Raw genomic sequence first — 72,089 nt, 5'->3', positions numbered from 1 at the left:
TTACACAACATTTCTTTATTTGGGTATTGTAACATCCCGGGCGCTGACGAGGGCGGGGAGTAATCTCCGGTGCGAAAGGGCATGGACAAGGAGCGGCTCCTGGCAGGCTTCCAACGACGGGGGTACATGAATGAATCGAATCAACACCCGAAAGAGAGGGATTCCAGAGACTGTGCTGGTATGGGACGGTACAGTTGGGAATAACTTATAAGAATTAATTGGTACTACCTATACTTACAAGATGCATCTACTTTTCGGTAGCTCGGAACGGAAGAACTCCATAGTTAAGCGTGCTTGACTTGGGGCAATTCTGGGATGGGTGACCTCCTGGGAAGTTTTCCCGGGAAGTGTGCGAGTGAGGAAAAAGCACGCTGAAAAGTCTCGTGTTAGTGTGTGGGGACAGTCGTTGATCCTTGCAAGTTGCCAAGCGTTACAAGTGGTATCAGAGCAGGGCCTCTCTTCCAGTACGGTGTGGTTCGAGGACGAACCAGGCGGAAGCTGGTGGGCATGTAACATCCCGGGCGCTGACGAGGGCGGGGAGTGGTCGCCGGTGCGAAAGGGCATGGACAAGGAGCGGCTCCTGGCAGGCTTCCAGCGACGGGGGTACATGAATGAATCGAATCAACACCCGAAAGAGAGGGATTCCAGAGACTGTGCTGATATGGGACAGTACAGTTTGAAATAGCTTATAAGAATTAATTGGTACTGCCTATACTAACAAGATGCATCTACTTTTCGGTAGCTCAGAAAGGAAGAACTCCATAGTTAAGCGTGCTTGACTTGGGACAATTCTGGGATGGTTGACCTCCTGGGAAGTTTTCCCGGGAAGTGTGCGAGTGAGGAAAAAGCACGCTGAAAAGTCTCGTGTTAGTGTGTGGTGACAGTCGTTAATCCTTGTAAAGAGATGAGAAGAGGCTGAGGAATAAATCCATTCTATGGTGAAAGTTCAATGGGAAGGAAGGACGCCTGAAGAGTCCACTTGGGAGCGGGAGGACGAGCTTCTCCGGCAATATCCTGAGTTTAAGGACAGGTATGTTCTTGATTTTGCGGACAAAAACGCAAAAAGGAGGGGTGACTATAATAGCCCTAGCCTAATTATTTAGTAAATTACACGTGTTTAAATAATTAAGTGGTATCAGAGCAGGGCCTCTCTTCCAGTACGGTGTGGTTCGAGGACGAACCAGGCGGAAGCTGGTGGGCATGTAACATCCCGGGCGCTGACGAGGGCGGGGAGTGATCGCCGGTGCGAAAGGGCATGGACAAGGAGCGGCTCCTGGCAGGCTTCCAGCGACGGGGGTACATGAATGAATCAAATCAACACCCGAAAGAGAGAGATTCCAGAGACTGTGCTGATATGGGACAGTACAGTTGGAAATAGCTTATAAGAATTAATTGGTACTGCCTATACTAACAAGATGCATCTACTTTTCGGTAGCTCAGAACGAAAGAACTCCATAGTTAAGCGTGCTTGACTTGGGGCAATTCTGGGATGGTTGACCTCCTGGGAAGTTTTCCCGGGAAGTGTGCGAGTGAGGAAAAAGCACGCTGAAAAGTCTCGTGTTAGTGTGTGGGGACAGTCGTTGATCCTTGTAAAGAGATGAGAAGAGGCTGAGGAATAAATCCATTCTATGGTGAAAGTTCAATGGGAAGGAAGGACGCCTGAAGAGTCCACTTGGGAGCGGGAGGACGAGCTTCTCCGGCAATATCCTGAGTTTAAGGACAGGTATGTTCTTGATTTTGCGGACAAAATCGCAAAAAAGAGGGGTGACTATAATAGCCCTAGCCTAATTATTTAGTAAATTACACGTTTTTAAATAATTAAGTGGTATCAGAGCAGGGCCTCTCTTCTAGTACGGTGTGGTTCGAGGACGAACCAGGCGGAAGCTGGTGGGCATGTAACATCTCGGGCGCTGACGAGGGCGGGGAGTGATCGCCGGTGCGAAAGGGCATGGATAAGGAGCGGCTCCTGGCATGCTTCCAGCGACGGGGGTACATGAATGAATCGAATCAACACCCGAAAGAGAGGGATTCCAGAGACTGTGCTGATATGGGACAATACAGTTGGAAATAGCTTATAAGAATTAATTGGTACTGCCTATACTAACAAGATGCATCTACTTTTCGGTAGCTCAAAACGGAAGAACTTCATAGTTAAGCGTGCTTGACTTGGGGCAATTCTGGGATGGTTGACCTCCTGGGAAGTTTTCCCGGGAAGTGTGCGAGTGAGGAAAAAGCACGCTGAAAAGTCTCGTGTTAGTGTGTAGGGACAGTCGTTGATCCTTGCAAGTTGCCAAACGTTACAGGTATAGACCAGTTTTGACGCTCCTTTTCTCCCCACTACTCAATACAATTGAAAATTTCCCGAAATTGATTATTTAATAGAAAAAGTGTGTATCATTTTAACGGATGTAAAGTTATGTCATTTTAAGTAAGAGAAAGAGATAGATAAAGGAGGAGAGAGAATGGACAAAAAATATAAAGGTGTGGATCCCACATCTTTATGAAAGTGAAAGTATATAAATTGTGTCATTCAAAAGGACAAACATTTTTCTCTTATTTAATATATCATAACTAAATATCTAAGGAGTCTCTAATACAAGTATGGAACACATAAGAGAATTAGGGGGCATTTGACAGATAAGGAAATTTTTTTTATCACGGAAATATATTTATTAGAATATGGTGGGAAAGGAAGTTAGTAGGAAATTTTTTTAAAAAAATATTATTTGATTGGTCAAAATTTTACCTAAAAAATTAGGTAAAATTTTATAAGTCTATTTTTAGTTGAAGGTAAAATAATGATGGAGAAATAAATTAAAATTAGAGTAAACACCTTTTTTAGTCCCTGACAATATCTACGAAGTCCTTTTCAGTCCCTGGCAATAAAAAAAGACCAAATTGGTCCCTGAAAGTACAAGAAAAGGGTCACTCTACATATTTGGGAGTTGACATAAGGACTAACATGATCTTTTTTTGTAATTTCAGGGATTAATTTGGTCATTTTTTATTGCCAGGGGCTAAAAAAGACTTCATAAATATTAACAGGGACTAAAAATGATGTTTACTCTTAAAATTATCAAATTAACCCCTGTACCTGCGACAAGGCTCGATTAAAAAACACGGAATAATCCAATGCAACAAGGCTTACGGATAGTGCAAAATGGGCCACGTGTAAATAACTGGTTGCGGGTGATGAGCGTGTGAACAATTTAGCATATATTTGGTTTAGATTTTAGTAAAATAATTTATTTAAATTAAAATAGTTCATTTATATTTGAGAATAATATTTCAAAAATTGTTTAGAAGAATTAATTACTGTTTAAATAGTAAAATATAATTAACTTTGAGATGTAATTACAAGTGTACTTTCTAAAATTTTATGGATTATACACCTAAAATCATTTCTTTTCAATACTACAATTCTTACGATTTTATTTTTGTTTCCAGAATTGATTTTACTGGCCATGATTTTTTTCAACCAAAAACTGAGATTCTTAGCTAGATCACGGTCAACAAGTCTATAACATTTTGATATTATTTTTTATATCATTTTTCGCATCATATTTATGTAGTGTAAAATCTATACATATGATGGATAAAATAAAATAAAAAGTTAATACTGGGGTATTGATTGTCATTGTGTGCTTGCCAAATTATTCTGTTAGGGTAAATAGTAAAGAGTAATATATGGAGTTTAATGTGAATTACATATGAGAAATTAAGAAATTTTTTTAAAATAATTATAATTAGACAATAATGTGTTTAACCTGAAATTTTGAAATGATTATAATTCGGTAAAAAATAATTGATCTTAAAAAGAAAATCTTCAAATTTTGGAGGCGGTTATCCACTCTAACCCTTTGGCTCCGCCCGTGATAATATATGATATGATATAGTATTGTATCATCCTAGACAAATCCACTTTTGATAATGCTTGTAAATTGTACTGTGTCGTATGAATTATATCATATATAATATGATACTAATAACTATAATCTACACCTTTGATACCCGGTCAAGGTTTTTTTTTGAAAATGTATGTGTCGGACACGTGTCCTACACAGACACGCTCTGACACGTTTCGACACGCGTCTGACATGCGGTCAACATTTTGGGACACGTGGTCAACTCTCTGACACGCTCCGACACGTTTTTCTGACACGCAGTCAACTTTTTCTGACACGTGGTCAACGTTCAGACACGCTCGGACACGTTTTTTGTTTTAACTAAAAATAAAAAATCATTTATAAATCAATTTTTTTCTGTTATGAAATTTGACATGAAAATTTAACAAGGTAAGGAATATTTTTTTATATTTATATTTTAAAATTTAAATATTTGATTGGTTATATGACTCATTATGGATTGTTATATGTATTAATATAAATTACATTATATATATTAAAAATATTATTTAATATCAAAATGTGTCCCTACGTATAAAAAAATGTCATATTTTAAAATTAACGTATGGACGTGTCCTGTGTCTCGTGTCAGTGTCCGTGTGTACATTAAGTGCAAAATGGCTATGTGCCACCCAAGGCTTTTTGACCCTTATGACCCTTAATTATTAATTAATTACCAATTTGACCTTCATTTGAAATAATTCAAAAATTTAACCCCCCTCAAAAATATAACACCAATCTGCCCATGTTTGACCGTTGACCACCAAGCCTACCCGGGTACACCCCTTCCTACCCGGGTAGGGAGGGGTGTACCCGGGTATAGTTTTTGAATCTGGAAATTTGTTTGAATTATTTACCCGGGTAGGGAGGAGTGTACCCGGGTAAACATCGACGGTAGGGTTTTTCAATACCCCAGCAGCCCTATTTCGAAAACCCACAAAGGGGTACCCGGTAGAGCTGCTGGAGGTGTGTCTTCTTGAGCGATTTCAGGCATAATCTTGCACCAATTCGTCTTGTTTCTGATCATCATTCGCGGACCTTGCAACCTCTCTGCCTTCTACCCAGACTTACGGCGCTCATGTCAGCCTCAAAATTTCCCTCCACGTCAGTGTCTGACGAATCAGCTTCTGGAATAGCACTTTCAAGTTCTCCCTCATCTTCGCTGTCCACATAGTCCTCGTCTTCATCCTCATCCAATGCTACCTGAGGAGGTGCAGAAGATCGTACAACTGTATCTTCTTGACCGGTACAGTGTGCAGTAGTGGTTGTATGCACCGGTAAAGATGAAGATTGACCAGCATCAACTTCAACATATATCTCAGTATATTTTAATACTTTCCATTCAACAAACGCATCTGTTACGAACTCCACATCTTCATCATCATTTATATCGTTACCAATGTAGTATATTGTATCCATATCCACTACAGTCTCTAACCTGACTATCATGCTGTGGATGGAATGGATGCCTTCTGACCCCATTTTTTGAAGAATTCTCTCCTTCAGTTCATTGCATGTAGTGCCCACTTTGATTTTTATCGTTTTTGTTTTTCCTTCAAATCGGACACCGTTCGGACCTTCAAAATGCCTCCCATTGTAGTAAATAACTATAGGAACCATGTTTGGACTTGAACTCATCTTTCACACAAAAATTAGATCTAGGTTTTGGGTTTGGAGGTTGGTTCGGATTTTTGAGCACAAAATGGGAGTGTGGAGATGTAATCTCAATGTCCCACCAAGATTAAACTTTCTGAAATGATGAGATGAAATATGTGTGATGTTTCGGATTAGAGAGGGTAAGGGAGAGAGATTTGGGGTTTCAAAAACCCTATACCTCGCAACAATGACAGAAACCCATAGATATTGGGGTTTCTGGATGCGATTTACCCGTGTACACTTCTCCCTACCCGGGTAAATAATTCAATCATTTTCCCAGATTCAAGAACTCTACCCGGGTACACACATTCCTACCCGGGTAGAAAAAAAATTTCAAAAAATACTCGGGTAGGTAAGGGTGTACCCGGGTAGGCTTCGTGGTCAACGGTCAAACAGTGACAGATTGATGTTATGTTTGTTGGGGAGGTTAAATTTTCGAAATAATTTTAAATGCAGGACAATTTGATAATTAATTATTAATTAAGGGTCAAAAGGCAGCCAACCCAATAATTCATTTAATTTCAACTGTCTGCAAGGTAGTGTACAATACAAACCGACAAATGCCCACTAGGCCCCACAAAATCCAAATGAAGAAAATTTCAAAGGTGATTGGGTGAATTTGAATTTCCCTTTTTCTTCCGCACTTTACACGCCTGCCATCATTCTTGGCTTGTGTCCGATTCAGTTTTTTTACGGGTCTGGGTCGGTCTATGCCCATGTCTTTTTTTTTTTTTTTTAAAAAAAAAAAACTGCATCCACTATCCAATTTACTGAATAATAAATGAATGATACTTGATTCTTTACAAATAATATTAAACTCATTTACACTGTTATGAAAAATATTACCAAGTACCAACGAGCTAAAAGTATTCGGATCACGAAAACATGGAGTTGGATAAACCCGACCCACATTATAAATGGGCGGGTATAGAAGGTGTAAGAGTGCAAGATGACATAAAACAGCGTTGAACAAAGAAAGAAAGCTCCAAGTTTGAAACCCAGAGCCATACATTGGTGACATAAGGCCTTAAATCCCATAATACTAATAGATGCGGAAAGACACCACAGCCTGAGAGAGAATTTAGAGGTATCTCTGTTGACGAACTCGGCAAGTGCACCGGTCGTACAAGTAATAAAGTGATAAGAAGGTTTGTCGATCCCACGAGGACTGATGACCAAGCAATAATTTATTTATTTAATTAAAGTTGGATCGATCATTAAAGGTTTTCTTGAGAATATTGTGATTAAAGTAAAAACAGAATTTATAAACTTATTTTTGGTTTTTAATATTTTAGAAATTTAATTCAGAATTAATTAAAGTTAAAAGAAATTGATTTAAGTTTTCAATAAAAAGGTGTAGTTAGGATTCAACTTCCCCAATGATTTCTTAACGTGTTTGTCTATTCTCACGATTACATTCAAAATTGAATTATTAACAATTCTTTCTACGATTGATTAAATCCCAATCCCTTGGTAATCTAATCCTTTACTCTAATCCAAAGCCTAATCCCTTAGTACCTTCTCATAGAATAAGCATTAATGCAAGAACTCAAGTTATAAAATTCACAAGTCTATTCCTAGATCATGCAAATTCCAGCAATCAACCAATCGGAATCACATACCAACATCTTTATTGTCATATGTGACTCGTATGTTTATCTATGAGTGATCGAGTCATAAATAAAACTAAGCATAAATATCAGATTGATTGCATAATTTAGAAACAAGAATGTAATTCATAAGAATAAACAAACATCAGCTAAGAACCCATTGGTTCTGTATCTTCCTAACTACTGAAAGTAAATTAGCTAGACATAATTATAAATGCAGAATAAAAATCTACTGTAAAAGAAACTGAGTTCATGGTAAACTTGTCTAAAAGTGATGATCAATGGTGCAGAGTTGACTCATTCCTTCTCCTCTGCAATGCTCCAGCATTCCTCTTCGCTCCTGCCTTCGTCTTTGTCTCTGACTTCGTCTTTCTCCGTGTTCCAGAATGAATTTTTACGGCTTCCTTCGCGTTGTATTTAAAGGAAAAACATTGGCTATAATTTCCTGAATCCGCTCGCTGAGGAGCTCGCTGAAGCGAGCAACTCAGCGAGCACTTGTTACTGGTCGCTCCCTTACTCGCTGGTGCGAGGACTTTTTCGAGATACTCGCTCATTCGCTCGCTTTAGCTAAGAACTTTGCGAGCTGCTCGCCCACTTGCTCGCTTTAGCGAGCAGTGGAGCGAGCGTTACTAATTTTATTTTATTTATTATTTAATCTCTGATTTTCCATTGCTCCGCGGATTCGTTGCCTTGTTTTGTTACTTTGTTATTCCAGTATTCCAGTCTCAACAACCTGAAACAACAACAAATATTTAGAATTTGTTTATTTGTTGACAATTCATTCTGTTTTACTATTTTATTGTTTTAACATTATATTTTTAACTATTTTAGTCATTATTTGAACTCTTTTTAGCCATAAAACATAGTGTCTTGACACTTATCAATCTCCTAAACAAAGGGACATTACAAAACAAAACGAAACCAAGAGAGACAAAGTGAGAAACAAAACAATTATTAGAATTTAGAACCAAGGTATGGAAGAGTGGAGACTACGGTGGGTCATATAGTGAGGAAAAGAAATTGCTCTTTAGTGGCCCCTTTTGTTTAGTTTTTGGTCCATTATGTTGATGCCTTCAAGCATATGTTCAATTAATGGGAAGCTCTTGTGAGTGGGTCAAAGCAGCGTTTCTTTCTTACTTGCTATTCATTTTTAGTGGGTTGAATTTTCGTGTAGCTTTGGGAAGATACGTAGATAAGTTTAACCAACTTCATAATTTAATATTGTTTGCTAATTCGGTGCCGGAATGAATGAAAGGTCCTGGCAAACACAACCTCTTGCCTCATACTTTTTCTGTGAGTCTGTGACTACTGCAACTTTTTTTTCTCCCTTTTCACTGTTTGGATTTAGACTCCACACTGTGAGTTCTTGTCGTATCTGATGATTCTTTTTATTTCTCGATTTAAGTTGATGTTAATGTCATTCTGAATATGATGCTTGTGTTGGTTCAATCACAGGGAAGCTTTGGTAGAACAGCTTTTTCAGTTGCTGCAACTGTGATTTCCAAGACGACTTTCATTGGATAAATAAAAGGCAGTTGCTTTGCAGGATTTCCCGCCTTTTCAATTTTTTATTTTATTTTCGTCGAAGGGAGTTTAATGGTTCTGTGAAGGAATAATATTTGAGAAATAGGAAATCAAGAATCAGCTTAAGAAGCAGGTTTCTAGAACCCAAGAGTTTAGTCATGTCTGTGACATTATTATGAGTTGTCTCTTCACCCAGCTTAGAAGTATCGAATTCAACTGGTTTGCTTGATTCTATCCGATATGTGAAGGTCTTAGATTCTTCCATGTTCATATGCCGAGATATGGGGTCAATTAGAGCAAAGAAGGATAAGAAAAAGAGATGGAGATGTTGCTCTTTGAGTACAGATATGAAGTATGCATGCGTTGGTCAGTCTGGCTTATCAACTTCCCTCTCCCTCTGCTATCAAATGTGCTCGCAAACCCAGCAGCAGGAGAAGTGGCTGTTTCATCAGAGCAGAAGGTCTATGATGTGGTGCTCAAGCAGGCATCTTTGGTTAAGAGGAAGCTGAGCTCTACTGGTGAACTTGATGTGAAACCAGATATTGTTCTGCCTGGGAATTTGAGCTTGTTGAATGAAGCTTATGATGGTTGTCGAGAAGTTTGTGCAGAATATGCTAAAACATTTTACCTTGGTTAGCTTTCTCTTATCCTTCCTTTAAGTGAGCATGTTAACTAAAGATTTTATTTGGGTTTCTGGCTTGGTTTGAGTCCAATTTGCATGAGATTTTGTCTTTCAGGAACTCTCCTAATGACCTCTGAAAGGCTAACACATCCTAACACATGTTCACACATAAACCACCAAGCCCACACGAACCACCATATAGCCCATCACAACCTAACCCACCTGAACCACAATCAATACCAGTTGAAGCTAATTCATCATCATCAGTGTCAGTTGAAGATAATTGCATAAGGGCAACTATAAGATCCTTTTTTGTATAGATAAACATAAAAATCTATTACATGCTAATCGTTAGAGGTGGCAAAACTGGGCTCGGCCCAGAGGACCGACTCCACCAACACATTTTTATAAGTAAATTAAAATTTAATCCTTCTTCTTTTATAATTAAATTTCTAAATCTGATTTTAATTTTTATAAATACAAATTTGTAAAATTCAAAATACTAATGACACAAATCTTTGCAAAAAAAATAATGATTTACATAAAATGATGATGGTTAAAGGTTGCAAACTGGGCTTGGCCCAGAGGGCCTGCTCGCCCCGCCTGCCAACACATTTTTATAATTAAATTCCTAATTCAGATTTTGATTTTTGTAAATATAAATTTATAAAATTCCAAATACTAACGAAACAAATCCTTGCAATTTTTTTTTTATTTTGTAAATCTAATTGTAATAAATAACAGTTTTTCTATGAGATAAAATATAAAAATTTAGACGCAACTATAAGAACTTTTTTGTGTAGATAAACATAAAAACTTATTACATGCTAATAGTTAGAGGTGGCAAACTGGGCTCGACCCGGAGGGCCGACCCACCAACATATTTTTATAAGTAAATTAAAATTTCATCCTTCTTCTTTTATAATTAAATTTCTAAATCTGATTTTAATTTTTGTAAATATAAATTTGTAAAATTCAAAATACTAATAAAACAAATCTTAGCAAAAAAATAATTGTTTATATAAAATGCTGATGGTTAAAGGTTGCAAACTGGGCTTGGCCCAGAGGGCCTGCCAACACATTTTTATAATTAAATTAAAATTTCACTGTTCTTCTTTTATAATTAAATTCACAATTCAGATTTCAATTTTTGTAAATACAAATTTATAAAATTCTAAATATTAACAACACAATTCCTTACAAAAAAATAACTATTTATTATTATTTTGTAAATCTAATTGTAATAAATGAGAGTTCATCTCTGAGATAAAATATAAAAATCTAGATGCAACTATAAGAGCCTTTTTTGTGTGGATAAACATAAAAATCTATTAAATGCTAATAGTTAGAGGTGGAAAAATTGGGATCGGCCCGGAGGGCCGGCCCCACCAACACATTTTTATAAGTAAATTAAAATTTTATCCCTCTTCTTTTATAATTAAATTCCTAAATCTGATTTTAATTTTTATAAATATAAATTTGTAAAATTCAAAATACTAATGCCACAAATTTTTGCAAAAAAGTAATTATTTACATAAAATGCTGATGGTTAAAGGTTGCAAATTGGGCTTAGCCCAGAGGGCCTTCCCGCCCTGCCTGCCAACACATTTTTATAATTAAATTAAAATTTCACTATTCTTCGTTTATAACTAAATTCCTAATTCATATTTCTATTTTTGTAAATACAAATTTATAAAATTTCAAATATTAACGACACAAATCCTTACAAAAAAATAACTATTTATTATTATTTTGTAAATCTAATTGTAATAAATGAAAGTTCATCTCTGAAATAAAATATAGAAACCTAGACGCAACTATAAAAGCCTTTTTTGTGTGGATAAACATAAAAATCTATTACATCATAATAGTTAGAGGTGGCAAACTGGGCTCGGCCCGGTGGGCCGGCCCCACCAACACATTTTTATAAGTAAATTAAAATTTCATCCTTCTTTTTTTATAATTAAATTCCTAAACCTGATTACCAAAAAAAAATTCCTAAATCTGATTTTAATTTTTGTAAATACAAATTTATAAAATTCAAAATACTAATGACACAAATCCTTGCAAAAAAATAATTATTTATACAAAATTTTGATAGTTAAAGGTTGCAAACTGGGCTTGGCCCAGAGGGCCTGCACGCCCCGTCTGCCAACACGTTTTAATAATTAAATTAAAATTTCACTATTCTTCTTTTATAATCAAATTCCTAATTCAGATTTCAATTTTTGTAAATACAAATTTATAAAATTTCAAATACTAATGACACAAATCCTTGCAAAAAAATAATTATTTATTATTATTTTGTAAATCTAATTATAATAAATGAAAGTTGATGCCTGAGATAAAATTATTTATTATTATTTTTGTAAGTATAAGGTTTGCAGTGCGATTAACCAACCACGGCGGACGACAAATATTTTGTTCTTATTCCCCCGGGCATCGCACGGGTAATTCACTAGTGACCTCTGAAAGGCTAACACATCCTAACACATGTTCACCTAGCCCAAACTCACATAAACCACCAAGCCCACACGAACCACCATATAGCCCATCACAACCTAACCCACCTGAACCATAATCAATACCAGTTGAAGCTAATTCATCATCATCAGTGTCAGTTGAAGATAATTGCATAAGGGCAACTAATCATAACAGAATGGTGAAAGCAGTTAGAAGAGTTAAACATAATAGTTGGTAGTTTGTTATTTCTTGTTGCTCTCTTAGAGTTAGATCACATATATGATTTGTTGGACCTAGCAGCTGATTTGTTGGACCCTGATGTAACACCCCGTATATATCCGGTAATGTTATCATACTATCGTATTAAGCTGCGCTTAATTAAAAATGTGGAATATCTTTTTCTTTTCAATTATGAAGTCATTATCATTACCAACTTGTTTATTAATCAATTAATAAAACATCGCCTGTATGCAACTGCAATAAAATAGCTAACTGAAATACCTCATTGATTAAAATAACACAATGTATGGCTCTAGTCACGGAACTACAACACGTAGACCAGACCAACTATCAGTTTATACAACTCAACTCAAAAAGTACTACAACATAGTGGCATGGACAACCCCCATGCTCACCGAAATAAGGCAACAAAGCCCAACATAGTCTCAACTCAATAGCAACATAATAATCATAATGCGGAAAACATAAACAACATCCAGTCCAGTCATGCTAGCAAATAAGTAGTAAAATCATCAACTAAGCTCTGGCCTCCTGCCGCCAGAGGCATCAGTCACCATACTACCTGAACCTGAAATAAGCATTCTCCAAACGTGGGGTGAGATCTCTAAACAAAAAATTTCAGTAAGAGAAGGGGTCCTCAAGGATCTTCCACCCCAAGCTCACTTACATGTGCAATATAAGTTTAAAAGCAGTTCATCAATATCATTTCTAAAACAGTGCAATGCAGCAGATAATCATGTCATGTGTGTCAATACTATTCTACTGACCAGAAAAATGCAGGATTTATATACGTCTAATACCCACACATAGTGCAAGACGCTACTTGCATCCACCCCGGATCACCGTCTTGTATGACGCCACATACTCAGGCTTACCGTCAAGATGGAACAACACATGCATATTAAAAGCCATTAACACATAAAGCTCAACAACATTTCATATATCAAAATCATGTAACACAACATGCATATAACCATACCCCCATGGGACATGGTGGAACCACAACATGGCTAAACCGAGGACACGAAAGCTTACCTTGCAAGCTAACACCCAAAGCCAAAAGTCCACAACTCAAAGTCCAAACACAGCAGATTCACAATCTGTTATGAACCAATAATACATCAACAATCATACTCTACAAGTATACAACATACAGATAACGCCTTTTCATTACGTTTTACTTCTTAAGGTTTCTCACCAAGCCATAAGTCCTTAATCACATGATTCTGACTTACATTAATTAATTACAGAAGTTCAACTTTCTCAAACTAGGGTCCACAAACCCATAGATCAGTTCTGGGTGAACAGTATGCTATTGTTCCTCGCAAACCCAGAATATCCGGATATTCCACGGGGACATATCCGGATATCCAATATCGGGATATCTCACAGGCAATATCCGGATATTCAATATCCGTATATCACTCTGGCAATATCCGGATATCAATATCCGAATATTCCACGGCAAATATCCGGATATTTCGCGACAGAATGCAGTTTCTGCTTTTCGTGAAGATATCCTTCCAAGGTTCCATTTTTAACACTTCCAGAAGCTTAAACATGCATCTTAAGGTTCATTGAGGTTCATATGGTCGTTGGTTACTTGTTTAATTCATTAAACATGCCAAGACTTCATCTTTAAGCAACAAAACTCAAAACCAAGGTTGGTACAACTTACCACAGCTTAAACTCAGCAAGATGGGTGCTCTTGGAGCTCACACAACAGCTCTAAGGTACTGACTTCAAGGGTGCACGAAAATACCACCCAAGCAAGGGTCTTTCTTCACAAAGAAGGCTCCTTGAAGCCTCACAAACCAAGAACAACACTCCACCACAACCAATTCAGCAAGTCAGCCCTCAACCCTTCCCAAACTGAACCTCACAACTCAGAAAAGGCACCCTAAACACTCTCCAATGCTCACACTCAAGTGTCTACTTGATCAAGAAGTGAAACAATGATCAAATGTGGTGACTTTGGTGAGAAGAAGGAGGAGAAATGAAGAAGCAAGGTGGCTGGTCACAAGGCTTCAGCAAGGTTCACGTAGGAGGCACAATGTATGACCTAGGATCATGTGCACTAAGCTTATATAGTCACTTAACCAATTAACACACAGTATTAACTTTAATTGTTACGCTTAGCATCTTAATCCCAAACTCAGGATTCTTAACCTACTCAATTTTACAAGAATTATCATATTTTCTTATATTTTTCGGAGCACTTTTCCGATACGCGTTTTTCATAGCCAATACCAGTTTCTGGCACCAGTTCTCATTATATTGACTTGAAACTCGTTTTACAAGTCTTACATATTATTCTAGTAATTATCATGTACTTATTATAATTTTCCGGCATACTTTTTCGGTACGCATTTATACCGACTAGCCGAATCGGTATCTGCACTTTTCTTCCGAAAAGCGACTTTCAGCATTCTTACTCACTAATTATAATTATTAGAGCCTCATAATAATTATTAGGGTCAATTATGGAATTATTTCTTAATTTCACATAATTAATTAATTAATTTCCTTAATTAGCGGTGCGGATTCTTACACCTGGTGTCACCAGCTCCTTTCCTTGAGAAGCCCTGAGTTGGTTGTGTTTGTTTTTGTTCTCTGGTTTTGTTCTTTTCCTGTTTCTGTTGTAGTTCTGGTTTTTTGTGTTCTCTGGGGCTTTGCCCCTTTGTTTTACCAAAAAAAAAAAAATACATATATGAGCAATGCTTTGGCTCTCTGTGAGAGCAGTACTTAGGATAAATACATATATGAGCAATTTTATGACCACTGACTATTTCATTTGATTGGACGAAATCATCTCTTTTTTAATATCTATTTCATATGTAAAGGAGATGCTTAATCTCATCTTTAAGAAATCTTAAACTCATTTTTAATAAATGTGATTCTTCGGTCAAACCATATATAGATGGACTTGAATAAAGTCAAATTTTTAAATTCATCCAAAAAAATTGAAGGCCCACTTATGCGGCTTATAGGAAAGTGATTTCAAACATATATATTGTTGCGATGCAGTTGGGTCATTAATTGATTTAAAAAAAAAAATCTTGGTTCATGAATTATTAAAAAATAAATAAATAATGTTAAGTGAAGTACAGCTCGGTTTACAATAGAATTTGGTTCCATTGTAAGTAATAGTGTCAAAGCAACTTCCAAATTAACTTACCAGACTCAAGTTTAATTTCACATCATCTTCTTTGTTACTCAACTAATAACCTCCCAAGCATTAAGCATATTTTATTATATAAATAGACCCCGGAAATCCCATTGAGTGCTCACTCTCATTTTTCTTAGTTTAAGCAACCAAATTCTCACTTTTCCCTCCCTTCATTCCCCTCTTTCTTGGTAACATTGACAATGCATCTGATATCTATATTTGCATTCTTTTAGCAAGAAAGAAAGGCACTAATGGACAACCTTCCGAAATGCCAAACAAACTATACTCCTCTAAACCCCTTAACTTTCTTGAAAAGAGATGCAGTATGCTATGCCAACCTTAACTTCCTCTCTCCGTGCCTTAAATATTTCTAGGAATGATGTTGTAAGCACCATATTAATTTCTTCCATTCAATTTTTTATACTTAAAAATATTTTTGAGTATAAATATCAAGGCCAGATGATAAATTCCAATAGTGATCACTTGTGTGTGAAATAAGTCAACACATATAATAACAAAAGTGTGGACTGTCCTAAATTTGAAATTTACTGTCATTTGAAAAATTTTAAAATAGTGGAATGTAACATTTTCTTGTATTACTAGAAGCTTTTGACATCCTCATGCAGGAATTATGTTTCTAATTAACGTGTGATTAATCTAGAGACAAGAAGCTTAAGTACTCATTAGATATAAAGCCTTCATAATATAATTAATATCCACACGGATAAAGCACTTGTAAGGTGTTCATAAATACTTATATATAAATCATGCATCATATGATACAATGTCTAACTATTCTGATACTGGTAATTTAATTAATAATTAGTTTTAATTTGCTTGCCAGGTATCAGTGCTGGCCCCTAATGTTCCAGCAATGTATGAGATGCATTTTGCTGTGCCGATGGCTAATGCAGTGCTCATGGACAAAGAATTTCAACAGTGTGAAACACATGAGGTTAAAAAAAAATATTCATCTTTTCCCTTAGTCATTGCTATTGATGACATAAACTCACCCACTGGCTTCAGAAATGGCTGGTTGAATATAAATTGTTATTTGAAATGTCTTGTAATGTCTCAGCCTGATATTTGAAATATACAACCCAACAATTAACATGCATTTACAGCTATTGATAATTGAATTTTAATTCTACCTGCTTAAGAATTATTAGTAAAACGCAACACGCTCATACGATAACGCAAAACGCTCTTCCAAAATGGATATTATTTGGTAAGGTAAGGGATATCATGTTATGTTTACATTTGCAACCTCATATTTATCCTTACTTATTTAGCAATTGGCAACAGTAAGAATAATTTATTATTTTTAATAGTAAAGATCGATAAATACTTTTGGGTTGCCACAAATCCTCCTCTTACACAGAAAAAACGAAGATTCTATTTGGTACATAGTAATAACATAACAATCTTTCCACATAACAACCTAGACTAAAATTTCCACATAGGTGACATATATATATATATATATATATATATATATATATATATATATATACAAGGAATTTGCCAGTACGGGACTAAAATTTCCTCATTGTACTTGTTTTGTTCAACAACAAAATTCCCCAGCTATTGACATGACATGTAATTACACCAAACTCCACCCCCTCCCCTAAAGAAATAATGGAATTCAAAAAGTTTAAAAAAACAAAACCTGATTACCAAAAGGAAAGCTTTTAATTTGAACTCCAATGACATGTCACTACCAAAAGAAAAAAAAAAAACAAAAAAAAACAAAAAAAAATAGGAACAAAAAAAAATGAAGCAGCACACGGACCGCACAAAGTATATAAATATATGCAATGAGTCCGAGGATATACAACACGTAAGCCAAAATTCTTCCGTGGATTTTGTGAAGCACCTATTTGGCCAGTCAACTCCATGATGGTGATGATGGTTTATAGACAAAGTCTTGGGAAGCAGTAGAACCATAATTCAAATCAAGGTTATGGAGCTGTTCCATCAACTGGGAACGCCTTTCCTTGAAAAAATCAAGACGCGTGTTTAACTCTACTAATGTTGAAGATGCTACAGATGGATGTCTTGCATATTCTGTCACCTGAAACCAATGCTACTAGGTTACTTCCTAATTATTTGGAAGCAGAGAAGTGTATGTATTAGTAACAAATAGCTAATGATAACATACACGAAATTCACAGTTTTGACAACATGAAAAAAAATAAAAAAAATTGACGTTAACAGAAATTCTGTCACTTGAACTTAATTGTTACCTCTGCTGCCCTTGAGGTGGAGGGCACTGAGGCAGAATCAACGGCGCAGAGCTCATCTACAGATATGCTGGTCGATGCCTCGGTACTTTTCGAATCACTAGGACTTGTTGAGTCTATAAATGGCTTCCGAGAAGGCTGCCTACTACCATTACCAGATGCCAATACTTGTCCTTTCATATTTCTCCAATCTGTGCCCAACAAACTCTCCTGTTGAAATGAAAAGGCAAATTTTAACCCTGCTTTTGGAGTATTATTGCTCAAAACCATAAATGAATTGTATAATCCATAAGCAATGGACTGATCTCATCATAAAAAAAAAAAAAAAAAGACCAACAGATTGATAAATTAGAAACGAGAGTGCTGCAGCCAGTCACATAATGGCTTTACAGTAAAACTATCAGATTTAAGATTAGCATCATCATTTTAATGAATGAAAATCACACAATGCTGATTGCCAAAGTCCCGATATAATGCTGTAGTAGGAATTATTCATCTTTTTTCATAATTCAGGAGCTCTTGATCGACAAAATAAAGTTTTGATTTTAATCAATTTAATTAAGCCAAACTCCAACTTCCTAGCTGTTGTTTGGGAAACGACCAAGAAAAGTTTCAGGAAAATCACTAACTAAATGATTGGGTGCATTTCTAATTCTAATAAAAGAAATGAATCTTGATTAATATAAATTCTTGATTATGCACCTGGGGTCAGAAACCATTCATTGCCAATTTTCTCAGTTATACATCAAAATCACCTCCATCCCAAAAAAATTTCTTAGTTATAAAGAGAATAAATTTTACAACAGAATACAATGGGCGGGGGAGGGATAAAACTAGAAATGCAACTCCGTTGTTGAGGTCAATTATGCAACTAACTTATCTGTATGAATTATTCCCAGGTGTGACAAACTAGTTACCCCATTAAACACATGAAAAGATTGTCCAATAGTATCAACTCATGTAATCACTTAAATACTAACAGGAAGGAGTCGAAAAGGTTATACAATAAAAAGGAAGGGAAAAACCAGAATTGAAAAACATAAAATAGGAGGCGCAACAATAAATTTGCTATGCAAAGTTGCTCATGCCTCTCATTTCTGAAATTTTTTAATGAAGTTTCGAGAAACAGTCTAAGATATACCTCCGTCCTTTGTTTCCTTTCATGATTAACAAAGGCAAGGTTTGAATCAAAATCTTGCTGAGGAAATCTCCTGCACAAGTCATATAAACCACCTTATATAGCTAACAAAGAATTTAAAAGTTTACGAGGTTTTCAATTATTAAAAGGCAGGTCCCATAAAATTTAAAGAATGCAGCAAGAGGCTAAAAATGACAATACAGTTAAAAACATGAAATGAGTACCAGTGGATACAAACAATTCTTTTATAAGGAACCAAGGAAAAAGAAAAAAAAAATTGAGATTACAACACAATATCTCTTTTTTCAGGAGAATTTCTCTGATGAAAAATACAATATTTTCAGTATCAATGCTGGTCGATGGTAGCCCTTTAAAATTGGTATTAAACCAGCAAACCCTTTGCTATTTAAATTGGATTTGGCGTTGAATTCATGAAGAACTGGCACCAATTTAAAGTTCTTCAAAAACTGAAATAACAGTATCCATCATGGAGACTAAATACATAGATTCTTTTTTTTATTATTTTATTTTAACATAAAGATGCAAAACCCTGGATTTAAACATTGTATGATACAGGTGATGTTCACCATAATAATCTAAGCAATGTTTAAAAATAACGTAGGTCTGCATACTCACTGCTGAGGAAGATTTTGGGCATGTTGGTAGCGATCACCCACATCAGTAAGTGAACCATAGTGAAGCTGTCGATGCTGATTAAGTTGATGGTGGAGCTCCGCAACCTTCTGCTTCAACCTGGCCACATCAGCTTCAGCAAGTGCAATCTCCTCCAGCTCAGCCTTTGTCTTTACATAAGCAGATTTTATAAGATTACAAGTACCGAAAAAGCAATCAAAAGGGAAAAAGAATAGCAAATTTCTCCAGAATATGAAAGAACCTTGGAATCCATGCCACGCGAACTGGACAACTGTCCTGAAGACATGCTCAAGCCAACTTCCAAAGCAGCTCTAAAATCCCTCTCAGCTTGCAACTGTTCTTGCAATCTTGAAACCTTTAGATTAAAAAATCTGTTAGATAGAGATATAATAACGAACAGCAAAGGGAAGGTTAAACCAGTAAATCAAATTAAAATTGTCACAATTCATATTGGGCAGGGATAGATATAATAACGAAGAGTACATTTTGTTCAAGTGCCAAGCGCTTCTCATGCAAAGCTTGCTTCCTTCTCTCTAGGCTTGCTTGTAAAATTGCATTGCCTCTAGCCTAAAATGAAAACGGGACCAACTCCATTATAGATCAAACTTCTTCATTACATGATTTGATACAAAATGAGTAAGCGAAAGAAATCTACCTCCTTTGAAATCTTTTGTTGCAAATCATTTTTCGCAATTTCTAGCCTCTGAATAGCAAGCCTACAATATTCAAAAGTATTTGAAGCTTATTCATTCTGAAGGTAAAAAAAGAAAGACATAAAGGGAGACGCACATGAAGCGAAAACATAAAGCAAAGAGCTACCAATAGATGGTTGCTAAAGCTGAAAAAAAAAAAGAAGCCAACCCAGAATCTTACAGCGCCTATCCAAAAAATCATGAAAAGACCTACACAAGAACAACTCCAAACTCTATCCAGAATCACATTACAACAGCTCATTCTACAAAGGAAAAAAATAAGTATATAGCTAAGTGTCTTACTCCTCGTCTCCAGAAGAATCAACTGATTCGACTGACGGTGTCTTCCTCTGCAGCTTAAATCAGAATAAATTATTAGATGCCAAATATTGACCTTAACTACACAAAACTACAAAAACTGTGCAGGAAATATCAGTTTTGCATCCCGTAAAGAAAGCTAATTGTGAGTGAGTATAAGTCAGCATATTTTAATTGCTGGCTCATTGTGAGTGAGTATATTGTTACATGCCATGAATTTTCAAGTAGAAAAACATTCTCCTATAATGGTTAATTGTCATCGTGAATCTAGTAACAGCTCATTCTAGATTCACAATGTGAGTATAAGTCTGCTACAAAGTTGTTAAGCAGTAAATGGTCAGAAAATAACAACTCACATTGCTCCTTCCCCAGAATGTTGACCGCATTGAACTGAAACTTGTGCTACTAGTTTTACCGGTTTGCTTTCCGGAACCTGATTCAATCCCAGGCACGGATAAATGGTTTCCAGGGTCCATAGAAGATAAAATCTCACCCATAGAACGATAAGATTCAGAGGTTGAAGGCAACAGATTTGGAGCATCCTTCCCATCAACTGAGTTATCTTTAACCTTTCTTTGCTTATTTTGATCCTCAGACACTGGGGTATCAGGATCAGTTTTCAGATTTGTATTTTTAGTCTTAGCATGATTACTACTGGAGGATCCAACATCCGAATCATCACCTCCAAAAGCCTGCAGGGGCACAAAAAGAATTAAGAGAAAAAAAAGGGAAAAAAGAACATTGTTAACTACAGAAAAGATTAATCTACAGAAATCTCTCTTCCTGGCTTGAACAAAAATATTTATGAACAAACACACATTTAATTTGAATGACTAATAATAAGCATGGTGGAGGGTTAGACCCGTTGTTATTCCTATGTTCTAGATGGTCCCTTTTTAGTCCTTTTCCTCTTCGTTTCCCCCTCTTCTTCTTTTTCCCTTCTTTTTTACTTATATATATATATATATATATATATATATATAATATATATATATATATTACTATTTTATTTTTTTATTTCTATTTTTATTTTTTTATCTTTTTTCAACCTTTTCGTATCTTTTATTTGGGTTCATCTACCACCGACCCTAATTAATTTGGGATAAAGGTGTTGTTGATGTTGACTAACAATAATAAAAAAAGAGTAAATTACTATAGCCTCACCTATGTTTAGGGTTTACTACACAGATCTCCCCTCTATCATGAAAACACATAAAAACTCCCTTGTATTTATAAAAATGCTATAACTAAATCTACCAGACCAAACAGATTTGTGTAATCAACCCTCAACTTATAGATGTCCTGTGATCAAATGTCATTCCCATCCTTCTTTATTCTGGCCGCATGTCGGGAAAAAGAGAAGAACACATTCATTTATGGTAGACCAGCCTTCAATTCAAACAGTGTGTGTGGTACCAAATGAAACTTCAATTCAGGATCAGCAAACGAAGCTGTTCTTCCCCTCTTCTCAGGGTAGAAGGCTGAACAAATGTCCGAATGAAATTTGACCACAAAAAATTCATGAACTAACTGTTAGGCTTGACAGCATTGTGGAGTTGCAACATTTTATATACACACTGGGACTCCTATGTAGATTTTCATAACAGAAGGGACATTTGCATACTAAGAGTAGAATTGAATACTTATTGTATATTTGTACTTCGATAAATTAAAATGCATCATACATAAATGACGGGATCAGAGGAAGGGAGGAATAGGAGGCAACATGAGATAACCTTGTAATCATAAAGATCGCTGCCAGCATAACCACTACTTTCACTCAATTTTCCACTGTGAACACGATCAGCATCATCATCAGTCTCTTGATCAACTTCATTCTCCGCATCATGGTAACCATTTTCTTTCACATCTATATTATCATCATCAGTTGAATCCTCAGTCCCGCTGTTTTCAACCCGAGAATCTGCTGAAATGGAACATCTCTGTATATTTTCTTCCTGAAACAGCATATAGAGAAATCAGGCTCCTGAACTGAACCAAGAAATGAAAAATAGTTTTTACAAGAGCTGAAGTTTAGCAAACACTCTGCCAACTGACCATGGCTAAATCATAAGTAACACAATTAATTCTAGTTGCACAGGAACAACATACAGTGCAAGAGGTCAAACCTTTTTATCTCAGTATACCATACACCTGAATTTTTTAGCAACAGTTTACTTAATAAACCAGTCCCACGGCAAAACTTTATGATAAGTATGTATCTTTGATACAAGCAAAAGAAGCCCATGAAGAGGACAAAAAGAAAAAGTGAGCCTGAGAGTAATTAGGATACCTCAGACAAAACGCCACATAAATGCATCAACAACCTTTAAGTTATGTTCCCTAATTATATGCAGACACAAACCAGAAAACAATTAATCAAATGAATACAGGTTGATGGAGAGTATCTTACATCAAATATATTCTCATACTCCTCCAACAGAGTTGTAATAATTGCTTGAGCATTATTAGCTGCATTAGCAGCAGCAAGAAGCTGAGCCGAACTATCACCACTAACATCAAATTCATCCTCCAGTTCACATTCTCCAGCTAGCAGAGGCCTTAAGAGTAAGGGTGCCATGCAAGCAGCAACAGCAGATGGAGTCATCCTATTCTCAAGAGAATGTGAAGCAATTGCATGCATCATCTTCAGAATTCTGAGGAGGTAGAGATTACAACAATTAATTTTATGGGGAAAAGTTTTGTTATTAGCTGGTCCCATTACTATATATTTATCATTTTAGATTACATGCAAGCAAATTTTCATGCTAAAGCAGGTCAAAAAACTGAAGTATTATTTAGTACATTTTAGCATAATAATAACAGCAACTCAGCAAGCCATTCCTAATCACCCATCTTAAATATTATCATCTCGGGTAGTTAAGTAAAATTTCACAGAAACTGAGGAGAGCTATAGATACAGCTTAGAGTAAACATATTAGTGGTCGAAATATTCTAAAAGCTTCTTTTTGAAGTATCTTTTAGAGGCTTTTATTTAAGGCCACATAAACCTCTACAAAATATTGAAACTCCCAAAACATCTAGATTCTTAACCCTTAACCATACCCAAATTTACAGAAAAATCACTATATTCATTCTCTTCAAGTCCAGGTTTTTTATCATTTTACCATTGTCTTAAAAAGTGGGGAAGAAAACAAATACATATAAACCATAACGCATTATGCAAATGCAGAAAAGAGTAGCGATATATATTATCAACCAGAGGAGGTGGCAGAGAGAAGAGAGAGAGGACCTCTGTAACAAACGTCGATTCGGCTCTGGAAAGGTCTCTAATGTAGCACAGCGCATTGCATTAATTCTAGCTTCCTTGCGATCAATTTCTTGTAAAACAAAAACAGTAACAGTAAAATGAACTTTTGAAGCATAGTTTCAAATCCAAAGAACTGGAACAGTGCAACAAAACTTGACAAATGAACAGAACAGTCACGGAGAATAACTGATAGACCAAGGCCTTTGAGGTTTTACCAAAAACTTCATAGCAAACTGTCAAAAACAGCTCCAAAGTAAAAAGGTCACATGTATGGATCAACAAATTTTTTACCTCTCCCTTTTTCTTCTTTTTTTCCCTCTCTTATTTATTATTTTCCTCTTATTTCTTAAATTTTTTTATTTATTCCTATTTTTGTTTTCTTTTTTTCTTTCATGTATTTTTTCTCTCTTATTTATCTTTATTTTCATTTTATTTTATTTTTCTTTCTAATTGTTTATTTCTATTTTTTTAATTTCTACTGTTATTTATATATTTTTATTTTTATCCTCTTTTTTCCCCTTAAACTTTTCCTACTATATATTTGGGTTCATCTGTCATCCTTCCCAACTAGTCTAAGATAAAATTCAAGAAATCGCACTAAAAAGCTAATCTCCTTTACACGTTCAACATTTAGCAGCAAACCTTCAACATTAACAGAATCTTTTCTCTTAAAATAATGAACAGTTTAATTATAATATTTCGAAGTTCAAACACATTCCATACAAAAAAAAAAAAAAATTGCACCAGTTGACGTCAAATTCATATTTTCAAAAAATTGAAAGAAATATTTTTGTATTATGAAATTATGAATTATCTGTACAAGAGTTCTCTATTTAAAGAGAATAAAGAAACCTAATAGGCTAAGCCCAAATACTGACTATTACAAAATTACAAAATAATAAAAATAATCCTAGTATTTACAATACTCCCCCTCAAGCTGAGGAATGGATATTTATCATTCCCAGCTTGCTAGTAAGCTCTTGAAACCTATCATTAGGAAGACCCTTAGTCAAGACATCAACCAATTGAGAACTAGACGGAATATATGGAGTAGTGATGAGTCCACTATCTAATTTCTCCTTGATGAAGTGGCGATCAATCTCAATATGTTTGGTGCGGTCATGTTGGACTGGATTGTGCGCTATACAGATAGCTGACTTGTTATCACAGAGTAACTTCATAGGCCCTTCACACCTCACATTTAGACCATTTAGAATGATTTTCAGCCATAATAACTCACAGATACCTTGAGCCATGGCTAGAAATTCTGCTTCTGCACTCGATCTAGCAACCACATTTTGCTTTTTACTTCTCCATGTTATGAGATTTCCAGAGAGAAACATACAATAGCCTGAGGTAGACCGTCGGTCAGTTACGGATCCAGCATAATCTGCGTCTGTATACACTTCTAAGGATAAGTTTCCTCCTCTCTGGAATAATAGTCCTCTGCCTGGTGTGCCTTTTAGATATTGGAGAATCCTATCCACAACCTGCAGATGTTTTTCCCTCGGATCATGCATGAATTGATAACACTACTGACTGCATAAGCTAGATCAGGTCTAGTGTGAGCAAGGTATATCAATCTCCCCACTATACGTTGGTATTGTCCTTTGTCAATTGGAGGACTCTCATTCTCACTCCCTAGTTTGTGATTTTGCTCAATTGAAGTACTGGAAGGTTTACACCCAAGTTTTCCTGTTTCCTTAAGGAGATCAAGAACATACTTCCGTCGACAAATAAAGATACCTTGATTTGAATGAGCAACTTCTATCCCAAGAAAATACCTTAGTTTTCCAAGGTCTTTAACTTCAAATTCAGCAGTCAATCTTTCTTGCAGAGCATGCTTCTCATCTATATCATCCCCTGTTATAATAATGTCATCAACATAAACAAGAAGGATAGTGAGCTTACCTTCTTGAGAATGTTTAAAGAAAAGTGTATGATCTCCTTGACTTTGTCTGTACCCCAATGAAAGCATAACTTTTGTAAATCTTCCAAACCAAGCACGCGGGGATTGCTTCAAGCCATACAATGCCTTCTTTAACCTGCAAACTTTGTTTTCTCCATTTGTGGAGTTAAATCCTGGTGGAATCTCCATGTAAACCTCTTCTTCTAATTCGCCATTGAGGAAGGCATTTTTTACATCAAATTGTCTCAAATCCCAATTAGAATGAGCAGCAAGGGACAATAGAACTCTTACAGTGTTCATTTTGGCCACTGGAGCAAATGTTTCTTCGTAATCAATGTCATAGGTCTGTGTGTATCCCTTGGCAACCAGTCGAGCTTTATACCTTTCAAGAGTCCCATCAGAATTATATTTCGGAGTATATACCCATCTGCATCCGACTGCCCTTTTTCCATTTGGCCTGTCAACGACTTCCCATGTATTATTCTTCTCTAATGCATTCATCTCATCATTCATGGCTTGAACCCAATTGTCATCCTTTAATGCTTCATGTACTGATTCTGAGATTGAAATGGAGTCAAGTGCTGTAATAAAGCTTCAATGCTGCATAGAGAGATTCTTAGAGGAGACAAAATGAGAAATAGGGTGTTGGGTACAAGACCTTTTCCCTTTTCTTACAGCAATGGGTAAGTCAACAGAATTAATATCATGCTCAGGAACAACAGAAGTAGTGTTTTCAGTACTTACCAGCGGTTCAGGCGACTGCAGTTGCTGGTGGGGCAGTGTGGGTTGTCTCTTCCTTTGGTAAAATAGTTCAGGTGTCCCAGCTTTGCGTACTTTCTGTCGATCAATTGGAGTCATATCACAAGAGGAATCATATGAACTTTCAGCCTCATCAACTAAGTCTTCCTTCTCATTGTCATATGGTGTAACCATTGGGTTAGGACTCAGAGGTAACGGAAGGGAAGACTCAGACTCAAAGAAATTAGAAGGAGCTTCAATATTGTTCTCCCCCTGAAGCTGAGGAGGTAGAAAGTATGACTCAGATTCATGAAAGCTAACATCCATAGACACAAAGAATTTACGACTCGGAGGATGATAACAATTGTATCATTTCTTGTTGGGAGCATAACCAAGGAAGACACATTTAAGGGCCCTAAGCTCTAATTTACTCCGATGTTGTTTACGGACATGAACAAAGACAATGCATCCAAAGACACGAGACTGGAGACTCTGCATAATTGGGACAGAAGGATAAAAAAAGGTCATTAGATCAACAGGACTTACATGGCCAAGGATTATGGAAGGTAGGCGGTTGATCAAATAGGCTGCAGTTAATACAGCTTCGCCCCAGTAAGAGTTGGGCACAGATGTCTGAAACAATAATGCTCTGGTGAGTTCAAGCAAATGTCTATTTTTCCGTTCAGCAACCCCATTTTGTTGAGGGGTATCTACGCATGTGAGTTCATGAACCATTCCTTTGTCTTTAATAAACTGAGAAAGATGTTGATTAACATATTCAGTACCATTATCTGATCTCAAGCGTTTGATACGTTTACCAAACTGAGTTTCAATCATATAATAAAACTGGATAAACAACTGTGTTACTGCTGTCTTATCTTTCATCAAGAAGATCCATGTACTCCGAGTATAATCATCAATAAAAGAAACAAACCACTTGGCACCAGAAACATTAGGTACCTTGGAAGATCCCCAAACATCAGTATGTATAATGGTAAAAGGTTCAACACTTTTTATTTCACTAGAATGAAAAGGTACACGATGATGTTTTGCAAATTGACAGACATCACAATTAAAAGACTCAACAAACTGCGACACAAAGACGGAAACATAGACTTAAGTAAACTAAAAGAAGGATGACCCAAGCGCTTGTGATGAAGCCAAAAGAGAGAATCTGATGTAGGCTGATGAGTCATCAAAGTCTGATCCCCAGTACCTTATGCAGCAAAATCTGGAACCAGATGATACAACCCACCTTGCTCCTTAGCAACTCCAATCGTCTTCCCCGTGGCGAGATCCTGAAAAACACAATGTGTAGGGAAAAAGGTTGTGCAATTCAAATCTATAGTAAGCTTATGAGTAGAAAGGAGATTGGTAGATAGGCGGGGAACATGGAGAGCATTTTTGAGACACAAGGAGGATTGGATTTTAATATTGCCAGAACCTGCAACTGATGTGTGTGATCCATCAGCTACGGTATAGTACGGAGACCAATAGTAGGATTATAAGAAAGAAAAAGATCATTGCAGCAAGTCATATGATCATTAGCACCAAAATCCACAATCCATGAAGTTTTGAAATCAGTACGAGAAGCGATAAAAGAATGAGGGCATGAGTTCTTACCAGTCATGGCCAAAGTACCAGTACCAGAAGTTTTATTGAGGGAGTCATATACGGACCTGAGCCGTTCCAATTCCTCACGACGAACAGTAGTAAACTCACCAGGCATTTGTGTCTCATTCACTGGAGGAATGTCTGAAGGAGTCAAGAAAGATTGACCACGTCTCAAATCTTCACGTGAAGGTGGCTTACCAAGCTTCTCTAAAACCTGTTGCCTCCCATGAAGACGGTAGCAAACATCTTTTGTGTGACCTGGTCTTTTACAATAATTGCACCAACGCCCCTCTTTGTTGGGCTTAAAGGAAGAAGACCCCTGAGGTGACTTAAAGAAAGGAGACCCCTGAGGTGACTTAGTTGAGATCATAGCAGACTCATCAGAACCAGTTGAAGTAGTGACTTTAGATGAGATCATGACAGATCCTTCAGACAACTTGGTGTCCATCATGACATTCCTACGACTTTCTTCACCCTTGACAGTATGAAAAAATTCAGAAAGAGAAGGTAATTTTTCCTTACCAAGGATTTGAACCCGAATAGGGTCATATTCTGAGGCCACAAAGAAAGTCAAAGATCCAATGTCGTTCAACAGAGGAGGCCAGAGTGGCTGCATCCTTGCTGCACTCCATTTGCAAACTATCATACTGATCTAGCTCAGTCTATAATCCATTCAGGTTTCCATAGTACTCTGTCACAGATAAAGAGCCCTGCTTGGTAGAAAAGATCTTGTTCCTTAGATCATAGCAAGTGGCAGCATCTTGCTTCATTGAATAGGTCTGATGAAGAATTTTCCAGATCTCAAAAGCAGTAGGTAAGAACATACAATATTAGTAGGTAAGAACATACAATATTGACTAACTTCAGGCGTCATAGAATTCCATAGCCATGTCATTATAAGAGAGTCTTCATCATCCCAATCAGCATACTTTGGATCTGTTTTAACAATAACAGGTCCTTCAAGATGAGCAATCTTACGACGCCCTTTGAGAATTGTACGAACTAGCTGAGACCACTGCAAATAATTTTTTCCATTGAGACGATAATTCTGATGGAGAGCAGGCAGATCGTTTGGACTAAGAGAAGCCATAGAGGATGTAACAGGTGGCTGAATTTTCGGATTATCTTCAACGTCAGACATAAAATTTGCTAAAAAACTGACTGATCAGAATGATAAAGGTTCAATGTTACTGGAATAGTAACAAGGAGGCCAGAACAGTAACAACTCTGGCCGGAACAGTACCAAGGTGGCCGGAACAGTACCGAACAGAGGAAGAACCACCGTGGGAAGCTGCAACGGGATCAAAAACCAAAGATAACCACAGATCCACACTCAGAAGGAAGAGGCGAGTTGGTCTGTGCTGGCTGCGCGTGAAGAAGAAGTCCCACGCGCCGCTGCAGCTCCAGGAACAGCGCGTCTCTTCCACGCGCGTGAGGGCGCGTCTGGGCAGATCTCCAGGTGGGTCCTGGACAGAAGAGATCGTCTCGTCGGGGCGGTCACAACCGTGGGTGGATCGCCGGAAAAATCGTCGGAAAACTCGCCAGAGACGGCGGTCAACAGCTGTCAACAATGGTATTTCAATTATAACAGTGATCGGAGCGTCGAAAAGTGATCCTCTCGGTCCAAAAGGTCCCCGAAAATATTTTCCGATGGCGGCTAATGGCGGCGAGAGGCGAAAAAATAAGGATTCCTCCTTTAAAGGTGTAGATGCGGAAGCAGAGCCCTCAGATCGAGAGCTCTGATACTAAATTGAAACAAATATTTTGTATTATGAAATTATGAATTATCTGTACAAGAGTTCTCTATTTAAAGAGAATAAAGAAACCTAATGGGCTAAGCCCAAATACTGACTATTACAAAATTACAAAATAATAAAAATAATACTAGTATTTACAATACAAAATGTAAAATTATTCACCTATAAATGAAATTATGCAAAAAAGCATAAAATATTCCTAGTAGGCTAGTACTAACCAGAATAGTTCTTAACATGAGTTATTCATCCTTAATAAACATTGAAAATATTTCTACTTTCATTCCACAATTTCCATTCTATAACCAAGACTAGATTGTCTCAACAGAAGTTTCTTTGCTCAACAACAGCATAATCATCATTAAAAAAAATAAAATAACAAAAAGAGCAAAAACAAACACAGCGATCAGCAGCATTTCACAAGAATAAAAAACATATACCATTCATTCATAGAAATATATGGTTATAAAGTAAATAAGCATAGAGCTAAACTTACTATAAGCCTCCAACAAAGCAGTACAGCATGAAGCTGGAACTGGAGATGAGGGAAGTTCCCTTAGAACATGCTGTAAATATACCCCATTGATTACCATTAGAAAAATGCATAATTCAACAGATCATTTTCAAAAATACAAGATCCATGTTATATTAGTTATACCAAAATGATAGCTGCTTCCAAATCAGAAATTTATTAACCCTTAAAATTGATGAAAGAGTGCATGACTGTTACGGTCTTGAGTTCTTAATTGTAAACTACTAAACACTAGTTAATAGTAACTAGTACTTCAAAGAAGGGGGCTTTATTATGGTTGGGGAATGACTTGTATGGTGGAAAGACCAGGACTGTCCTGGGTTCTCCCACAATTTTTGTCATATCCACGGTGCAAATAGAGTTGGTGGTATCAAGCCGGTCTCACAAGAGTTGGTTGGGTACTAGAAACCTTATCAAAATTAAACTCAATTAATGCCTTCTCTCTTGTTCAGCCCACAGTTTATTACAGAGTTTATACCCGGTACACATGCAGAGGGATTGAGCTATTCTGTACTACTAATGCCATTGTCATATTTTTGTTTTTATGGTTTTTGTTCTGTGCTCTTACACTATGTTCAAAGAGGATATCCTATTTCTTGGTAATCATTCTTTCTGTCTGGTAAAATTAACAGGGAAAAAAGTTTATCGAAAGCTTAAAATCACCTAGACACAACTGAGATCAATAATTTTCTGCTTTAAACAGTTGAATGATGCATAGCTTATATACCATCACCTTTCCTAGAGTTTCTAGGCATGTCAAATATTAATTTGAGGATTTCCTCTCCTTGATATAGTACGTTAACCATATACATTGTTTCATTTTTCATATATTCATATTCATTAAATCATCAATTATCAAAACTAGTATAAATACCTTGACACAGTCACCAACAACATGGGCATCCTCCTCAGGACCAAATTCAGTCTTGCCTAGAAATATCAGTTAAGAATAAAGCATTCATAAGTTTCATGCACAAATATATATACACACACACATAAATTAAACGGAGTGTTTAATCCTGGATATTATCTTTAATGGCTTACAATAGAAGAGTTGAGCTATGAAAACCATCATATTATTGGTTATATAGAGGCTGACTGATTCAAACAGTGGCTCCATGCTGTATAATGTGGAAATTGGAAGGCAAGAAAGAATAATTACTTCACAACAATGTGAAGTCCTTAAAAAAATTCAAATTATGCTATCTTTTACCCCTCTCTGAACACATCTTTGTCATTTTGGATAAGCTGGATTTATTGTTCATTGCTTGCTAATGCTTTGAAGCCCAATTAACTATATTGATGTTATTTGTACCTATAACTTACTCTCTTAAATGTACTTACAGTGCTAATATATTTAAGCTAATTGTCAGTACCTTGCTCATATTCTTGAACTCTCCGATCTACTTCCTCAACATCTGCAGATTGCCGAAGTATTCCTTCAACTTTAGTACCTGGAAATGAAATATAGTAAAATCAGCAGAAACCCTTTACTGAAGAAAGGGTAAAGCATGTTTCATGCTCTTAACATTTTTTTTCTTTACCATTGAACAGTCAAATGCATTCCCAACACGCCTTAGTAACAAGATATGAAAGGTACTCAAATTATTAAACCAAGTACTTTTCTTCTTCTAGCATTAAGCACCCAATGAGCATCAACAATTGAACACCAATTTTGTTATTAATTTAAGCAGTTTAATGGCCAAACTTGAAAACACAGGATACTTCCCAAAGGGCCAAAGTTGAAGAGGTAATTTCCATTTTAACCTCACCAAAGCAATAAAAAAAGTAATAATAATAATGCAACATGCTCTCTAGCTGAAAAAGCGATTGGAAAAAAATTAGGCATGGGGTTTACTTATCCAGATAGGCCTACTAGCCAATTAATTTTGAATTAACTGCTTACTGAGGAAGTAAAATTTAACAAGTAACTCCTAAAATTTGAAACATAGTACAATAAAAAGTGAAATGAAATATAGATGCATTACATATGTAATTGAATATCATAACTTACCATATTTCTCTAGAAACCGAAGGGCTTTTTCAAGGAAAGATGGACCTCCATCAATATCTTCCAGTGCTAGCAAAATTGGTCTTCCAACAACCAAAGACTTAACTGGACGCTTGTCCCTCCCTGGAAGCACAATACAGAATATAATGAAAAAGAAGAAGAAAAAAAAAATTTCTATCAAAAAAATTAAAATTAGGACACAAAATATCGGTACAAATAAACAGATAAAATGTTAATTATTTTAACATAAAAAAAGCTCAAAAGTCTGCGGCAACACAAAACCACCATAGCAAAAGCAACACCAATATTCACATATAACTAAATAAGTTAATAAATTTAAAACGAATGTATACGATTGAATAAATAATGAGTACAAACATTGATGGAAAGACCCTTCAATAGAATCACTAGCATCACTCCGAAAAATCCCATTGTGTCCCATAACAAGAGCAGCACTTGGTGCTTGTGCAAGGGCTTGTTCAAGAGCTGTCTTCCATTCAAACAAGTCTTCTGATGTCTCAGCCTGATATTTGAAAAAACAATCGAATTTATACAACACAACAATTAACATGGCGTTTACAAGTGGTGATAATTGAAATTTTATCCTATCGGCTTAAAAATTTATAGTAAATGTATCACCTTAAGGGTGAATGCTCGCCCATCACGTCCATCTGGAAATAATACTGTAAGCAGCTTTTTGTCTTCTCTAACAACAACGCTGAAAAATAAAGTTCCAAATTTAAAAACAGATCATCAAAATTTACAACTACAAAAAATCAATTTACCAAACATACCTCCCTGAATTGTTTAAGTCAATACCCCCCAATGTCAAGTTTACTTCACCACCTCTCTGTGGAAGAGCACTCTACATGACCAGTCAAAGTAAAGACAATCATAGGTAATGGCAACAAAAGTAACTCTCACATATTAAGAGTAAAAGAAAAAAACACCAAATAAGTGAAGATTGTCCAATCATCTAAAGGTCTGTATAGTATTACTCTTTAATAACAAATGTGAAGAAAATAAAATGCCATTTTTCAAAAAAAAAGGGCAAACCCTGGTACACAAGGCTTCCCGATTTGCAAGGATAGGGATAAGAGTCGATTGTACACAGCTCTACCCTTGTATTTTTGCTAAGAGGTTGTTTCTAATTCTCGAATCTGTGATTTTTTGGTCACAAGGAGCAACCTTACTGTTGCTCCAAGTCTCACCCTCAATTATATCTGTAAAATGATGTTCATGTATCAAGAAAACTTAATAAATCACTACATTATTTCTCGCCTTCATAATCATGATCTATACGGTATACCTATATCTGCTTGATCTAGAGTTGAATCATACAGAGCAGTAGAAGAAGAATTGAACCAAAAAAAAAAAGTAAAAGACTTGACAAGAATGGGAAAGATTTGAGTGATACTAACCGGGTCATTTTTGAAGAAAACTAATGATGTGCGGGTGAGTATAAACCACCTCTTCTTCCAAGACTTCCAGCCAATTCCTATAAAAAAAAAATGGATAAATTCTTATATCATTGATTTCAACAGAGAACAAAAGCGCTACCAAAATTAAAAAACCTCATTTTCTTGTCAAGAGAATAAGGAAAACAAACAAGAAACCGACACCAACCTTTAGAAGATATGAAAAGTGGGCCACTTTTGAAAACCTGCCATGTAGTAACAAATGTTAAAAACCAAAAGGTAACTTCTGATTAAAACTAGTTGCAATTCAAACAATTGTGATGGAAATGCATACCCCCCAAAAATTTCAAACTCTATCCTTTAGTAAATAGCACCATATTTAAGAAAAGAAGATATGAAGATTATCATTATTCAAGAACAGTATTGCTTCTTCAGACATATCAACTACCCTATATTATTCTACTAGTTTATCCTCATTTTGGCAATGCACTTCAGCAAATGGGTTTTATTTAACAGGCTACATTGTTTAATGCATTTTTTCTTTCTGCTTGTCTCGCTTGTCAATCATTTTGGCATATACTTTCATCTTCCAGACGGGTAACCCCCTTCTTAAATTTAACAATAGAGTAATCAAATAAAGATGAAAAGTAAGGTGCTAATTACAGCCTCCAACATGGCAACTACTATCAATTAAATTGCCCATATAAATCCCTTTCACTGCCATAAAATTATAAATGTGGAAATTTTTCTTAAACTTTAACATGCTCAGAAATTTCCAAACAAAAACTCAAAGGATACTCAAAAATTAATCATATTGAATAAATTATAACTAAACTAAGCTAGTTCATCGCTCTCTCTGTAATTAAAAATCCTAATTTTAACTAGAACAAGCTAAACTACACCCTGAACACAGTTCCTCTTCAAACTAAACACTTAACAGGGAAAATAAACCAGCAATGCCTAACTCAACTTCCTTCACTCCTTAGCAACATTGTCAAGGAAACAAAAATAGATGCGTATCAAACAAAATCGCCCCATTTCATGCAATAAATAACTCCTTTAAAAATCACAACCCCCCACCAAAAAAAACTCAATTTTTCATTAACTGTTATCTGCATTAGCTTAAAATCATATATTTTTTTTTATCTTTTATTTAAAAAGGAATCTTTGCAGCTGATTGATTCCCTCAAGAAGAAAACATACCGTATTGGAAGCCCCAGGTCGAGGTCGCTCGAAAGCCGCCAAAGAAGCAGACATTTCCACACACACAGTATCAATGAATAACCAGCATTGCCACTGAGTTCAAACAGCAAAAAACACAATCACAAAAAAATTGAAAATTTTCCAAACATTTCAAACCCCACAAAACCAATCCAAGTTCCCTCTTCAGTCAACACATCAGAGAAATCCACGAGTAACTTCCAAACACCACCTAGACGCAGAGATCTGACCAAAAAGCAATAAACTTTCAGAGATTAGGGTTCGATGGGTACATCAGATTCACCCGCCACTTCAAAATCCAAACTTGATTTCACCCTAGCAGAAAAACTCAACAAGGCAAGGTTCTTCCCTTCTGGGGTTCTATTTTCCGTCACTTTCTAGGTGATTTTCTCGCACTTTCTGATAGGATTAGGTGGGAGGAGGAAGCAACAGTGGTTGTGACGGGAATGTGAAAAATCTGAAGAGAAGGGTTCTTTGCTTTTCACCTACTCCTGGTGTCTCAGAGTGCTTGGGAATGTAGAGAGAGAACCGAGGGTAGAGAGAGAAAATGAAGGGCAGAGGATTGGGTCCGATGTAGTCAAGTTCAAGTCTTGTCAGGTAACTATCCAATGAAAATGTGCCACTTCAACAACATAACCAGAGTTAGAGACCATAAATTATGAATGTTACCTAAAAACATAAATAAATAAATAAATAAGAGGTAAGACATTTATACTATCAAATTTTTCAACTACCACTTCATTACCATTCTAATTATTATTGGATTAGAGGAAAAATTGAATGAAGAGAGAAAAAGAAAAATAACTTTTGAATCCAATGGTGATTAAAGTGATAGTGAAGTGGTAGTAGAAAAATTTGGTATATTAAATATCCTACTTCAATGAATAAAGGTTTCGAAACACAAACATGGATGGTTGAGTTTTGGTTTGTGATAGTAATTCAAATTCATTCACCTATTTAAATTGTGAGATAGGTTATTTTGCCTACTCCTATTTTGCCTATCTTTGTCTACCCCTTTCATTACCGTTCGATTACAATCTAATCCAACGGTTTATATTTGCGAAATAAAATAAACTATTTTCCCCCTTTCTTTCTTCTCGTTTTCTCAAACACCCTTTCTCTCTCGTGGTCTTTCTCTCTTCCTCTATGCTATAGCGAATTTTTTTTCCCCTGTATTATACATGCTTCGAAACCAATTAGCGTTCATATTGAATTGAATAGCAAGAATTCCACTATGGATTCTCCAACACTTGCCGGTCAAGTCCAACATATCAATATAGGGGGAATTAAAAAGAAATAAAGATATAAAATTTAGATCAACGAACCCAACTTGATATTACATGGTGGATTTCATTATCAGGGATATTTGATATTTGATGGTGTTCTGTAGCTACTTACGATTTGAATCTTTATTTTATTGCTTCAAGTTTTGTGTAATAACAGTTATAACTTAGCAATCAACTTGTCGACTTAGTCTTCTTGAAGGCAATAAAACTCAGCGACCCAATTCGTCTCCGATCCTTTAATTTTATGAGGCATACAGGGAAAACCAAAAAGGATATCAAAACTAAATGATTCATAGGTACATTTGCTCGTTCACCTGGGCGGCAGACATCAGCGTACAGGGAAATAAAATAGGTATAGCTTATATAGGAAGAGAAAAAGGGGAGAAGAGAAAAAGAGGAGAAGAGAGAAAGGGTGTGGGAGGAAGTGAGTAAAAAGAAAGGGAAAAATAGTTTATTTTATTTCGCAAATATGGACAGTTGGATTAGATTGTAATCGGACGGTAATGAAAAGGGTAGACAAAGGTAGGCAAAATGGGAGTAGGCAAAATAACCTATCCCTTAAATTGTTCATGTATGCAAAAAAAAAAAAAAAAAAAAAGTTTTAGAAAAATGGCCCATGTTATGTTTCGTGCCCAAAATTAATGGAAAAAAAAAATCAAATTCATTGATTAGGATTTAAAATTTTGGATTTCATGAATCAGTGGAATTATGGATTGAGGAAAAATGGGTTTGAGATAATAATGTAGGGAATATCTCCCCTTTATTCCGTGATTGCCTCTTCTGTTCTGCACATGATAAGCTAGGGCTCTATGATGAACACCTAGAATATTATATGCTATACACTTTTATCTTTTTCATTATTTTTCCTTTAAAGGGGAAAGGAGTAATTTATGATGAAATAAATTTGAATTTTGGTGATGCACTGTTCAACATCAGTTTTATATGATCAATTCATGCAATGAGAGGGGATGTCTTGAGTTGACTTTTAAAATAAATTACTTTGTTGTAAAATTGTTTTTTTTTTTAGAATATTCAAAACAGGTATTATTACAAAAATTAAGGGACTGCCAAAATATTGATTAGAATAACGATTTCGTATAAATCATGATTAAGACAGTTTTAAAGTTACCTGATATGGATAAATACTATGTAAATACAAGGTCCAACATAAAAACATTCACAATGAAGCAAAGTCTTAGTCCAAGAAGACTGCAAGCTCCACCATAATAAATACATGCTGCTATCTTATCTATCTTATCTCTTCCACCAAAGCTATCTCAGCAAGCACCTTAATATTTATGGCTACATGACAAACAAGCTCCATGACAACCAGCAAGCTCCTCAACCTTAAAGACACCATGACAGCAAGCTCCTCAACATTTAATCATGGCAGCTCAATTACTTAGCCTCCAAGGCAAAGCAAACCTGATAACTAAGTAACATCTTCCCAAGCTGCTCATCTTTCCACTATAAATACATCTTCTCCTACATAATTAAACATGTTTGAACCATAACTGACTTGAGCGTCGAAGTGTCTTGCAAGTACACCCTCATCGCGTTCCATCGAAGACCCATGGGATAAAGCGGCCCAACTGCAAGATGCTCTGACTCAAGACAAGTTCCAGGCCGGCCTGTGTAGAGGAAGATCACATGATCGACCCAGTTGTAAAGATCTGTTCCGATCACCTACCCAAAAAAAGACAGTTTTGAACCATCTCTTTGTTGGTCGGGATGAATTATAAAAGAGTAAATACTCTTTTTAGTCCCTAACAAAAAACACGGTCCCCACTTTAGTCCTTTACAAAAATAAATTAGTCAGTTAGTCCCTAACAAATTCAAAGTAGACCCATTTAGTTGAAATCGTGGTCCCTCACAAATTCAAAAATGACCCATATTAGTCCCTCAAAAAGACTAAAATGGGTCAACCTTGAATTTGTTATGGACTAACTGACTAATTTATTTTTGTAAAGGACTAAAGTGGGGACCGTGTTTTTTGTTAAGGATCAAAAAAGGTCTTTACTCATTACAAAAAGGGTAAATTGAGTTATCTAAATTTTATGAATTTAAATTAATATTAATTTTCTAATAAAAATTTAAACTGATAAAAAAATAACAAAGAGATAACAATAATAGTTGCGTGAGAAAAACTTTAAATGGAGAAAAAGATTTAGAATTACTTCTCACGCTTCTAATCAATAAGTGAATAGGTATAGAATAGTAGTGAACTCAATAAATGTATTCGTATCTTGGTTGTGAAATAATTTTAAATGCGCCTTGGGCAATGCGCTATTTTTTTTTATGCTTATCCATATTTTGAAAAAAGACTCAAAGGAATATTTTTATACATTTTTTTCTCTAAATCAAATCTTAAATAAAAATCTCTAAATTTTTGCACTAAATTTATTTTTTTAGCATGTTTTATAATAAAACTTTCCAAAAAAAAATTATTCAAAATAGAATCAAAATTTTTAAATTACTTTTCTAAAAATAAACTTTCTAAAATTAAATAAAATAGAATCAAATCTTTCAAAAAGGAATTTAATCTGAAATTAATTTTTTCTTTCTCAAATCAAAAAATAAATCTTAAAAATTTAATTAGATTAAAAATAAATTTTTTATATTTTCCTTAGTTGCAGAATATTAAGATAATATAACTCAACACATTATTAGAATTCACCTCATCCAATTGTTACATGGAATCTAAGATTTTATTTTGCAACTTCCATCTTTATGATCTTCATGATTTTATCTAAGATTTTATATTGCATTCATTTTTTCATAATTCATCAAAAATTAATTTCTGTAATAAATTTTCAAAAACTAAATAAATTGTTATTTAATTTTAAATCACTTATTTGTTATCATCAGAACTAATAAAGGTGAGACCTAACACTCTTCTTAGAAACAATTGTTAACTAAATCAAGTTTTTTATGGTGATGTCAATAAGACAATAATATAAAGGGCTTATCGTTTCTCAAATTGAATCGAATGTGATTTTATATCATATTTTTTGACCGTACAAAGAGTTGGATTAATGGTGGTAAAGAAAGAGAGAGAAAAGAAGAATCATAATCATTCAGAGTTGAATCAATTAATATAAGGAAATAAATAAACAAATTATTTTCGACTACTAAATCATAACAGTACAAAGATGGATTAATGGTGGTAAAGAAAGAGAAAAAAAAAGAAATCATAATCATTCAAAGTTGAATTAATTAATATAAGGAAATAAATAAACAAATTATCTTCGGCTACTAAATTATAACTGTACAAAGATAGATTAATGGTGGTAAAAAAAGAGAGAAAAGAGAAATCATAATCATTCAAAGTTTAATCAATTAATATAAGGAAATAAATAAATAAAACGATGTAATTTTTGGATAGACAAAGATAAATTTATCTCAAGCTGCTTGAGAAATATTTTTCAATAATATAAAAGGCATTTCACTCATAATTATTGATTCAAATGATAAGTAGGTTTAAAAATTTTAAATTTGAGTTCAAGCCTTAAGATTAAAAAAATAAATAAAAGAGCTGTTTATATATATATATATATATATATATATATATATATATATATATATATATCTCGGATGGTGCTCGAATTGAATTATTAGACACTAGATGAAAAAAATCATTAAGTAAATAGATTAATTGGTAAGGGATTATTCTAACTTAACCCATGATCCTGAGTTCTTAAAAACACACTTATGTCAAAACTTGGTAGAGAGAACTTTGTTGTCCGTATAATTTTACTCAACTCAAATCGAATGTTTAAAGAACCGATTGATAATATAAAAAAATTTGAAAAAGAAACACCACATACATCATAATTATAGCTTTATGTTAGAGGCATCTACCCTTCTTTATTTTGTATTTTTGTGGTCTCTCCATTATGAAACAAGTTATCCAATTTATTGAAGCTTAGCTTACAATGCAATAAATCCATTGAGATATAGGTATAGAGCAACACCGAGCACATGTTATTATATTAAAAGCTAAGTCATATTTTGATAAAAGCATATCATTGGTGCGCCTGCTTTAGCACTTGAAAATGGCTCGTGCGGTGGAAGAGAAAAACCGTGGAGGGGGTGACCGGTTTTGAAGGTAACCGGTGGATTGCTTCTCTGGACAATTTGTCTGCTTCGGTGAGAACAAGGAAACGATGAATGAGGTTACAGTTGCGAGCCTTTTGTCTTTTGGGTATCTTTCGGTGGTCCAAATTCATTGCCAATCAAAGCAAAGAAGATGAAAATTAAATATAAGTTGATGGAATTAATATTTTTTGCGATATAGGAAATTTTATCTTCTATATAATGAGAAAAGTTATATTTACAATCTATTTTTGTTTACAACTTTTTACAATCACATCTTAACCAATGATTTCGGTCAATCAATGGTTGTCATTTATTGCGATTAATAATTAATTAATAAATTTGATTTGCAAAAATCTTAACCGTTGATTGACGGAAATCAACAGTTAAGATATGATTGTAAAAGGTTGTAAACGAAAATAGGTTATAAGTATAACCTTCTCCCTATATAATTATATAAAAGTGTGTGAAGTTTATATTTTTTTTTCCTTCTATTCACATGGTCCCAAATGGGCCCCATACACTTTTATATATACGTAAAAAATAAATTATCTCTTATAATATAAAAAATATTAATCTCTAAGTTTATTTGTATGTTAAAGTAAACACAAATAGAATAGTATAATACAAGTCAGTAGGATTAGCCTAGTGGTAAGAGATGTGAGTAGTTATGTAATAGATTGTGTGTTTAATTCATCAATATATATATATATATATGGGTTTTATTATTCTCCTTCAACATAAGATAGATATCTTATGTTGTAGAGATAAAATGGGTGGGTCCCATCATTACAAGAAAAAAGGAAAAAAAAGAAAAAGGTGAGGTGCGGAAATCAAAGTGAGAGAGTAGGAGAAAAGTAATCTTATGTAAAAGGAGAGTAATATTTTCTTATATATATATGTGTGTATAATACAAATGGTTGAATTATAACATAAGTTTTTTGAATTGTTAAATGATCAATAATTATGGTTGAATTATAACAAATGGTTGAATTTCCAATCAGGTATGGATCCTCTTATATGAAAAAGAATATGATATGGCCATACGGAGAATTATATCCATACAAAGGTGGATCAATGGTAATAAAAGAAGAGAGAGAGAGAGAAAATATTGAAATAGGTAATTAACAAATCATAATTGTTGATTTATCTTTGTATGATTATGATTTTCACATAATCATATCATTTTTTTAACACGAGAGGATCCATTTCCAAACGGATGTGGATCATCTTACGTAAAAAAGAACATGATATTGTCATATGAAAAATCATAATCATACAAAGGTGGATCAATGGTAATAAAGAAAGAGAGAGAGAAAATAATGAAATAGGTAATTGACAAACCACAATTGTTGATTCACTTTTATATGATTATGATCCACCTATATAATCATATCATTTTTTTTCATATGAGAGGATCCATTTCCAAACGGATGTGAATCCTCTTATGTGAAAAAGAATATGATATGGCCATACGGGAAATCATAACCATACAAAGGTGGATCAATGGTAATAAAGAAAGAGAGAGAAAAAATATTGAAATAGATAATTAACAAATCATAATTGTTGATTCACCTTTGTATAATTATAATCTTCCTACATAATCATATTATAATTTTTTCACGGATCCATTTCCAAACTAAACCTTTTTGGTTATTCATGAATAAAACAACATAATTTATTATAATATCATGTGTGTTGCATAAGGAAAGAACCGACCAAGAGGTTAGAGCCGACAAAACGAGCTCAGCTCGGCGGGCCAACCCGCCTCACCATCTAAACGGGGCGGAGCGAGCTCATTTTTTGGCGGGTTGATAGCGGGCATAGGCGGGCCGAGGCGGGTCGGTGTAAAATAGGCTCGGGCTGGTGGGCCAACCCGCCTAACCCGTCAAACGGGGCGGAGCGGGCCGAGTTTTTCAGCCCACTTTCAAAAGCGGGACGGGGGGGCTGATTCATTTTTTGGCGGGTTGATGGCGGGGCGGGGCGGCGCGTCCACTTTGCCACCTCTAGTAGGAGTGCGCATGGAGCGGTTCATAACCGATTTTGACAAAAATCGAACCGAACCAGTTTTCTTTTTTAAAAATCGGTTTTTAATTTTCCAAATCGGTTTGGAACCGATTGCAAAATCGATTTATGGTTCATAACCGGTTTTGATTGAAAACTGATTTTAAACTGATTTTAATTCAAAATCAGTTTTTAATCAAAACCGGTTATGAACTATAAACCGGTTATCAAGTTCAAAACCAATTTAATTACAAATTTAAAATCCAAAATTTTGAATAATGTACCAATAAATAATTTTTACAAGAGTTATACTTAATATCGAAACTCTCTTTTTTCTTTGTTAACGACAACTCATAAGAGCCAAATCCCAAAATTAAGTATAGAAAAGTTATCTAATTGCACAAATTCATAAGAGCCAAATCACAAAGTATCCAAGATGAATTCCTTCATCAAAAGGTTTTGTTTAAGCATAACTAATTATATCAATTTGCAAAATAAATTGATAAATATCTCACAGAGAGAAAACCCTTCTTGATATTCCTTGTTTCCAAATTCAAATGTTGTAAATTAAAAGGAATTTAGATATTAAAAAGGAATATTTACCAATAAATAATCTTGTAAATTTGTAAATATTAAGTATACCTAACAATCAAACATGCGAAAAGGACCCGAGAAATAGAAAAAAAAGGAAAGAAATTGGAAAAGGGAACCCTACCAATCAGTACATAAAGAAACGTTGAAGCAAAGTAGACCAGTTTGGTTATGGATAATTAATTATTTATAAGATTTGGTAAATAACCAGTTTATAAAATAAAATACAGTTTTGTATGAAACCGATTTTTAAAAAAACCGACTTTTTAAATGTGGAGCAGTTTGATTATGAAATTGTTTGGTTCTTTTGGACATTTTGAACACTCATAATTAGAGGAATATCACGTCTTGAAATGTATAAATTATTCCAAATTATAAGAAAATAAAAACAATTACTAATTTGTTCATTTAATAATCAAGAGAATCTTAAAACAAATTGATTAGAAATATATAAAATCACCTTTACTTAAAAGATTGTTGACAAATATTATATCGAAATTCATAAGAATTTTTAGGATGCGTTTGATTTTTTTTTTTATTCATATGTTTTTAATGATAATTATAAAAATATTACATTATTTTGCTTTTTTTATTTTAAAATTTAAAAATAAAATGATGAAAGCAACAATTTTTTTTTAAATGTATGATTATGTTTTGTCACTGATAAGGTCTTGTAGAAAAATGTATTATTACCCATAATTTAGCATAAAAACTTTATTAAAAAAGGAAATAAATGTAAAACAGCACATGCTTTAACTACAAAACAAGCATGAAAAGATATTTCTTCATATAATTGATATTTCTAAATCCCCTAACTATTCTTTTTTTAATGATCTCATTAATTACTATATAAAAAAAATATTGAATGTTTTTATATTTTTATGATATTAAATTTATTTGCTTTTATATTTAGGGCATGTTTGGTGCACAATATAGGATAAGGCTTGATAATATAAGATCTGATAGTATAATGCTTGACTAAATTTTAATACTATTCAGCGTTTGATATGATATTGTATAAAATAATGTATTGTATAAGATAATATCATTTAGCGTTTGGTAGTGCACTGTATAATATTAGTTACAATAAAAATAATTTTTTTTAACAAAAATAATAAAGCATTTATATAATTATTCAAAATATGTCATATGAAATTAAATTTTATAAAAATTTATTGATCAATGTGTCCGAAAAATATATTAATTTTATAAAAATAAAAATCTTCACTATTTTAAAAATTAATATATTAAAAAATTAATTTTTATTTTAATATATTATTATTAAAATAATATATTAATTCTTGAGAATTGCACTGGTCAACAATGTTAATATATCAAGCTCTTATCAGGCCTAATTCTATCCTCTTAGGTCTGATTAATTTATGTATTATTTTGATGTATTAAGTTGTTCTGTTGTATAAGCTTATACTATACGATAGTCACATCAAATAACTAAAAATATTATAACGTATAGTATAAACTTATACTATTAGACCTTATACATCACACTAAACAGGTCCTTATTGTTGTCTGGGAGGATTATTATGAAAATAATTTAAGAAGGCACATTCATCATATTTATCCAATGTTATTAAAAAGCTTAAGTTGTATGAAATTTTTTTAATAAAAACAAAAAAAAAAGTTGTATGGAAAAATTTAGCATTTATCACTAAACACATTGATCAATTGGTATGGTGTTCCAGTTTAATCAATGATCTCAAGTTCAAGTCTTATGTATGTAACTATGGGAGGAATTGATCAACCGGTGGAAAAATTTAAAAAAATAAAACTTTGTATTCTTATAAGGCCATGGTCAATAAATAAATTGATTAGCAATCATGTTTTGTATATATGGTTTAATCATGTTGTCTTACAAGCTCAGATTGTATCCAAAAAAATTTGATTCCTCAGACGGCCATATTGTCCAATTCATCTATCTATTAAAAGAATTTTTTTGAAGTAACCTTTCTCATAAGAAGAGGGTGATTATATTTGATGCATGAAGAATAAGTACAGAAGCTGTTTTTCACTAACCCAACAATACCTCACTCATAGATACACATTCAATGTGAACAGATTTTTTATGGAGCATTACTAAGTACTTGGATGGAGTGCAAGCTCTTATCTGAAGAGGAAGCGTTGTTTTTCTCCATAAGCATGCTATGATTATTTGAGAAGTAATCTGGCCAAGTCACTCTTCTTGTTGTGTGGTCTTTTTCCTGAAGATAACAAAATCAGTAAGGAAGATTTATTCAGGTATGCATTGGGACTTGGTTTATGTGGGGATGTTAAATCATTGGAGATAGCAAGGAGCTCTGTGAATATAAACTAGTTAATAGATTCTTGTCTTTTAATGCATTGTGAGGAACGACAAGACCATGTGAAGATGCATAATGTGGTTCGTGATGTGGCTATTTTGGTGGTGTCTCGTGATCTAGAGGCAAAGGCAAAAGAAAGTTTTGCAGATTCTTCATGGTCTGAGAAAATGCATAAGCTTCTTGATCAATTGGGTGCTCCTAAACTTGAGATACTGTTAGTACAAACTGAAGATGACTTTGAATTGTCAAATGTATCTTTTGAAGAACTATACTATCATTGGTGTAATTCTGAAAGGTCTTCTACAAAGAGCAGAGGAAGTAGGGTTGGAGACCCTTTATGGAGGATGCAAAAGTATCATCCCTGAAATGTTTCAAGCCATAAGAAACATGGATGAGTTAATTGTCCTGTGTCTTCCTCATTGTTCAGAGATTGAATGCTTCATCAATACAGCTTCTGGTGAAGCTTATTAATTTCAAGTAGAAGAAGCCATGGTCCCCAGGTTGGTCAAGTTAGAGCTAATTGACATGACTAATTTAAAAGAATTGTGTCGTGGTCCAACCTTACTTTGCTTTTACGAGTTGTTAAAACTACTTCTCGTATAGGATTGCCATGTGCTGCAAAGCATATTTCCTAGGACATGCAACTTGCACAATCTTAAAACCTTAAAAATTTATGGTTGTCCAATGCTTATATTACCTCTTCTCCAATGTAAGAGGCGGCTTTCCCTCCGATGTGGTAGATCTTTTTTTTTGGGCGGCTACACCCACCTATAAGGTGGAGAGCATTAAATTATAGGGACACATGAAATCATCAACTGAAAAATTAGCTCAAAAAATGAAGGTGCCCAAAACCTCATAAATCTTACACTAGTTGCCTACTTGCCTACACAATCAATGTGAGACTCTAACAAAATACGTGAAGTTAAAGCAAATAATAAAAGTTATGAAGGGCAAGGAGCATCCTTGTGACAAGCTTGAGTTTACACTTCCAGTCTCTTGTGCAGCTTAGAAGTGTACAAATACATGAGTCTTCTAATGAAATCCAAATTGAGCTTTCCCTATGCGGAATTATTGGAAATTGGAACTCATAAACCTTCTCAATCTCCAATGCCTTTTTCCCTGAAAACTATCCCTCAAGGTGACCTAAATTGACAACCCCACATTCAGAACTTAAACAACCTCATACAATTACCGTGTCATATTGCTAATACGATTTTGATCCGTTGATTTGTTGGTTTGATTGCATTAACAAGGAGGGATTTGTGAACGACTTAAAAGAGGTTCCTGAGCAATCCAATTTTATTTATCTAAGATTTACGGTCACTAATTATGGAAACAAGAAATACTTTGATTCTGTTCTATTTTTTTCTTCTTAAAAGTTAAAACTGTTTTATAGAATAGTTAATGAAATAAGGTTTTTATTTTAAAAAAAAATTAAAATACTAAACAAAAATAATTTAAATATATTTTCTAAATTTAATTTAAAAAAAAAAATTGGGAATTGAACACAATACCTATTATCCACTATTTACCCCCTCACAACTAGGCTTAGAGCCTGTTTGGATCCTCTTATTTTTAAGCTAGAAGCTACTTATAAGCTAAAGCTAAAAAAAAGAGCTTAAAAAAATAAGCTAAAAGCTGTTTGGAAATTACATAAATGTTTTAGCTTAAAAATTACATAAAAGCACATATTTCAAGAAAATTATTTTTCTCTCTATCTTTATCACTCTTCATTTAAAAAAAAAGCACACAATTCAAGAAAAAAGCTTAAAAAAAAAGCTCCTAGGAGGAGCTTTTAGTTTTCAGTTTTTATCTTCATTATAAAAAAAAGAGCTTTTCGTTATAAGAGCTTTCCCAAAACCTGTTTGGCCTAGCTTATGCTTATAAGTAGCTTATAGCTTAAAAATAAGAAGATCCAAACAGGCACTTAGTGGTTTAACAAACAAAAAAAAAGTTACAAATTTTAATTTATTTTTTTTACAAAATAGACTTTATCAAACGTGTTTTTTTACTTTTTTTTTTAAATATAAAAAAATTATTTTTGGAAACAGAATTCAAACGTACCCATATTCCGTAATATTGAGAAACATATGACTCAAATCAAGAAACATAAAGGTTTGTCTCTAATATATGGAAGCATTTTATGTAATAGTGTTGTGTAACTCAACAGACATGGCAACGGGGCTTGAAATTTTGCAATGGATCATTCCTCGTTATGAAAATAAGATTGGATATTTCATTTTACGGGAGTCTATTCGCATGGACTTTAAAAAAAAAAGTGTTTTTTATATCTTACTTATTTTAGAAGTACTTTTTACAAAAAATTAAATTTATTTATATATTTTTTAAAATATTTGATTTTTGAAAAAAAAAAAAGTTGATTTTAGGCTCTTTTTTTTTTAGAAGCTAAAATCTTTAGCTTTAAAAAAGTAAATTTTTGATTTTTTTATGACTTTTACTTTTTTTAAAAGTAGATATCCAAACAAATTTATTCAGAAAATTGTTTTTTTTTTCTTAAAAAATTAACTTTTGAAAAAAAAAAACTTATTCAAACAGCCCTAGTAAATAGTAATTGACATATCATTCCGTAATCCTTGCGACTGCGAACTTAACATAAAGCAGAGGGTAGGGCCCATAAGTTGTGGTCCATTTTTTAGTGCAACTTGTCATTGCTTCTAATTTCTAAACCCATTATGCATTATAGGTTTATGAGATATGGGTCAAAGCAGGAAGGACCAGACCATGGAAGAGCCATGACATAAATTAAGGAGAGCCACATAACTGACCAAGGTTAAAAAGAGAAGTAGCACAGGTTAAAAAATAATATATGGGCAAAAAGAAACAAATGGGATGAGCATATTCACATTATGGGTCAAAAAGGGTAGGAACAGATAGTGGCAAAACCATGACATAAATAGGGAAAGGCCAAGAAGGTTCAGAAAGTGTTAAAATAAAAAGGTTGAAATAAGAAGGAGCACAAGAGTATACTTTATACTTATAAAAATATCTTCCTAATAATATTCATAAAAATTATTAGATGAAAAATAGATATATTTAATAACTTAGGAACATTTAAACTTTCAATACTTTATTTAGTGATTAAGGAATTTTTAGAAAAATTGATTAGGAGAATATATAATTATTCCTTTTTAAAAATTTGTGAAAATATTTATTGAAAATTTCTGTTTTTAGTACAAAAAAATTATGGACAATTGATTTTTTTATTTTTTTATTTTTTATAGAAATATTGTTGATAATGTCAAGTGCCGGAACTTGAGGGAAAATTCTACAGGGACAGCTACAAGAGTAATAGTGAACCTAAATTCTCCAAATGACGCTTTGTGCATTGACGATGCACAAGTACAGTTTGCCCTTGAGGGAGGTTGTCATTCCCAACCCACATCTTTGATCTCATGCATTGTGCACGTTGTCAAGTACATTGCGCTGCAGAAGGTTGATCTCACTGACACTTTTTCTATGCCCAGATTTGTCGTTTTATTTTGGATTTTTTATAATGACTTTGTTCTACATGGCATGTTGTGTTTGAAATTACTTGTTCCACCTTGATCACGTCATGCATAAGAATGTATGAAACCGCGTAGTAAAGCACAAAAACGTTATTAAAGAAGGAAATAGGCATAACAGAACACATGCTTTAAGTGTAAAACAGGCATAGACAGATATAATTCCTAAATGAATAATATTATTATTCTTAAATATTCTATTAATTATTACATTAAAAATTATTAATTTTTAAATGCTTTTAGGATATTCAATACGTCTACTTTCATGTTTAGAGAGCTCATGTTTTGTATAGAAAAACTTTGTATCCTCAGGAGTCTTGGACGGCCATGGCTATAAGCATTTTCAGGGTTATTCTAAAGAAAAAATAGATACAAGTTGTATCATTTCATAGACACAAAGAGGTGTGGATTCTATTAAAAATAAAAAATAAAAAATAAAAAATAAAAAATAAAAAATAAAAAATAAAAAATAAAAAATAAAAATAAAGATGTGAGTCTTATCTCTGTGTCATTTAAAATGACACATTTTTTCCCATTCTAAATTCCCAAAATAGCATAACTTTTATGAGTGACTGGCCTTTTGAGTAAGGTTTACAATTTTCAACGGGATGTGCTGACACAACACAAAAAATTCTGTTACGAACAAAATAAATAAAAATGAGAATTTGACTTTATTGAGGAAGCCTGACCTCAAATGGCTTTACTGAGGAAGCTTGACCTCTTGCATAAATGCCTTTTGGAATAACTTTTCTAATTTGATCTGAATATTTTTTCCAATATTTTAATGTTTAAATAGATAATATGAGCCAACCATTAAAATAACCACCCACTACTTAAACAATCCAATAATTCAGAAAATAATAAAATAACATAAATAAAATTATAACAAATTCATATTCGGGTCGTGTTCGTGTCAACCTAATAACCCGAAATTGACCCGGATTAATCTTCCTACAAGTTATTTGTGTCGTGTCATGTCGCAAATAAATTATTCGTGTCTTATCGTATCGTGTCAACCTGTATAATAATTAACACAATTTGAGATTGACAGGTTATTCGTGTTGTGTCATACCATGTCAACCTATTCATTGTTGTGTCAACATTTAAAATATGTGGGTCGTGTTTGTATAAAAAATTTCAATCCGATTTCAAATTCAAATCATGGTTATATTAAATATACTTGTATTCGTATCATCGTGTCGGATCGCCCTGTATTGTCATCCCTTTTCAGGTCCATTATGATATAAGTAGAAGAACTCTACACGTGGTGAGTTAAATACCTCTAGGTATTCTACAAAGAGGAGAAAGGAAGTTGGGTTGGATGTGGGATTTTTTCTCTCTCTCTTAGTTATTCAGAACCAACTCTCGCGCAATGATCTTAATTGATTACAAAAGATAAGTTAAAAATTGGTACATAATATCCCACAAACAACAATAACGTTAGCAATTATCCACTTAAAAGCTTGGGAATGCATATTATAACTTAGGTCCCTAAGCTTGCTTTCATTAAGATACACATACACTATATAAGTGAAACAACCAAAGACAATGTAATTATTGAAGACAGGGGAGGAACATTCCAAGTTCCAAAGATACCATGTTAAATATAAGAACGCATTGAAAATTCAAATACCAAGTTAACTATATAAGTGAAACAACCAAAGACATTGCAGTGGCAGAACATATACTCATAATCCCCCTTTATATCAAAGTTTTAGATATGATTCGATCATCATGATTAGGAATTGTCCAATGCTTACATCAGTCTTCCCAATATCTGTCGCACGAACTCTGGCACAGCTACAGGAGCTTTTGTATAATAGGTAAATATTTATTATAGTCCAGGACCATCCAATAATCTAGTACTCCCTCTCACATCATTAATTTTTTCTTTCCCTTTTTACCCTTACTATTTTTTCTCTTTTCCAATTTTACTCCTCCATTTACACTAAGAGACCACCTAAAAAATAATGATCCCAGACCACAATAAATAATCTCGTATAATAGAATGCAGGGAGTTGGTGCAAACAATAATTATTGAAGAAAGAGGGGAGGGACATTCCAAGTTCCAAAGATACCAAGTTAAATATAAGAACGCATTTAAAATTCAAATCTAGCGCGAATTTATCATGTGTTTAATGGAGCATGCATGTGTTGTTACACTTTTGAATTTCATCAGAGTAACCGACAGTTCTAACGGCTTTGTCAACCAAAAAGCGTTCAGAAACCGAAATGATGCATTACTTCTTGCACTCTACAATTTTATCTTGTTATGTTGTCGAATGAGGGAGTGTTCAAAAACCGAAATATGTTAGTGTTAGCACAACATGGGAGTGGTGGAATAGTTTCTAAAACTACTACTCTGAGCTACTGAAGCACTATTTGATTTGATCCAGCAATTCAAGATGACGACCATTCAAAACACCCTTCATTGCGCTATGAAGGGACACATGGAATCTAAAAGTTCACCCTTCCTCCTCTTAAACAAGAAGAGAAGGAAACATCTATGACACCATGAAGCTGCAATGCTATAATTTACATAAATTAAAATCTCAGCCAATTTCCTGTTCAATCCAAATTTTTGGGGTGGAATGAGAGTGCAATAACAGACATGCCCCCCTCTTTTCCTTTTTTTATCTTTTTTCTCCTTCTTCAAGCCTCATAATAAAAATACAACCCCAAACACTTCGAATCGATTGCAAGGGAATTCACTAGCACACATGCAGACAGCCCAGCAATTGAAGATGGAATCTGCATAACAATGGAAGATAAAAAGAAAGTGACCTCTGCAAGCTGAAGACGACAAGGAAGCACACATAAAATTCACTTGCTAATCCTTCACTTAAGGCAAGATGGTAGTGCAGGCCCATGGCAAACAAAAGCCAACACAACATAAACTATCACAAGTAGGGTGACTATAAGCGCAATCCTGCAACACACAAGCATTTTGTCAGCGGTTTAAGACCCAAAAAATTGAGCATCGTAACTATAGCTGAAGATTGATGAATTGTACTATAAGGTTCTATGAAGGCAACAAGTTCGTTATCCACTACTCTAAATTATTCTAAAACTAGTAGAGACAATCACTATCAAATGAAAAATCAAAATTGTTTAATTGAACTGTCGCCAGGCAAACACACTCACTTTAAATTTATTATATTACAAATAAAAAGGATATTGCACTCTCAACAGTATATAAGTCAGTTCAAAGTAGAGATTTATCTCATGTTAATATAATTTTAGTTAATATGAGAATCTAGAACTTTGATTCTACTGGTGTTTTTTCATGCAAATCTTACTTTCAGTTTCTCATACGCTCTCCTACAAGGGAGATATTTTCCAAGGATAAACCAATTTGGAATTCTAAAGCTCCTTCTAAGGTCAAAAGCTTTTGTTTGGACAGCTTCACTCAGTAGAATTCATACTCATGACTTTTTCAAAGTTAGATGCCCGCACATGCCTCTCTCTCCTTAAATGTCTCATGTGAAGATCTAAGATTGAAACGTTACCTCATTTATTTCTCCATTGTTCAGCTGTGTGATAGCTTTTGAATAAACCTTTTGGTATTTTTGGTAAGCAAATCAGTGGGTGTGTCCTAGTTCATTGGATCAGTTTCCACATTGTTTGGTAAAGGAAAAAAAATATTGTGGCCATATGTTGTTCGTGGGATTATGTGGTTGGAAAGGAATGCCCGCGTTTTCAAGGATGTTTCCTTACCTCTGGATTTGTTATGGGATAGAATCATTTTCATGGTTTGGCATTCAGTACATGGTTTATATAAGCATATCGGTATTCAAGATATGCAAGGAGACTGCACAGCTCTCCTACACTGACAAGTTTTTAGGAGTTTCCTTTTTGTCCCTGTTTTTTCTCCTTTTAGTATTGTCTTTGTCGAGGATTTATAATCCTCAAATCTTTTGTAATTCTATTTCTTTCTTTCTCTAATAAAATTTATTTTTATATTTAAATAAGCTAATTCAAATCCGCACTAATAGTGATCAGTTTTTACCAACACTTCAACCTAGAACCTCTACTCCAATCTCAACACACCCAACCACCTGAGCTTAAGCCCAGGTGATTCCATCAGAATAATCTAAGTATGTATCAAATCATTATATCTTTAGTCTTGAAAATTCGAAGGAAAATGGCATGTATTTCCATACATGAATGAAAAAAAGGTTTCAGATTCATTAAAGAGACTTCAGTTTTCTCATTATAAGTTCAAGTTGAACATATATTAGTAGTTAATGGATGCTTAAAAAAGGAACAATCGAACTTATACAAGCACAACAGGCAAAAAGCAGCGACTAATAATAATAATAATAAGATTGGGGGTTATAGAGAGAGAAAGAGAACATACGTAAGCTTGACATTTCTCCACCAGACGGTGCTTCTGAAACGGCGAGCTTGCTTCCTGAAGCGAAAGGTGTTTCCTTGCATATTAGCAGTTTTATCCACGAGCAATTCCAATCGATCCCCTCTATCTAAAACTTTGTCTATATTTTCTATCATCACGTTTCGTACCTATTCAAGAAACCAAACATAAGAGTAGCGCAACGCAAGAGATAAAGTTTAAAAAAAAACACACACACACACAAATTGTTATGAAAATTAGAATTAGGGTTCGTACCTGATTCATTTCACCTTTGATTCGGTTAATCTTATCGGCATTAGGGTCAGTGGAGTAATACTCCATTTGCTGGCTCAAAACCCTAGAGAACTCATCGTTCATTCCATAAGGCTGAGCAGAGAGAACAGCGCGTCCATAAGTCCTCACAAACCTCTGATGAATTTCTTCAAGGAACGCAAAAGGAATTCTCCCTAAAACGACGTCGATTAGGAAAAGCAATTTAGAAAAATGAAATTAGGGATTGAAGAAGAAGGAAATGAGAACTAACTGCCGGCGGTGTCGTCGGCCATACAGAGAACGGTGAGGCCATCGGTGCGTTTAACATGAAAGATGTAACGATCTTGAGAGTAAGAAACGTGGGTGTCGTTGTTGCCAGGGATCTTGTCCAATATCTGTCTTGCGATGACGCTGGCGTTGGTGGAGGTGCCGCTGAACTCCGCCAGCACCACCGATCCACGACCCACTAGCGCGTAGAGTATACCCATTAAAATTTCAAACAAATACTCTGAATGATTGATTGATTGATGAATTGAAGAAGAAGGAGAGTGGTAGTAGATAGATCAAGTTCAACTCTGATGTCAATGCTCACACATGACACACCTAAACCTTTCTTCTATTCTTCCATCTGTCTCTTTCTCTTGCTTTTTCTTTTTAGCTTTTACTTCATCATTGTGTTTTATTATTATTATATTACTTAGCGTTTTATGTCACTTTAAATAAGAAAAATAAATAAATAATAATTTTATAGAAAAGAAAATGGATATTTTTTTAAATTTAAATTTTAAATAAAAATTATTAAGTTATATCTTTCTCTCACTTAAAATGATATAATTACGGGTTCATTTTTTCTACGATCAATGTAAATAACTTATCTACAGTGAGTCCAAAACGACGTCGTTTTAAGGCGGAAATTAAGGTATTTTTGTAATTATAATTTATTTCAGGGTTATAATAGTCTTTTTCATTATAATTTTTTAAGGTTTCAACCTAAAACGACGTCGTTTTGAAAGCGAATGCAGATAACTTATCTACATTCACTTTAGAAACATTAAAGCCTATAATTATATGTCCTCAAAAAAGATAAATATTTTTTGGATAATAGTTTTTTTATGTAGTAGGAGATAATTATTATTTCCTACAGACTCATTTATCCATGTAAGGTCCCCGGGGAGAGAGTGAAAAAAAAATAGAGTAATTATCTTGAATTTCTGTGTGTAGAAGATAATTTTTTTTTATGTAACATAAAAATAATAATTTTTTTTTTCTTTTTTATTTTCCCATCAATTTTTGGTTCATGGTAGAATGAGTACATTGCACGTTGCTAATTGTTTATTGACCTGTCCAATTTGAGTATATAAAATTGAATTGGAAGAATCTGGAGTCTGATCTCTATTTTATTTTATTTATTAATTCATTTACATTCCTGTTGAACTGGACTGTTCTAATTTGTCATAAAATAAAAACAAATGATTTAATGTATTATTTAATGAAAAAAATATCTATCATTTTAAAGAATATAATTTTATGTTATTTTATATCTTAATTATTAATTTTTATCAGTCAATAATTATAATTTATGGGACAATTATTATAATTTATTGAGACAATAAATTATAATCATTGATTGACTAAAATCAACCGATAAAATTTCAAATAAAATTATATCTTTTAAAAATACAAACATTTTCCCCTTATTTAATATAATCATTTACATCTCATTTAGCATGTATTTGTATTATTATTTACCTAATGAATATTCTCTACAACCCTCATGAGTTGTGACCAACATATTCTTATTCTTCCGGTAGAGAGCCAGCACTTTTTATAAAGTACAATACATTATAAAATTAATATTTTTGTGACCGTTTAAATTTGATTTAATAATATTTTATTTTTAATCGATGTTTTACATTATTTAAGTTGGTTCATTTGAAGTAATTAGGTACCCGAACCAAGATAGTTACCTAACCCTAATTATCTCTTTGAGACGAGTTGGCTCCCTCCGGTATCTCCACGAGCTTCGACTCTTAGTCTTATAGCCGGCTCAAAGAGTCGAAGTTCGTGGGGATACCGGAATGAGCCAACTCGTCTCAAAGAGATAATTAGGGTCGGGTAACTCTAAAAAAAAAAAAAATAGTTAAAATATGAATTTTTACCTCAGAGCAAGAAGGGAATAAAAAACCGAAAGACGTAAAATCGTTGAAAAATAAATGATAAAAACATAAAAACAAATAGAATATTAATAAAAACGTTTAGATGTAAAAATGCAGCTATAAAATGAGTTTTTAACTACAATGCCCCAATTATTTTATAGGGGTGTTCGCGGTCTGGATTGAATCAGTTTTGGAAGCAAAAATCATCTGATCCAATCCTTTCGGTTTGATCATATAATCATCCATTCGGTTTTATTTTTTTTTAAATCCGATCCGATCGAATCCAATTTTTTTCGGTTTGGATTAGATCGATTTTCGGATTTTTGAAAATCCTAAATTTTTTTTCATGATTATTGTGCAAATAACATCTTTTGTATATATTGACTTTGTAATTTATTTATTTTTTGAAATACAAAAGCATTAGTAAACTATAATATAATTTTTTTAATTTTAGCAATGAGATATGAAGCTCTACAAAGATAAAATTTTGTTGATGAGATATGACTAGATTTTTTCTTGGGTTTAGTTGATGGGTTAATGGGTCTTGGGTTTAGAAATTTTTAGGCTATGATTAAGGAAATACCCAAATAGGTAGAGAGAAATTAATATATTGGATCGGTTTGGATTGGATCGGTTTTCACCAACTCATCCAAAAACCGATCCAATCCAATTAAAATTTGCGGTTTTTAATCGGTTTTCGGTTTTCAGTTTATTCGGTTTTCGATTTTTCGGTTCGTTCACCGCGGTTTGAATCGGTTTGGATCGGTTGATGAACACCCCTATTATTTTATATAGAGAAAAGTGTGTATCATTTTAAAAGATATAAAGTTGTGTCATTTTAAGTGAGAGAAAGAGATAGATAAAAAGAGAGAGAGAGAGTGGACAGAAAAATATAAAGGTGTGGATCTCATCTCTTTGTGAAAGTGAAAAGACATAAGTTATGTCATTTAAAAAGACAAACACTTTTCTCTTTTATATAATCTCACTCGAATTTTTTCCGTATACTACATAACCACCATGCATATCTCAGCAGAAACACATTAAATCACGATGTTGACCAGCTGCAAAATGATACACTAGAAACTTATCAGTAGGGCTCCGAGCTAAATCATAGCATTAGACTTACAATCTCCAGAATTAGTACACCAACACTAAATGAGATATGACATGATATGGTACTTCGACAAGTTAATTTTAAAAATGTTAAATATTGATACGGCAGGACATATTTTGATATTATATAATATTTTTAATTTATGTAATTTATTATATTTAGTATTCAATAATTTAACAAAAAAATAAAGCTAAATTTATAAGACCTATCAATTTTGCAAAGAAACATAATATATTCTAAATATTTATATTAAACTCAATAAAATAGTAATCGTAATCTAACGAATCTAATAGTTGAAATTCAAAATGCAATGCAACGTAATCTTTGAACATTTTTGAGTCTTTGTAACGAATATTGAAGTGTCGGGAAGTGTCGAAATGTCAGTGAATGTCGAACACGACACGTCAGAATTTTTGAAGTGTCGATACTTCATAACATAAGTACACGAGCATTATACTGTTGTAAGCATGACGTAAAGTTTTTTTTTTTTTTTTATGGTTGTACTATTCCTTTGCTGACTATATAATTCGAACGGTGGCTGTACTATTCAAATAATGGCTAAGTTAATCTATAAATACATGTATTATTCTTCGTTTTCATAGCATCTCAAAACTCGAGAGAAAATTTCGTAGTGTCTTGTGAGTGTCTTAAGACGTATTCTTTTTCTTTTCTTTTTTGTTATAATCTAGAGATATCTTCATTCAACTTTCTTCGATCACTTTATTCTCGAGGTACGACCTTGTAGTGTAGACTAGCCCCTCATTAAAACAACGGATGCATTAAACTTCGTTATAAGAGGAAGGATGAGACTATTCTCCCCATTCGAGGAGAGATGTATTCTCTTTAATTCAAGAGAGAATGTTGTTATTCTCTTGTTATATTCATAAGGGTAAAGTGTGTGTCATTTTAAAGGATGTAAAGTTGTGTCATTTTAAGAGAGAGAAAGAGATAGATAAAGGAGAAGAGAGAGTTGACAAAAAAAATAAAGGTGTGGGTCTCACCTCTTTGTGAAAGTGAAAAGATATAAATTATGTCATTTAAAAGGATAAACACTTTTTCCTATTTATAAAGATGTAATCTTTTTTATTAAGTGAAAATTTTTGTATTCTTGTATTTGATTTTTCCGTTATCAATTGAGGAATGTCCACATTAAATTCTAATTTTAGTTTCTATTCCTATATTTTTTCCTACCCTAGCTTTAGCTTTTGTATGTATGCTATTTTGGTAGGTATCCAAGATACAACCCACATGTCTGAACACCTTCAAGCAATCAATCAACCCTATGTCATATTAAGTCAATTGTAAACATTATTAATCTTTGGTTTACAAAGATCATAGTTATTTTTATTATTTTATTTTTAAATTGATGGGTTGTTTAGTAGTGGGCACGAGTAGTTATTTTATTTCTTTTGTTATTTGAATTTAAATTTGATAAAATAAGTTATTGTTATTAGTGGAGTCTATCTAATGTTAATGAGTAGTTATTTTTATGGTTGTATTATCTATTTAAACCTTGAAGTATTGAAATAAAGATGATCGAATTAGAAAAAGTTATCCCAAAAGATATTTGTGTAAGAGCTCAGATTTATTGAGTAAAATCATTTGAGATCAGACTTCCTAAATAAAATCAAATTTTCATTTTTGTTTATTTAGTTGTAACATATCAGTGACATAATTACTTTCCACAAGTGAGTGGATGCAAAAGGTTAAGTCTATCTTTTCTACTTAGAAGCCTATCATGCCATCACGGTTGAAGTGAAGGAAATCATTTCATCAGACCCTGATTTTGATGAACAACCCTTTGAAAACCCATCATCAAGCACTCTTTCCCAAATTGCTTGTTTCCCAAATATGGTTCAGAGATGCAGCAAGTTGAAATGCATTTTCTGTGTAACAAAATGTGCCCCTGATGAAACTCATGATTGGTGGGGGGATCCAGTTTGTGCTTCCAATACTAAAAAGAGTTGAAACTCAAAGAATTGCCCAGCCTAACTCACATTTGCAGAAGCATTCCGTTTCAGTTGCAGGATTTGGAATTATATGAACTCGAACATTGCCCCAACTTTCCCACAACCACAATTCATTTTTGACATGCTCGCCAAACCCATTGCACAATTGTTGTTGAGATATATAGTCTCACATTGGTTGAAGAGCAACTAATGTGGAATTTATAAGACCTTGGGTACTTTCACCCCTTGAGCTAGCTTTTAAGTTGGTGTATCCCAAGGTTCTTTAACATGGTATCAGAGCTTGAGGTTCGATCCTTACTGCCCCCACTTTAAAGTGGAAACACAAAAAAGGTAAACCAAAGATTGGGCCTGTTGCATAATCACGCTTTAAGCCAAGAGGGCTTTTGCGTGAGGGGGCGTGTTAAGATATATAGTCCCACATTGGTTGAAGAGCAACTAATGTGGAGTTTATAAGGCCTTAGGCACTCCCACCCCTTGAGCTAGCTTTTGGGGTGGTGTATTCCAAGGTTCTTTACATGATATCAGAGCTTGAGGTTCGATCCTCACCGCCCCCCACTTTAAAGTGGAAGCACAAAAAAGGTAAACCAAAGATTGTGCCTGTTGCATAATCCACGCTTCAAGCCAAGAGGGCTCTTGCGTGAGGGGACGTGTTGAGATATATAGTCCCACATTGGTTGAAGAGCAACTAATGTGGAGTTTATAAGGCCTTGGACACTCCCACCCTTTGAGCTAGCTTTTGGGGTGGTGTATCCCAAGGTTCTTTACATGGTACTAAAGCTTGAGGTTCGATCCTCACCGCCCCCCACTTTAAAGTGGAAGCACAAAAAAGGTAAACAAAAAATTGAGCCTGTTGCATAATCCACGCTTCAAGCCAAAAGGGCTATTGCGTGAGGGGGCGTGTTGAGATATATAGTCCCACATTGGTTGAAGAGCAACTAATGTGGAGTTTATAAGGTCTTGGGAACTCCCACCCTTTGAGCTAGCTTTTGGGGTGGTGTATCCCAAGGTTCTTTATCATGGTATCAGAGCTTGAGGTTCGATCCTCACCGCCCCCCACTTTAAAGTGGAAGCACAAAAACTCTCACCCTTTGAGCTAACTTTTGGGGAGGTGTATCCCAAGGTTCTTTACATGGTATCAGAGCTTGAGGTTCGATCCTCACCGCCCCCACTTTAAAGTGGAAGCACAAAAAAGGTAAACCAAAGATTAAGCCTGTTGCATAATCCACGCTTTAAGCCAATAGGGCTCTTGCGTGAGGGGGCGTGTTGAGATATATAGTCCCACATTGGTTGAAGAGCAACTAATGTGGAGTTTATAAGGCCTTGGGCACTCCCACCCTTTGAGCTAGCTTTTGGGGTGGTGTATCCCAAGGTTCTTTAACATGGTCTCAGAGCTTGAGGTTCGATCATCACCGCCCCCCTCACTTTAAAGTGGAACCACAAAAAAGGTAAACCAAAGATTGGGCCTGTTGCATGATTCACGCTTCAAGCCAAGAGGGCTCTTGCGTGAGGGGGCGTGTTGAGATATATAGTCTCACATTGGTTGAAGAACAACTAATGTGGAGTTTATAAGGCCTTGGGCACTCCCATCTCTTGAGCTAGCTTTTGGGGTGGTGTATCTCAAGGCTCTTTAACGTGGTATCAGAGCTTGAGGTTCGATCCTCACCGCGCCAAAGATTGGGCATGTTGCATAATCCACACTTTAAGCCAAAAGGGCTCTTGCGTGGATTATGCAACAGGCCCCATCTTTGGTTTACCTTTTTTGTGCTTCCACTTTAAAGTGGGGGGCGGTGAGGATCGAACCTCAATATCTGATACCATGTAAAAAGGGTATTCTGATATATTATTAATTGTTTATAAGGCCTTGGGCACTCCCACCCCTTGAGCTAGCTTTTGGGGTGGTGTAGGGGTCAGCAGAAAGGCAACTGGGATCCCGCTCCCAGGTGAGCGGGCGGGGGTCCGGGGGGCAGCGCCCCCCGGCCCGTAGAGGCTAGGTAATGTTTAGGCCTCTGTTTCTATTGTAATTTTCTTAGCAGTTTGGGCTTGGGCCCATGAATAGCTGCTGTTAGGGTTTCTTGTAATCCTATTTATATTTGCCTTGTAAACCGAGAGTCTTGTAACGAGTGGCTGTGAGGTGAATATAGTACAGACAAGCTGGACGTAGCCTATATTGGGTGAACCAGGGTAAATCATCGTGTCAATCTCTCTACTCTTATCTCTTTTTCTGTTTTCTCGATTCTGTGTGATTGTCGATTTCCAACAATTGGTATCAGAGCATTGGGATTGAAGAAACATGTGAAGCATTCACTAAGTGGGAGAATGTTGGGTATGGCTCATACTTCACATGATGATGTTGACCCTAATTTGCCTTGGGCACTCCCACCCCTTGAGCTAGCTTTTGGGGTGGTGTATCCCAAGGTTCTTTAACATGGTATCAGATATTGAGGTTCGATCCTCACCGCCCCCACTTTAAAGTGGAAGCACAAAAAAGGTAAACCAAAGATTGGGCCTGTTGCATAATCCACGCTTCAAGCTAAGAGGGCTCTTGCGTGAGGGAACGCGTTGAGATATATAGTCCCACATTTGTTGAAGAGCAACTAATCCTTTTTACATGGTATCAGATATTGAGGTTCGATCCTCACCGTCCCTCACTTTAAAGTGGAAGCACAAAAAAGGTAAACCAAAGATTGAGCCTGTTGCATAATCCACGCTTCAAGCCAAGAGGGCTCTTGCGTGAGGGGGCGTGTTGAGATATATAGTCTCACATTGGTTGAAGAGCAACTAATGTGGAGTTTATAAGGCCTTGGGCACTCTCACCCCTTGAGCTAGCTTTTGGGGTGGTGTATCCCAAGGTTCTTTAACATGGTATCAGAGCTTGAGGTTTGATCCTCACCGCCCCCACTTTAAAGTGGAAGCACAAAAAAGGTAAACCAAAGATTGGGCCTGTTGCATAATCCACGCTTCAAGCCGAGAGGGCTCTTGCGTGAGGGGGCGTGTTGAGATATATAGTCCAACATTGGTTGAAGAGCAACTAATGTGGAGTTTATAAGGCCTTGGGCACTCCCATTAGAGATCAGTTATTAATGATATGTCATCCTTCTACTGCAAAGTCTATGATTTGGCTCCATCACAAGCGTTTGGGACATCCACCATTTAGTCTTTTGAAGTCTATGTTCCCTTCTCTGTTTCTCAATAATTCGATTGAGACCTTTCATTGTGATGTTTGTGAATTTGCAAAACACCATCTAGTGTCATTTCCTTCTAGCACTATTAAAAGCAGGGAACCTTTTTCTCTTATCCATTCTGATGTTTGGGGCCCTTCTAAAGTGCACAGTGTTTCAGGTGCAAGGTGGTTTGTTTCTTTTATTGACGATTGTACTCGGGTAACATGGATATACTTGATGAAAGACAAGTCTGAAGTACCAGAGATATTTATTCGGTTTCATCACATGTTGAGACTCAGGTTGGTAAGGGTATTAAAAGACTAAGATCTGATAATGGTACTGAGTACGTCAACCAACACCTGTCACAATTCATTTCAGACAGAAGTTTGATTCATGAGCTCACATTCCTTTGAGCTCGCTTTTAGGGTGGTGTATCCCAAGGTTCTTTACAGTTGTGTATATGTTGGATACACGAATCTGCTGGCTCTTTTCCTGACATATTGGTAACTTTTGGGTGTTGATACTTGGTAATATGATCATAACTTCTATTTAAGTCTAGCTAAACGCAATCCTGGATTTGCAGTATAGGCTACATAATTTCCTCTCGGACTTGATTTTTTATAAGTGATTTTTTATAATAGTCTTTATCATTATAATTTTTTAATCATTTTACATTAATGCCATCATGAATTTCGATAATCATTTAATAAGCACAATCTTGAGACTTAGTGCTCTGTATTCTATAACTACGAATGTTATTTTACTTATGATATATCATGTTTTAGACTTGGTGATGATTCTCACCAATTGTGGTGGAAATTGTTTTGGACCAGCCTTCTCTGCCCAATACATTAAGGAGGCGTTTGGTTGAGGAGAAATTTTTATGAATCATAGGAAAATGTGATTAGTAGGGAAATGGTTGGAAAGTGAGTTAGGTAGAAAAATGTAAAAATAGTTGTTTGGTTGGGAAAAAAATTTTCGGGGAAATTAGGTAACTTTTGTAAAGTCTATGTTTGGCTTTTAGTAAAATATAGATGGGAAAAAAATGTGCTATTACCAAAATAACCTTATTTTTGAAAAATGAATCAGTTATAAAAATGGCCGTGAATTAAAACGAATAGCTAAGGTATTCACATCGTGTTTGTTTTTTTCTTTATAAAAAAAGGAAAAAAGGAAAAAAAAAAGATGAATTAATGATAGTAATGCATGGATAGAAACAAAAGATGATGTTTGCTAAAATAATAATAAATTATTTGTCTTTTATAAGAATCAAAAGTAGATGGCAACATTACAATATTAAAATATTAAAACATTGAAGTATGCTTGTAACAGAGGGTAAGATGGTCTTTTGCTTATTACACCCACTAAACTAAATACATAGCTAACCGCAAATACCACATATGAAAAGGATTTTTTTGGCCGGCAATCTCTTCCCAAAATGATAGACAAAGTGGTTTGCTAGCATACTGATTTAGGTAGATAAATTTGAAACCTCTCTCAACCAAACAGGGCACCCAATTTCCCCACTTCACATTTGCCTATCAATCTCCTCAAAAACCTCCAACCAAACACACCCTAAGGGGTCATTTCCTTGCTTTTCCGTGAGCATATAGAACTCAATATGGAGGATCTCTCATTCCTTTGCACAACTCACCCATTATATAACTGGTAGAAGAATTCCTAACTCACAAAAGTGAGGTAATAGGCAAAACGATGATGTCTTACATACATAGAAGGATAGTTTTATTGAGGAAGCTTGACCTCTTGCACAAATTGTTTTTCCAAATAATTCGAGTGATGATTTCTTATTCTATGTGATGATAGTTTAAATGGATAAAGTATAATTTCAAAATAATAACTACCCACTACAACAATTAAATATATTGAACTAAAATAAATTACTCACTACTAACACTAGGGAATATCTCCCACCTACATATACCACTCTTCATCTATTGAAGAGACACTTTGCATTTATATATTTTATGAGGTTTTATTTTACTGAAGTCTGGAATCATAGTGTCTTTACACATTCCCTCTCTCTCAGCCATACCTGAGATAGCACCACGATGAATTCTTATAGAGTTTTGGTCAATACCATTGCCTTCAAGAACACTCTACAATGATATACTTAACCCATCAAAAGATACATATCTAACTGTTGAAAATTCACAAGAGTGATAAAAAGTCATTTAAGTGATAAAAAAATCCCACATCAGGAAGGAATGAGCTAAGCATGATATATATAAACAAAAGAATCTATAAACTCCATGCCTTTAGGTTTTGAGTTGAGATGTGGTATGAGACCCTTTATAATAAATTTGTTATTTAGGTCCATTTTAATGTGTGGCAAGAGTCTCTCCTAATTGTACATCCTAGATTTGGGCTCCTGGTCGCTGCCCAACACTAACTCTGTTCCACAACAGCCAATAAATATAAACAAATGTAATGATATCATCAATGCACACAAGATTTTTAAGGTCTTTTTTTTTCTTTAAAATAAGAAAGAAAGAAAAAACAGCAGTATCCCAATTGCACCACCAAAATGCACAACTCTCTTAGGATCACTTAAAAATATTGATAGTTTTCCAAATGATGCAATGGATATGGTACCGCTCAGATAGATTGTTTTGTCTTGTAGGGTGAGATCGGCAAAGCATCTACCAAAGTTGTATTAGAGTGAGGAAAAACGTTTACATATTTTCCTGTCTTTATTAAGACTAGACCGTGTGGTATTCACATCAAATTTGTCTTCATTCCTCGTGGTCACTGGTCACCATACATCACTTTAGTTTGATTTTGTTTGCGTGAAGCTGCTTTTGTCCATGGTTCATGGTTGCTTGCTTCTCCCAAATATCCATTTTCTACCATTGAAGAGTTACGTTACGTCTTCCATCCACTAACCTGATCTTACCACAATTATCGTTTGTAAAAAAGGGGTCCCAAAATTTATTACTTACATTATATTATCTCTATATAAATTGACACAAGTCCCCTTCCTTGAATGACTAAAATTTGAGTCTTCCTTTACCAAAAAAAAATAAAAATAAAAATAAAATAAAATTTGAGTCTTCCAATCCTTTTTTTTTGTTAAAAAAGAAAGTTCTTGCATAAAAAGATTTTATACAATATGTTGAGTTCATCATCAGAGAATATTAATACGCATGTAGTGCGATTTTTTATGGGAAAAAAAAAGACCGCTGCAAAGTGCTAAAGATTGCGCATACCTTGAACCATCTTAGCAGCCAGATAATGTTATCATTAGGTTGTTTCAATGGATTAATGTTTATCGTGCGGCAGTAAATATACACATAAAATTATATGAGATTCATATAAAGAAAAAAAAAAAAAATAGACCTCACATATTTTTATCAGTGTTTAAAAATCCGGCCCGGCTCGACCCGGCCAAGGTCAGGGGGTCACGGGTTCAACGGGGGGTCATGGGGTCACTACACTGACCCGATTTTATATATTAAAAAAATATAAATATATATATCCTATATGAAAATATTAAAAAATAAATCACCAATCTTCAAAGATTCAAAATATACTTAACATAATTCACCAATTACAATCATAAGTCAATATTACACAACCTAATTAAAGTATCAAGAGACCAAAGTACAAAACTCATATTCTAATAGGGTCACTGCCTCTTTTGAGAAGGTCTCTAACAAAGGAGAATTTAAAGGAAGTAAGAATGAGTTTTTGTTTTCTATCGACAACCGTAAGGATTTCATTTGAATGAGTAAAATTCTTACTTTTTTTAGAAGATTCACGACAGCGAGGTGAAGATTGAAGACATCCAGGTCGCTGGGAGAGAAGAGAACGATTAGATTTAGGTTTCCAAGTATTTTTATTTTATTTGTTTAATAAAACGATATTGTTTCATGAATTTGTTTTTAAAAAAATAAAAACATGCAATGACCCCCTTTGACCCCTCTGACCCGGGAGTCACGATAATCCTGCTGGGTTTTGGGAGTCGGAGGGGTCGATATGCATATATGGTCTAACTTGTGACCCCAACCCTCAGAGGGGAGGGGTCCGGGTTGACCCGGGTCAACCCGGGGGTGGAGTGAGGTGGGGTTTTAAAACACTGATTTTTATATGAATAGGAAATAAAATTTATCTCCTGACAAATATTAATCTCTTGTTTTATAATAAAAATAAGAATTTATTTTTTCTGCGGTCAATGAAGATAAGTTATCTATATTGAACTTTGTTTTAGTACGCAAATCAAAATATTTTTGTAATTATAATTTATTTCAGGATCATAATAGTGTTTCTTATTATAATTTTTTAATTCAAAATGATATCGTTTTGAGGGTGAATATAGATAATTTATCTCTTCACTCTCGAAACGATGAGAATCCATGATTGTGAAATAGTAACTATTTGCAACATTGGAGTTCATAATGACGATCCCTTGAGAATCATTCAAAAAAGATGAGTATTCATTCTGTGGGTAGAGTTCATGCACTCTTCCAGCAAAACAATTGAAGAAGTCAATTTGAAATTCTAATCCCTTTCTTTCGGTATATAATTCTTTGAACACAATCAACCTGTGAATAAAATAACGAATCATTATAGCTAAACAATAATACGATTACGACCGTTAAATTAAAGGAGTTCCTTTCCATACTCCCAAAAAACTAAAATAATGAAAAAGCGCGTTATGTCAATAACATTATAACTTTGTAATTTTTGTTAAATAAATTTATAATCTCATAAAAAAGAAGAGCAGCGTTGATTTTTATTTTTATTTTTTTCCTAAAATGAAGATACAAAGTGCAAATTGGATTTGGGTTCGTATGATAAAGAAAGCAGACTCAGAGTGGTGTTGTCGCAAAATTATTTAATAATAAATAATGTTTTTTTTCTTTTTGTTGATTCCTCAATCTCTCATCATACTCATAAATAGCCATCTTCCGTTATTTTGAATTGTTGTTCAATCAACATTCAGATTATGATATCATTTTGCCGGCGGCTACCTGCCGGCGGCGCCACTACATCGGACGGTCGTGTTCAGTTCCGGCTGCCGACCGTTTCCGCGAAGATTTGCGGGGTCCGTTACGGCTATTCCGGCGGGCACCTAAAGCCGTTGAGAATTCGGTTGGCGGTGGGGCCCACCAGGTATGGTGGCGCGTGGGAGAGATCAGTTATTCCAAAGGAGAAGTTGGGGCTCTGCTCGTACGCCTTGGGGGATCAGGGGGTGGCGCCGGATGGCGGGAATGATGCAGTGGAGAGGAGTGGGAATCGGACGGCGGAGGTGGCGGTGGCGGCCGCCGTGACGGTGGTGATGGGTGTTGGGAATCGGGTTCTATATAAACTGGCTTTGGTTCCATTGAAACAGTACCCTTTCTTCCTTGCACAGCTTGCCACTTTCGGGTACTTCACTTTCTACCTTCCGCAGCTATTATTTTCTTAACTTTTCTTTTTTTTAAATGTTATTTGTATATAATGTATCATAATTATACCTAATTTTATTTTATTTTTTTAAGTTGAATGAATTTGTATTCAAAGGTGTATTTTTTTTTATTAAAAAATTGTATGAAAATGAATTGAGAAAGTTACATGCGAATTTTATTACTTTTTCATTTTTCTGCCAACAAAGCTTATTTTAATTTATTTATTTTTTGTCATAAGGTTGATTCCCGGAATGTTGTAAAATTGCCTTTCAATGTTGATTTATGTTATAAATTAATTCTTATGATGATATTGACTTAAATTAGTCATAAAAAAGTAAATATCATGGTGATGTTAGTTGTTGTTGAAAAAACAAATTTAACTCTAATATTTGTCGCGGAAATGATTTTCTTAGAGAATTACCAACTCGATTATATTTTACTTTTTTGGTTCACTCTGTCTACAATAATCTTTTCTTGTTTTTGTTTGTTTGTGTGTGGTGATTTTGTGGATAAGAGTTGATATGAGTAAATGTAATGATTGATATTTTTTGTTTATTTCAGATATGTGATTGTGTACTATGGCATAATGTATATCCGGCAACATGCTGGGATTGTTACTGATGAGATGTTGCGTACGCCACAGACTCCATTTATTGTTATTGGTCTGTTGGAGGCTCTTGCTGCTGCCACTGGAATGGCAGCAGGAGGTAATTTTGCAACCTTTTTCTGCTCAGGACTACATTTTCATTCATTCTTCTTTTCATGAGTACATCAATTTTGCTTTGTGACTGCACAGATATTCATAGTAGGATATTAGATGCTAACAATATATTATCTTTAAGTTGTACAATTTTATATCTCCATGAAAATGCTCATATTATGAATTTCATTTGATAATTTGTTGTGCTCTTTTTTCGTATCAGCAATTCTGTCAGGAGCATCAATTCCAATTTTGTCTCAGGTAAAAAGAATCAGAAGTCAATTGCTCTGCATGATTGTTCTATTTTAAATCTTCTATAGTTAACTTATGCTTGTTATTTATTGTAATTGGTTATTTAGTTAAATGGTATCTGTATCTAAATGAAATATATGAATTTCAGAATTATCTACAAACTTCAGATGTTGATGAAAATGAACTGAAAACAAACTTTAGTTACTCAAGATTATCAAACATTGTATTGATTAATAAGTTCAGAATGTAAGTTCATTTGATCCATTGCAAAGGGATTACAGAGTTGAAAGCTGTATTTAGGTAAGCCTTTGTTTATTATTTACTACTTTTAACATGATCGTAAAAATCAACCATTCAAGTATCTAGTACCCAAAGAAGCACTGTCCTTGGGTATGTTTCCTGCTTTATGAAATTAAAACTTTGGTGTATACGGTTAGCAATGTTGTCACCTAAACCGACTCAGTTCTGTTTAGCTCATCCATATACAACTTGCGTAGGTTTCCTGTTAAAGGTAAATTAAAACTGGATAGCTAATTTGATCTATTCTCTTGCAGACGTTTCTAGTGTGGCAAATTCTCCTGTCAATTATTTTTCTTGGGAGAAGATATAAAGTCAACCAACTACTTGGTTGCTTTCTTGTAACCGTTGGCGTAATTGTTACTGTAGCAAGGTCAGTAGTTAATGTTATTTTTTTAAAGGTGTTAGACCAAGGTGGCTCAGTTTTTGAGTGTCAACAAGGGCAATGCGTTCTTGAGTGTCAATAAGGCTGTAATCAAGAACATGGTTTACAACGATGTTGGCCATGAGTCAACAAACTAATTCCGAAAGTTGCTAAGCATCTTGATACAATTATTACTGGTTGCATTTTAATGGAATTTTTGGACAAATTGATTTGATGATAGTAGGTTTCTTCTTAACATGTGAGTTTTAAGAGGTTGCAGATCAAAAACTACTTAATGCTTTCAAATTTTAGTGACAGATTTCATGCCGAACAACAAAGTCAAAATTTTGATTTAGCATGTCAAATCATATTAGTGACTCCATATATTATTTCACTTTTATTCCTTTGTGATTTTTCAATCAAAGTCTGGAAGCAAATTATGGACTATTGGACTGCTGAATTTCCTGCTAAGGCCTTCTTATTTATAACTCTGTTTACTATTGTAGTGGAGCTGGTGCTGGGAATTCATTAAAGGAAGGTGGTATATTTTGGAGTGTTTTGATGATAGTTTCATTTTTACTCCAAGCGGCTGATACCGTGCTGAAGGTTATTATCTTTTATAATGTTTGTTGCATTTTCCCAGCTTTCAAACTATTTCTCTATAATTACACGTAGCATTTTTCATACTTTGCAGGAGTTAATCTTTTTGGATGCGACACAAAAACTGAAGGTCTGTACAGTAGTGAATTGTTTTAATTCATATTTTTCTGCAAATTATGGCTTTCAAAGGTCATAGCATAAGGCCATTTGACAACCTGAAGTAAGCAACACCACTTGTGGTGCACTCACAAGCACATTTGCCTCAAATGTTGATGCAGAGAACAATATTACTAAATTATAGTAAAACTTTTAGTTTAGTTATACATGATGGACTGATTTTAATAGTCAACTTAAACAATCATTCTTTTATTGTGGGAGACTCTAAAGCTTCCAAACCACTGTTTTCAGATGCATGCTGCGAAACTAGTTCTGTTTAAACTTGACATTTTTTTATTTGTTTTGAGTGGGAATATACTAATTAATAGTCAGTATTATCTGAAACAGGGAGGTTCTCTGGACCTGTTTGTTGTCAATTCATACGGATCTGCTTACCAAGTAGGTATCCTGCAATCTTTCATGAAATTTTAATCTCTGGGATTACAATGAACTGTTTACAATATAAATACAAATGAATGCCTAAAGGCTTGAATATATGCTTAGTGTAGGCACTGTTTATATTCCTTCTCCTTCCCTTCTTGTCAAAATTATGGGGCATCCCCTTCAGTCAACTACCAAACTACCTTAAAGATGGTGCAGCCTGCTTCCTAAATGTTGGTACATTATCAAATGGTGAGCTGTATTTCCTTTTCATATTGTCATATCTTCTATGGGTCAGTTTCGTGTCCTTTTAAAAATGAGGGTGAAAATTTCAAGGATGAGCTTTATATGAAAAATTGTATGAAAACTCATCCCTGGATATTTCACTCCCAATTTTAAGCACGTACCATACTGGCTATAGGTGTTAACCAAAAATGTCTTTGGCTTATGAAAGCTGATGTAAAATATTTGTTGTCTAGCTTAGTATAAAAAGCATTACTGTGGTGTTTGTTAAGTAGATCTGTCTCTCATATAGCCTCAAGTCGCAAGGCAATATTACTTTGCATGTAATATTTCAAGAAGAATTGCAAATATCTCTTTCATGCAAAGTAATTGTGATATTTGCAAGAAGAATCGCAACCCTAATTTTCTATTCTTATTATTGTGATTATTGTGATAAAAGGGTTTTTTGGTCCCAGGATGTGATGGTGCCCCTCTGCTGCCTTTGCTCTTTATTATTGTAAACATAGGTTTCAATATTGCATTGCTTCATCTCCTCAAGATCTCTTCAGCTGTTCTATCTTGTCTTGCTTCAACATTTTCAGGTATTCGAGTTGTTTCAATGAATTATAGCTACATTGAGGTTTATATTGACACCTTATTCTTAATTCGGAGAAACCAAGGGAGGGGGGTTATGATGAGTTATTTAAGTATAGTTTCAGCAGTGCGTGCGTGTGTGTAAAATCAATTAAAAATGAATGGTAATGTGAAATTATGAGGTATACCTAACTGATGCAATTTGGCTTTGTGGCAGTCCCTATATCTATCTACGTGTTCACTATGCCATTGCCATATCTTGGTGTTGCCTCCTCTCTTCCAACAGGGTTTCTGGCAGGGGCCATCATTCTCATTATAGGCTTACTCATTTATGCATGGACCCCTTCAAATGGTTCCTCAGGTGCTTCCTTTTCGGTTTCCTAGAGAGGCTAAGATGGGTTAGAATGAGTTCAAACAAATGAGTTGACAATTCATTGCATACGGTACCACACTACACACAACAAATTCAGGTCCACTTTTCCTTGACGGCTATAAGAAGGAGAAAGAAAAATGTTGTATATAATTTGTTTCAATGCAATAAATTGCTAATGAGCATCATTGATGAGCTAAGCTCAATTGATAAAGAAAAAGTAGGGAATAGAATAGAAGAGGTCTCAAGTTCAATGTTGTTTGAGTTAAGAAAAAAGAAATGGAGAATAGAAGTCGTTTTGTTGACTAAGAAAAAAAAAATTGTCAAGAGAACGTTATTGATGGGATAAGAAAAAATCCACACAGTTCTTTGTATTGATCCTATGGTTGATCTGTTTAATTCAGGCACGTATGGAGAGTTAGTTTCGGATTTTTAACTTGCAAATTCATCTAAATCCGTTCCGCATAATTGTGAATCAAAAAAGTTTGTTTTTTGGTTTTTGTTTTTATTAGTCATTGATCTTCCTACAAATCTTTGATGTTCATTTGATACTTTTTTCTCTGGGCAACATTAATTTTTCGAAATTTTTTTCATACTTTCAGTAATAGGCGGGAACCATTTTGCGACCCCTACAAAATTGAGTGTTGCCTATGTTGTAAAAGGATACCGACAAATTTTCCTATATTATGTACCAAACATGTTCTTAATGTTTAATTAATAAACAATTTTTTTTTTTGGGGCAAGAAAGTGATAGTATTTGCAAAACACTAACTAATAAAGTTAAATTTGCATGAGGTAAATTTAAATGTATAATGATAATATGCATCAAAAGTTCTATATTATTTATTTTTTAATGATAAAATAAGATAAAAATGCATATTTCAATATTTTCTTTCACCTTTTTTCACTTAAAAAATGTCAAGTGTAAATATGATTAATTTTTTCATCTAAAACCACTAAAATTGGTCTAATGGTGAAGAATTTAGGTAGGTTATATTAGATTATGTGTTCAATTCTCACTTATATCCAAAAAAAAAAAAATACAAAAATTCATCTATAAATATTAGTACTAAGACGGCGTTTGATACCCAGATTTTTTTTTTGAATTCCTTGGAAAGCATGGCAGGGAGAATTAGAATAACACCTTTGGTAGCAATAAATGCAAAACTTTCTCGGCTAAAATGTTTGTCCGATTTT

General features: G+C 34.4%; 3 protein-coding genes across 4 annotated transcripts; 1 reads left to right on the top strand and 2 right to left on the bottom strand.

Moving 5' to 3' along the window:
* Positions 1–16,724: 16,724 nt before the first annotated feature.
* LOC133291941 (rho GTPase-activating protein 7-like) lies at positions 16,725–35,250 on the bottom strand. 2 transcript variants are annotated; one of them, XM_061490298.1, is made up of 23 exons: positions 34,975–35,250; positions 34,685–34,777; positions 33,690–33,726; positions 33,485–33,561; positions 32,858–32,928; positions 32,703–32,781; positions 32,442–32,586; positions 32,067–32,186; positions 31,429–31,506; positions 30,927–30,982; positions 30,017–30,086; positions 23,488–23,575; positions 22,648–22,891; positions 21,971–22,192; positions 20,591–20,926; positions 20,220–20,266; positions 19,880–19,940; positions 19,708–19,791; positions 19,466–19,579; positions 19,207–19,373; positions 18,574–18,643; positions 17,436–17,642; positions 16,725–17,263 (listed from the first exon to the last, which is right to left on the bottom strand). In XM_061490298.1, exons 2-23 carry the CDS (start codon positions 34,736–34,738, stop codon positions 17,078–17,080), a joined length of 2,613 nt encoding a protein of 870 aa, XP_061346282.1. In that variant the 5' UTR covers positions 34,739–34,777; positions 34,975–35,250; the 3' UTR covers positions 16,725–17,077. The 2 variants fall into 2 exon arrangements, with proteins under 2 accessions (XP_061346282.1, XP_061346283.1); XM_061490299.1 differs by having other exon boundaries at positions 20,220–20,272; positions 34,685–35,250.
* Positions 35,251–50,775: 15,525 nt separating this feature from the next.
* Positions 50,776–53,786, bottom strand: LOC133291942 (vesicle-associated membrane protein 711-like). Its single transcript, XM_061490300.1, has 4 exons — positions 53,419–53,786; positions 53,151–53,341; positions 52,881–53,044; positions 50,776–51,449 (listed from the first exon to the last, which is right to left on the bottom strand). The coding sequence occupies exons 1-4, from the start codon at positions 53,633–53,635 to the stop codon at positions 51,359–51,361; spliced, it is 663 nt and encodes a 220-aa protein (XP_061346284.1). The 5' UTR covers positions 53,636–53,786; the 3' UTR covers positions 50,776–51,358.
* A 12,623-nt stretch (positions 53,787–66,409) lies between these two features.
* Positions 66,410–71,229, top strand: LOC133291943 (protein CLT3, chloroplastic-like). Its single transcript, XM_061490301.1, has 10 exons — positions 66,410–66,936; positions 67,518–67,663; positions 67,880–67,917; positions 68,463–68,578; positions 69,076–69,175; positions 69,264–69,299; positions 69,674–69,724; positions 69,835–69,958; positions 70,405–70,530; positions 70,740–71,229. Exons 1-10 carry the CDS (start codon positions 66,515–66,517, stop codon positions 70,904–70,906), a joined length of 1,326 nt encoding a protein of 441 aa, XP_061346285.1. The 5' UTR covers positions 66,410–66,514; the 3' UTR covers positions 70,907–71,229.
* Positions 71,230–72,089: the final 860 nt, after the last annotated feature.

This window comes from Gastrolobium bilobum, unplaced genomic scaffold, assembly GCF_033153095.1.
Source record: "Gastrolobium bilobum isolate Gb01-03AN ecotype WA unplaced genomic scaffold, APGP_CSIRO_Gbil_v1 utg149762, whole genome shotgun sequence".
NCBI classification, from domain to species: domain Eukaryota; kingdom Viridiplantae; phylum Streptophyta; class Magnoliopsida; order Fabales; family Fabaceae; genus Gastrolobium; species Gastrolobium bilobum.
The sequence above is the reverse complement of the archived record's forward strand: the minus strand, read 5'-3'. Positions and strand labels throughout refer to the sequence as shown.

Excerpts from the sequence above, each read along its gene's own strand:
- LOC133291941 (XM_061490299.1), bottom strand. The coding sequence starts at position 34,738 with ATGTCTGCTTCTTTGGCGGCTTTCGAGCGACCTCGACCTGGGGCTTCC. Across the intron at positions 32,187-32,441 it reads TGAAGGGTCTTTCCATCAAT|GGAGGGACAAGCGTCCAGTT; the intron begins GTTTGTACTCAT and ends TTGTGCTTCCAG. Across the intron at positions 17,643-18,573 it reads AAAGGAAACAAAGGACGGAG|GAGAGTTTGTTGGGCACAGA; the intron begins GTATATCTTAGA and ends TCATTTCAACAG.
- LOC133291942 (XM_061490300.1), bottom strand. The coding sequence starts at position 53,635 with ATGGGTATACTCTACGCGCTAGTGGGTCGTGGATCGGTGGTGCTGGCG. Across the intron at positions 53,045-53,150 it reads TCAAAGGTGAAATGAATCAG|GTACGAAACGTGATGATAGA; the intron begins GTACGAACCCTA and ends TTTCTTGAATAG. Across the intron at positions 51,450-52,880 it reads TGGAGAAATGTCAAGCTTAC|GATTGCGCTTATAGTCACCC; the intron begins GTATGTTCTCTT and ends TGTGTGTTGCAG.
- LOC133291943 (XM_061490301.1), top strand. The coding sequence starts at position 66,515 with ATGATATCATTTTGCCGGCGGCTACCTGCCGGCGGCGCCACTACATCG. Across the intron at positions 69,176-69,263 it reads CGGCTGATACCGTGCTGAAG|GAGTTAATCTTTTTGGATGC; the intron begins GTTATTATCTTT and ends CATACTTTGCAG. Across the intron at positions 69,725-69,834 it reads CATACGGATCTGCTTACCAA|GCACTGTTTATATTCCTTCT; the intron begins GTAGGTATCCTG and ends TGCTTAGTGTAG.